The sequence below is a fragment of the Rhamphochromis sp. 'chilingali' genome (assembly GCF_963969265.1).
Source record: "Rhamphochromis sp. 'chilingali' genome assembly, chromosome: 18".
In the NCBI taxonomy this organism is placed as follows: Eukaryota; Metazoa; Chordata; class Actinopteri; order Cichliformes; family Cichlidae; genus Rhamphochromis; species Rhamphochromis sp. 'chilingali'.
In genome coordinates this window covers 13,087,470-13,159,558 of record NC_137945.1, presented here as the reverse complement: position 1 = coordinate 13,159,558, position 72,089 = coordinate 13,087,470, and the positions used below count along the sequence as shown (strand labels likewise).

The 72,089-nt window shown below is 41.8% G+C and overlaps 2 protein-coding genes and 1 long non-coding RNA gene across 5 annotated transcripts in view; 2 read left to right on the top strand and 1 right to left on the bottom strand.

Annotated features, from left to right (window-relative positions):
- The window catches only part of ankha (ANKH inorganic pyrophosphate transport regulator a), a 20,005-nt gene extending 6,410 nt beyond the window's left edge, over positions 1–13,595 (bottom strand). Inside the window, exons 1-8 of one of the 3 annotated variants that reach the window (XM_080864421.1) lie at positions 13,445–13,595; positions 5,149–5,365; positions 4,823–4,941; positions 4,592–4,675; positions 4,337–4,507; positions 4,119–4,253; positions 3,441–3,533; positions 3,261–3,353 (exon numbers count right to left, since the gene is read on the bottom strand). In XM_080864421.1, coding sequence (XP_080720547.1) covers positions 3,261–3,353; positions 3,441–3,533; positions 4,119–4,253; positions 4,337–4,507; positions 4,592–4,675; positions 4,823–4,941; positions 5,149–5,320 — 867 coding nt within the window. In that variant the 5' untranslated portion in view covers positions 5,321–5,365; positions 13,445–13,595. Of the gene's footprint in view, positions 1–3,260; positions 3,354–3,440; positions 3,534–4,118; positions 4,254–4,336; positions 4,676–4,822; positions 4,942–5,148; positions 5,366–6,387; positions 6,966–13,444 lie in introns of those variants that run through there. The other 2 variants (XM_080864420.1, XM_080864419.1) reach the window with 2 other exon arrangements.
- A 7,229-nt stretch (positions 13,596–20,824) lies between these two features.
- Positions 20,825–23,689, top strand: myca (MYC proto-oncogene, bHLH transcription factor a). The gene is made up of 3 exons (XM_080865570.1): positions 20,825–21,212; positions 21,568–22,292; positions 22,627–23,689. The coding sequence occupies exons 2-3, from the start codon at positions 21,602–21,604 to the stop codon at positions 23,253–23,255; spliced, it is 1,320 nt and encodes a 439-aa protein (XP_080721696.1). The 5' UTR covers positions 20,825–21,212; positions 21,568–21,601; the 3' UTR covers positions 23,256–23,689.
- Positions 23,690–24,434: 745 nt separating this feature from the next.
- LOC308386086 lies at positions 24,435–62,034 on the top strand. The gene is made up of 3 exons (XR_013969715.1): positions 24,435–24,554; positions 53,142–53,435; positions 60,103–62,034. It is a non-coding gene; the product is annotated as an uncharacterized lncRNA (long non-coding RNA).
- Positions 62,035–72,089: the final 10,055 nt, after the last annotated feature.

Below are 72,089 nucleotides of genomic sequence, written 5' to 3'. Positions count from 1 at the left end.
TAAAAAAAACAACAACACCTGATGTTCCAGCAGTTGTGATCGCTCAAACCTGCCACTAGCTCAGCACCCACCTACCCAGATTCTCCCACTCAGGTCTTTCTCATGCAGGCTAATCTGAAAATGAATGACGACTAATCCCACCATCACTGCAACCAGACCACTTTATTTAAATCACTGTTTATCTATGCATCACTTTAAGCCTGTGGCTCACCATCATGGTGCTTTTCTTTGATTAATGGTCGTTTGGGTTGGAGACATAGTAAGACACAATGCTCTGCAGTAGGGCTGCCACGATTAGTCGACTAGTCACGATTATGTCGACTATTAAAATCGTCGACGACTAATTTAATAGTCGACGCATCGTTTGAAGCTTTGTAAGATCACAAAGGACGCAGGAATGAGTAGTAGGATTTAAGAGTGTAATAACGGACTGAAACAGAAGATGGCAGCACTGCATGTCCAAGGATGCCAGCTGCCGTTAAACCCCGAAGAAGAAGAAGCTGTGTCCCAGAATTCATAGCGCAGCCCAGCGCAGTTGTCAACAATGGCGGCAGCTAGTTAGTTTTAACTTTACTCTTATTATTCTTTCTGGGTCACAAAATAAACGTTTAACATATTTTCAGGCGAGAATGTAGCCGTGTAAACCTCAAATATCTGCTCAGTTTATCAAGACACCACATATTTTCAAAAGCGCTCCGACGTTTTCGGAGACGTCTGTTACCCACTAGCTCGTTAGCTAGGCGGGGGCAAGGCTAACTAGAGCCGTGAGAACACCGGACTCCCGGCAAATCGTTTTCAAACCCACCACCGTCTTTCGCTAGTCAGGTTAAACATATATATAAGTCACTTAGACAACTTAAATGTTATTGTTTGGCTTTTTTCAGTATTTTATTTGTTCCTGAGTAAATCGGTTTGGCTGAGATTAAAGGTATAGTTTTTGCACAGCTAAAACTGTCAAGCAGACAGCTGATTATCAGAAGTGTGAGACGCTGGAGAATATACTCCGGTGTCCTGTTATATTTTAGAAAGCAAGGAGTTTATTAAACTTCACCGAAACAATCTGCAAATTTCATTAAAAATTAATAAACTACCATCTTGTCTTTATTTTTAGTTAGCACAAACACTTCAAGCTGTAAGCTAATGATAGTTATATAAGACCAGATGCTGCTGGTGCAATAAGCTGTATGTCCAATGGATGATGATCTGATTAGTCGACTAATCGCAAAAATAATCGGTGACTAGTCGACTATCAAAATAATCGTTTGTGGCAGCCCTACTCTGCAGTATTTTCAACATCGCAGGAAGTTTCAGATTTCTGATCCTCTGAACCAAAGTTTGGGTGAGGATTACTTCTTTTGATGATTTCACCTGGCGTCGCCTCACCAGTTATCATTACTTTAGCTAAAAAATTTTGAGGCGAGCAATTTATCTGGCCCGAGCGAAGCCGCCAATCTCCCCTGACTCAACCGTGGTTACTCTAAACAAGGTGAGACACCCCAGCAAGGTCTGTTTGCATAAGATTTAATTATCCGTTACGTAAGGTTAGTCACTCCCCTCCTCAGATACGCCTCGTCTACCTCCTCCAGTTGTTTTCACTCTGCTGCATTTCCTGCATGCGTAATTAATACAAGTCAGAGCATGACGGCTTGTTTTCGACACAGCACCTATCTGCCTGTGGTGCTTTGCCGAACACACACCCTCACATAGAGGTTTACAGCTCTGGGATTCCACATCTGGTGTGCCATTCTTCTCCTCCTCTTTCTCCTCCTTAAAAAAGACCCAACCTTTGCCACAAACTTCCTGTTTTTCTTATTCAAGCTGTTAGGACAGCTAACTGAAGAAAAAGCTCATTCTCACTCGTCGCATTAATACCAAACAGAAGGCGAATATGATCAGGAAGAGCGTTTTTGCCGATTTAAAGGCATAACTGTCCAAACATTTAGCAGAGAAACAAAAACAGTGCGCAGCAGCGTGCATAATGACGCAGGAGCACTCATTATTTAGCAGAAAAGCATACCTGCAAGGGGCTTTTGAAATGTGTTAAATGACATGTTTTATGTGAATGCCCATTTTGTGATGCTCTTAAAACTTGGGTGGGACTGGGACAAAAAAATAAATAAATATAGGCCCTTAGCCTGCTCACAAATTCCACCCTAATGTGTCTCCCTGCAACCTGAAACCAAGACGGCACAGCGAAGGAAGAGTACATATGAGTCATTAAAAAGTCGATCACTTAGAACCTTAGTACAGAGCAAACAGGGTTAGAGACATGCAAAAGCCATGTTGAACATGTTTGTGCAGAACACTGAACCAGTTTTGTTGGTCATGTTGGTCTGACTGACAGCATCTTTAACCTGTGATGAGGCAAGATTAAAAGTAGGCAAACAAGGCAGGCGGCTGCCAAAAAAACAAAAACGCAAAGGTTAGTGATGTTTGCACTCTCACATTCAAGATTAGTCTTTGAAAGACAAACATCAGGAAATGCTGCCAAACAGATTTGCATGTTTTCCATGTGTGAAACAGGAATACCTGGCTTGGGCTAGGAGCTTTTTTTGTCAGATGTCAGATCAGCAAACAGCACCTCACACACTGGAACTCAATACAAGCTATCAGTTAGAAATGTGAGGCAACACGTTTAAGTAATAGTGGGGCTAAATTACAGCAACCTGACACAAAAGTTGTGTCAGGTCTTTACTAGACTTTTTTCCCCACATTAGACGACACTTCCTTTGTCCTTCATGTGTCCAAGTTTCTCAAATTTTGGCACAACACACCAACACATGCAGAGCTTTCAGCTTATAGCTCTTTGTAAACCTTCCTGTTGGTGGAAAAAAAAAATTCTGTCTTACTGTGTCATCTTTGCCATTTTTCATATATTTAAGTTAAAGCACCGGAATAAATGATGTTTCGTGAAAAGCTGCTAGTAACAAAATCTAGCATTGGTTGTTTGCCAAGCGGTCTGTTATGTCTAGACACAACAAGTTTGTGGAGTTTGGTGCCTTTTCCTGCTTGACTGATTTATAGCTAAGTGTCAAGTGGCTTAACATTCCTGTGAAAATGGTCAGGTACAAGGACTGGACTGAAAATGATTTTTTTTTAAAAATAAAAAAAATTGCAGCCAATGTCCAAAAAAAAACAAACAAAAAACCTTCTGGCAAAATTACAAGTCTGGCTCCTTGGAAGCAAATTACGATGAAGTGAGGGGTGGCTCAAGACTCTGCACTGTGCCCCCCGCATAAAAAAAGAAAGAAAGATCTTACCGTGAGTGACAGCGCCAGACAGCAGAATGTAAACTTCTTAATATGCGACTTGGTGACAAGGCTGCCAGCGTTCAGCTTGTTGCTGGGATTATTCTACAAGTGAGAGAAGCTCATTAGTGTTCTAGACAAAAAGCAGACTTATTTCTACTGTAAACACTAGCAGGGACAGTCTGAGAATACCTTGTCAAAGGCTGGGTATACTGCTCTCAGTTCAGTCAGCCAACCGTAGGGCATGTGGCCTACCGGGTATGTGGCTGTGAGCACAGCAACGGCCTGGAATGACAAAGACACGACAGCTAGAAGTCATCAGCACATCGGCGCTAGTGCTGAAAATACCACCCGCGCCACACAAGCGGCTAAATTAATGATAGAGGTCTAACAATAGCCGACGCGAGAGGAGCACATGCGTCTCTCACTTTCCCAGCAGCGTTCGGGTTTTGAAAAAGTTTGCGACCGGCCTTGAGCTTGTTATTGTGTCCCGAACAACAATGGGCAGCGAACAGTACAGCCATGGAGGAATGTTTTCACTCAGTGTTATGAAGCCCTCAGTTTCACATGTACATGGTGAATCACCCAAACCACTGGCAGCCAGTGTTGTCAATGATTTCCAGTTCATTCTGGTAAACAGCTTTGTATTGTCTCTAGTAGTTGGGGATCTCTGTAAGCCAGAAAGCTCCAGAGGGAGTTTGTTAGCTTTACATCTGCAGTAACTTGAGGGGGGGGGGGGATTAGACTGCGAAAGTCTCTCTTTACGATCCTGTGAAAGCATCGCAACAATTAGCATAGAATAGCATATGAAGCAGTTTGCAGCAAGTTCGTAATTAAAAGAAATACAATAAACACGAGTGATACGCTCACCTCTGTGGCATCACTGGTGCCCTTGAGGTCACGAGACACAAAGAGGTTGACGATGGGTCGACTGATGCGCTGAGTGGCCAGGATGAGGGCGAGAGGCCACCAGAAACTCAGCATCTTTTTGATGGTGGCGTCGCCCTGCAGGGACAGAGAGAGGAGACGTGCTTGAGACTAGTTTTATTATTACGAAACGTGCAAAAAAAAAAAAAGTCAGCACATACCCCCACGTCAAGCCCGCTGGAGTCCGGGATGTTGTCGTGGATGTTGCAGTAGTAACCCAGCCCGACGATGCTGAAACGAACCAAAGCACCCATATACAGCGAAAGTATCGGGATGAGTAAGGGCTCCACACATTCCAGGTTACTGTGCAGGAGAATGGCCACGAAGACGATCTGCGGGAGAGGAGAGCGATCACGTAACACGCTCACGGGTGAATTAAAGTTTGATTGAAAGCGAACGCGGGTGTGTCTCGTCACCTGAGCCACCACGTCAGAGATGGATGCAGAGCCGACGATAACGCTGTACTTGTGCTTCAGAAGGATCCCTGCGTGAATCCATGCCTTCAAACAATAAAGAGAGGTCAGCTCGAGACGCAAAGCGGCATTTTGCCCATTTTTCTGATCGCAGCCGGGCCGTATATTGGTGTGTTGTAGAAAACAAAACAGAGTTGATTAAAACCCGCCTGGTACGTTTAAACCAATGCTTACCATTGCATCCAACAAAGGGAACGCAGCCAGGTACAAGAAGGCCTTCCTTGTCTTGTGCCCCACAGATTCATCCACATGGTGGAGCTTATTAATAATGTAGTATCCTAAATCTGTGTATGCTGCAGGAGAAAAGGGGAAGGGGGCCACAGGTGGGTGAGAAGAGGTTAATGAGAAGATTTCTTCCCACGCTCGATTGTTTTGTGAAAGCTGCAGTAATGAACTCTTTAGGTCTGGCGCGTACAGACACACAAACACCAAAACGTTGCATTTTTAGGATGCGGTTTAAACACTGTCATCAGGCGTTCACAAACAACCCTTAAACACACCTATCAAGATATGCAGGATGAATGCGATGGCCCCGGCCGCCACCATGCAGAACACAGCCTTCCTCCGGTCCCGCTTGCTGTTGACAAACACCAAGCCCACATTCTTAAAGTCGCTCATTGGGCCGGTGAAGAACTTCATCAGGGAGTAGGCCAGACCGTAGCTGGCCAGCATTTCCACTGCATCCTCTTTGACTGTGGCTATGCCCCTGTTGAGGGCCTGGAAAAGATATGGCATGGAGGGAGGGAGGGGAGAGGAGAGGAAGAGGTGAGACAGCACGTGAGGCATGACCAGCCCGCATGAGCGTGACTTGGTCTAACTTTATCTCTAGCCAGACAGCACCACAGCCCTTAACAGTCCTTCAATAAAAAAATTTTTTTTTTAAAAAGTAAAACACACAGAGGAATATGTGCCTGTCCTTTACAAGCGATCACACACAGTCACCCTGAGAAAACACAACTACAGCTGCTTTCTCTTTTTGCAGGACTCTGTGCTATTTACAGAGCCATTACATAAGCTTAATCCTGACATCTCCAAGCCTCTATGTGCGTGTGTGTGTGTGTGTTTTTAATTCTCACACTATCTGCACAGGCTCTCTGGGGTAAAAAGCAGCCATGAGATCACTCATTTGGCTAAGAAAGGACAGGAAATGTCCAGACAGGAAATATGACAATTAAAGGAAAATGTTGGGTGCGTTTTAATCCGTTCTCTATCATCTGCAAGTGGATCAGATTGACTGATAAATGACAGGAAAGAGGCGTGCTGTTAATAACACTGACAGCTCAGTGCGTTTCACGGCAGCAATGGCGACATTGTTTGTTTTTTTCCAGAATAAAAAAAGGAAGAAGAAAAAAAACATCAGGCCCTTCGTGTGGGTGAGAGATCCGCCTCTTTTGCTAAATAATGTACATAAACCTAATGGATGTCTCGACAGTCACATACACGACACCCCTCACGGCTAAGCTAGCCGCAGTTGAAGCCCCAAACCAGGGGGACTAAACGAGACTCGAAATGACTGGTGTCAGCTCGGGGAAGCGGTCGGTGTTTTCTGGGGCCATTTAAAAAAAACGCTAAATAAATAAAAGATGCTAGTTGACACACCGAAGCACTCTCCCCGTCACAGCGGCGGAGTAATAAAACGGCCGTTAGCCGCCGCTAGCGAAGCCAAAGCTGCGGTGCCGTGAGTCTTCCTACCCCCCTCCCCTCCCGTAACCTGAAAACAAGCCAGCCGGAGCCGTTACCTGTTCTCCGAGGTCGATGGCAACATTGGTGATAGCCAAAGGCACCAAAAAGCGGATGAGAGGCCAGTAAGGGCTGAGAGATGGAAACTCCACCATAGTACAAGCCGGGATGACAGAGCGAGGGGCATCTGCCTCGGTCTTGATTGATGAGGAGGAAAAAGCAGAAGATTAGCGGCGAGGAGAGGCAGTCGGAGCACCTGTGTTTCTGCCGTCGGAGGGGGGGTTAAGTGGGGCAGCGGCGGCGGGAGGAGCCGGGGCGCTCCGGTAGCGGCTGCGCTTCACGAGGTTGTGGTGCTGCTAAGAGGATCCGAAGGCCAATGGAAATCTCACACCGGCGCATCTTCCTTGCAAATCGTCATCATCAAGGGGGTGGAGAGGAGAGGGGAGACGCGAGGTGACATCAAACAAAAAAAGGAGGGGACTGGGACGAACCGAGGTGGAGATTCGGATTTTTTTTTTTTTTTTTTTTTTAAAGAAGGACACGCGATAATCCGGAGCAGCTCGGCTGGATTATCAATTTCCGACAGCGTCGTGTTTGATTTCACTGCGCCTGTGCTGGGGCAGTCCGGCTGCTTTTCGACCCTCCCAGAGGCTGGAACCCACTGCTGCCCGCACGTGGGCCTGGCATCCCGGCCGTGACGTCACCGCCAAGTATAAATCTGGCTTTTTATGACAGCGGAGCACGCGACACACAGGAGAGCTAGCAGCAGGGGGTGGTTCGGTAGAGATGAATAATCAGTTCACAACCGTAAAAGAAAGTAAATCTAACTGGACTCTGGAGGGCAATCACATAGTAAAGCAATCATATACACCTACGCATGTCAGGTGTATCTCCACGAGGAGAGTTTGGTCTCATAAATCCTTCTATGTTGCACATTAAACCTGCTTTGAAGACACTTAGGTTTACGCAGCATAAACGGGTAAACGTACAAAGACATACACTGCCACCTGCTGGACAAAGACATTTTAATGTGCAACTGGATGAACAGGGGTGTACCAACAGCATTCTCATGGGGTGCCACTGGCTCACTGTGTAATATATGGGATGATAATATTAATCGAATATGGTGTTTGCAAACGTAGTCAACATTTGATTCTATTTAATGCACTATCCAGTAGCTAATTAGCAATTTGTTAGTTGTATGATCTGTTGTAGTGTCTAAATATGATTCAAAACAAATAATCACATATAAATTCAATATAATACACTCACTTTCAGAGTGGACCCTTTAGTTACCAAACGTGAGTCCAAGCTTGATCATGTTCAGCAGAATTTTACAGACAAGTTAATGAGCAATTTGTGACAAAACTGATAAGAGGGGAAACATTCCTCTAAACCAGGGGTGTGAAACTTAAGGCTCAGGGACCAGAATAGACTCAGCTAATGGTCCAATCCAGCCCACTGGATCGCTCTGGAAAATGTGAAGAAGAACCCGTCTCGAATGCCAGTCGTACTATACCAAAGTCATTAACTGATTATTTCTTTATAACAACAAAAACTATATATATTCTCTGCTCAGTCTGAACAATGAACTTTCATGAATTTTATCTGTAGTTTTAAATAAAAAATAATCTCTCACTGCAGGATTAAAGCAATAAAAATATGAATGAATCAATATTTGTTATCCAGTAAAATACTGCATATGGTTCTGTGTAAGGAATACCTTTACACACACTCTCTCTCTCTCTCTCTCTCTCTCTCTCTCTCTCTCTCTCAGATAAAACTGAGGTTATTGTATTCGGCCCTGAAAATCTTAGAAATATGGTATCTAAGCAGATTCTTACTCTGGGTGGCATTACCTTGGCCTCCAGTAACACTGTGAGGAACCTTGGAGTCATTTTTGACCAGCATATGTCCTTCAATGCAGCTATTAAAGAAATGTGTAGGACTGCTTTCTTCCATTTGCGCAACATCTCTAAAATTAGAAAAATCCTGTCTCAGAGTGATGCTGAAAAACTAGTTCATGCATTTATTACTTCAAGGCTGGATTATTGCAATTCATTATTATCAGGATGTCCTAAAAACTCCCTGAAAAGTCTTCAGTTAATCCAAAATGCTGCAGCAAGAGTGCTGACAAGGACTAGAAAGAGAGAGCAGATTTCTCCTGTTTTGGCTTCCCTTCATTGGCTTCCTGTTAAATCCAGAATTGAATTCAAAATCCTGCTCCTCACATACAAGGTCTTAAATAATCAGGCCCCATCTTATCATAATGACCTTGTAGTACCATATCACCCTATTAGAGCACCTTGCTCTCACACTGCAAGCCTACTTGTTGTTCCTAGAGTATTTAAAAGTAGAATGGGAGGGAGAGCCTTCAGTTTTCAGTGGAACCATCTTCCAGTTTGGATTTGGGAGACAGACACTATCTGTACTTTTAAGATTAGGCTTAAAAAATTCCTTTTTGCTAAAGCATATAGTTAGGGCTGGATCAGGTGACCCTGAATCCTCCCTTAGTTATGCTGCAATAGATGTAGGCTGCCGGGGGATTCCCATGATGCATTGAGTTTTTCCTTTCCAGTCACCTTTCTCACTCACTATGTGTTAATAGACCTCTCTGCATTGAATCATATCTGTTATTAACCTCTGTCTCTCTTCCACAGCATGTCTTTATCCTGTCTTCCCAAGCGGTCGCAGCAACCGGTCGCAGCAGATGGCCCCGCCCCTCCCTGAGCCTGGTTCTGCCGGAGGTTTCTTCCTGTTAAAAGGGAGTTTTTCCTTCCCACTGTCGCCAAAGTACTTGCTCATGGGGTGTCATATGATTGTTGGGTTTTTCTCTGTGTGTATTATTGTAGGGTGCACCTTACAATATAAAGCGCCTTGAGGCGACTGTTGTTGTGATTTGGCGCCATATAAATAAAATTGAATTGAATTGTGTGATAGGCCTCAGCCTCTATTGATCTTGTGCTCGGGGCATGTTCCTGTGCTGCCATGATTAGTACCTCTGAGCTGTCTTTTTTCAGTCCAGCTTTGTCCAGCCACTGGTTGGATTTCTGGATGCCAGCCACTTACTCTATCTACCAGTGGTACATACCGTGCAGGGGCCTGTCCTTCCATCATGGTTCTTCTCATTGTTCCTCTTCTTTCTCAGGTTTCTGCTCCCTGAAGTATTCTCTAAGCAGGCGGTCTGTTGTGGCCATCTTCGTGATGTACTCAAGTATGTTCGGGTGTTCGTCTCATCCTGGACGGTCGTTTCGACACTGACTAATCCTTGGCCACCTTACTTCCGCTAAGTTTACAGTCTCAGGGAGGTGGACTTGGGCTGAAACCCTCCATGCATGGTCAGGAGCTTCCTTGTCTTAATGTCAGCGGCTTCTATCTCCTCGTTTGGTCAGGTTATTATCCCAGCAGGGCATCTAATCACCGACAGGGCTTGGTCTTCCCATTCAGCTGACTCTTCAGGAGGCTTTGGTGGTTCACACACATGTGATCTTTCTTTTTAAACCTAATCCAATAGTGAGAGGTGCTATGATGTACGGATTGATGACAGTGACAAAAACACAGGGCAGACAGTCTCTGCAATCCCTTTAAAACTAAAGGCTCCTGATAAGGGGGAAACATTTCATTTTATCATATTAATATATTACTCCATATTAAGCTGTCAAATTTGGTTACTTTTTATTTAAACACAGTGTCTTAGTATTTATATTAACAGACTCAGCTTCACTATAATCAGTCCTTTAATTAACTGTGAAAACCTGTAACACAAAGAAAAAAAAATCTATTTTTGCCACTTTAGTCCAGGACATATGCAGTTAAAAGGAACAGGGCTGTGCGATGTGATGCTTTTTTTTCCGCATGGAAACAGAACCAAACCTTGAGGTCACTTTACTGGCTTTGGTTTAAGGTTTTCAATCATAGTTAATTAGACTTGCTCTCATTGTCTTTTTAAATTCCTCAGTTTTCTTGCTTACTTTGTTTAACCTGTAATGTCAAGACTCGTGACTGCAGCCCTGCCTGAGTAATCCTCAGTCAAAGAACACAAAAGTTGTTTGTGCCTTTGATTGGTGCCTGAGGGAGGCTCTGCGGTGGTTCTAAGAGTTGACACAGCCATTTACAAGCAGACATGCCATTCCCATGCAGCTGTAACTAGAGTCAGATGTTTGCTCATATCTGCAAGTGCACTTTGTATTTGGATTGTCATTACGTCCAGTTGTGTCCACGTGATTCTTCGTGATGATAAAACAACTCTGTGGGTTTTTATTTGATAAAACAGTAAAGAAATGTATTCCCAACTTTGTACTCTGACTCATTAAGTGGGTGGGGTAACAAAGGACAGAGTGGTCACCAGGTAAGTCTGAGAATGTGTTTGAGTGTTACTTTGTGAATGCTGCAACCAGGCCTGTTTGCCAGATGGTTTTGCATGGTGGCTCAAAATCTGATGGTACTTTCTTGCTTTCATAATTCTTGGTGTTGGATCAGATCTCCAAACCATGACAGAGCCTCCACTGTGTTTTACAGATGGCCGTAGACACTCACCATTTGACCTCTTTTACTTTATCTGAGTCATTGCTCTTCCATTGAGATCATTTGTGATGAGGCTTTGTTGAACAGTAGAATAATCAAATAAAGGGCCAGATAACAATTTCTAAAAGACATACCTTTCATATACTGACTTTCATTAGGCCTGCCACCTTTTCACTTGTCCTCCATTTGTTTAGTTTCCTCAAACCTTTTAAGGACTTACTGCACTACATGCTGATATATGCTAAGTTTTTACTTATACTGTATCTTTTTGGGAATCACCATGTTGGTGCAGAACATGTCAAACTGTGTTTTCTTTTTCATTTTTCCATATATTCAACTAAAGAAAATGGAAGAAACTGTGTGTTTCGTGACAGGCTGTTAGTAACAAAGTGCCTAAAGAGACAATGCATACATACACAATAAATAGGTTCTTTCCTAAGTTGCCTGTTATGTGTTGACACAATACTGGTTCATCTCTTGAGTTAGGTGGTTCTTTTTATGCTTGAATGATTCAGAGGTCTGTGTGCAGTGGTTTTACAAACAAGAAAAACACTCCTGTGAAACTGGCCGAGTACAAGGGCTGAAAATGAGTGAAAAAGCAACCATTGTCCAAAGAAAACCTTTGAAGGATCTTCAGAAAGCTGGAGAACTAAAAGTCTGGCTCACTGAAAAATGAACTATAAATAAATAATGGGTGACTCGAGACTTTTGCACATTACTGTGTATGAAAATACTGGACCTGGTTTCATTTAGTTCAGGCTGTGGTTTGTTGCTGAACAATTTGGTGACTTTTGATGTGATCTCTGATATAGACATGAAGACAGTCCTTTGACATTTATGTACCTCCTGCGACATTAATTCTGTTACTTGGTAGCTCCTGGGTACATATAAGGGTGATAAAATGTATTTATATAGCACTTTTCAAAACAAACATTATAAAAAAGCTTTACACCCACACACAGTGCAACAAAGTACATAGTCATGTTTAAAAAAGGCAGGCATGGGAAGTGCAAAGGAAAATAAATAAATGTAAAATTATGGGTGCACTGTAAACATAATAGAACTATGCAAGAATTAAAAGAAATGCATTTTCCATACTTAACACTCATTGGTTTTTGAGATTTTGTGCAGTACAATGCTGCAGTTTAGAGACGCTCAAAGCACAAGTGACTAATACACTTTTATGGGCTCTTTTCACACATAAACCTTATATTTCTTTGCTATCAAACCAAATCAAAGTCACCTAAGATGAATTTTAATGTATATTTACAGGAACGAATTTAGTTGTGGTGCATTGAATCGATGTGTCTGGGTTTTAACCTCCCAATGAGCTTAGATCAGTTAGGAAGAGGAGTAAATGAATGGACGGATGGATGGTAAAGTTAAAGTTCGCCCTCTAGTGGCCACATTTGGAGCAGACGAACAGTTCTGAACACTGACCTGACTGAAATGGTTTAAGTCTTGGTCCCAAACTCAACTTATTTTATTGTTTTGCATATATTAGTTTAATAACTTTTATTATTTATTATTATTATCTTTTATTTTAGTCTTTATAACTTATTTTGAATTCGCTAAACTCTCTGTAATTGGGTTTAAACTACCTTACTGTACCTTGGTATTTGCTAGGAAAATATGAAATGGGTGCAGCAATTCGCTATGGCCACCTATATTATTCAACACAGCTTGAACTCGCTTAGATAAGCTTTCTTGTCTTGATTATACTTTTCTGCTTTCATATTTCCATCAATTTTGACAAATTTTTCATGTAAAATTGTCCCTTTGTCTGTGTTAATGCTGACCTGGCTGAATGGAAAGATCCATAGTATCGTATTTTGTCTCCATATAATCTTTTAATACAAGATATCCTTAACTACATGAGCTATCTTGTGCATGTGATGTTCTGATTGTGATTCTGTAACTGTGGCAGGTCTCTGTAAATGACTCTGTGCTTGTTACTCTTTATTAAAAGTTACACAGACTGGTGTTGCTCTCTTTTGTTAAAACTTAAAGACACATGAGCACAAGCTGTTGTTGTTGTTTTTTTAAAATAGTTTTTCAGCTAATAGCTTTTTGGGAACCACCTTGCTGGTGAAGAAATTCTTTTAGTGCCTAAAGATTCAGTTTGAAACTTTGAAACAAGAAAAACATTCCTCAGAAAATGTCCGGTACAAGGACTGGACTGAAAATGAGTGAAAAAGAAGCCAATGTCCAAAGAAAAAGAAGGCCCAGAGAACTATTTCTCACAACAACCTTTAAAAAACAAACAAGAAAGTCCAGCTTCACAGCAGCAAAATATAAATGAGGTTTAGAGGGGTGGCTCAAGACTTTTACACAGTACTGTATACAGCATGAAAAATGTAGCTTCAAATCTACGATAAAGTCTAAGCGAGGCAATGGAAACCTGAGCTTCATCCAACTTCACCAAAATATCTAAATTTAGTATGGAAAAAAATCAGCTGCTGTTGAATGTACAGCGGTCATTAACGTCACTGCATGTTAGTCATGTACTGAAATACACAGAGGGGAACTACATGTTTGACAAAGATAACTGAGAAATGGCTAAACAGTGTCAAATAAAGGTTCATCACTCACCTCTCTCTTCCTCCTCCCCTGTGTTTACATGCCTTTAATCTTTCTTGCAATTCATCACATTCTGACTTTTGTGTGTGTGTGAAAACTAAACCGAACAAGCAAAATGTGATAGCTGGGATCTTTATCACACCTTTATTCACCAGCCACATGAACAACAACTTCACCTCCTTCCAGAGAAGAATTTAAAGCTCCATATGAGGAATTTTGTCAAGCTAGCAGACCCAGTTGTCACTAAAGGTTGCGCACTCACTGAAATGCAGAAATGACCCATTGTCATGTATGCTGCATCCACCTTGCCTAGAGGTAAAAAAAAAAAAAGCCATAAAGTGCAAAGAGCAGGGAAGCTTGCATTATTCAGACCTTTATAGCTGTAGAAAATGTCATGCTTTTATAAAACCTATCACACAAGAAAGCTAAAGCTGCTGCAATGATTTGCAAGAATGTTACTGAGGTGCAACTTGCACAATCCGGTTTCGGGCGCCATCTGATTGCGCCAGTCTTGTTCGTCAGACAAGAGAGTGAGCGGTCATGAATGCTCACTAGTGTTTCACTCACTATAATTAAAGAACGCTGGCATCAGTTTTGATTTTAGATCATTTAGCAGGAGTCTAAGGAGCTTGGAAAGAAAGCAACTGGACTTCTTTAAGTTTCGTGAAGTTGCCTCACCCCAAGAGGCTTCCTCAGTTCTAAAACCAAAAGGTTGAGAGTCGCAGATATTTAAACTCTGGTGGGAGCCAATAAGTTTCTAGTGAAACCACTGCGATGCCTCCATTAGCATCAACGCTAATGGAGATTTGCCGCGTTAATGCGGTTATGGCGTTAACGTCATTTTAATCGAGATTAATGCTGACAGCACTATTTTAATTAGATAACACCAAATCCCAACAACAGTCACCTCAAGGTGCTTTATTGTAAGGTAAAGGCTGTACAATAACACAGAGAAAACCCCAGCATTCACATGTCCCCCTACGAACAAGCACTTTGGCGACAGTGGGAAGGAAAAACTCCCTTTTAACAGGAAGAAACCTTCAGCAGAACCAGGATGTATAAAAATCCCTCAGATAAACACACTGCCATCCTACATGGTGGTATGATTTATCTATTATTTATTTGCTTCTCGATTACTTTGTATTCATCTGTTGTCTGGGTTTGTTTGAAAATGTCCATGTGAGGAAGGATGGCTCACCTACCTGCACAGCAAATCCACCTTCAGGTTACAAATAAAGTAACCTGAACCTGCACAGGAGTTTGGGTCGTCATTTTTTCCAGTGCAAAAGAAAGAAACAACGACTAAGCCACAAAAACACTGTGGTTTAGCTCTCGCAAGCTACGTCAATAACCATCCGCTGTCACTGTTAATAATTGATGACACAATTAGCTCTCTAGCTGTCTGACACATCTGCTGTCAACTCATTGTTGACTGCTTGGCTGGCAACCTGCTCTCGCCAGCTAAGCTGCACGGATATCGATTTCCCGCCTCGTTCCGAATCATCCTGCTGAATGGCATCCCGGCTGCACGAGAAGAGAAACACATGCTGGATTTATCAGCGCGTCTGCTGTTGGGTTTCTCCAGTTATTTGTGTCAGCCCGTCTCTTTTTAAATCTCTTAGTGCAGTTTTATGCGTCGCGCCGATCAGACTCCATCGGTGTTTCACATCTGTGGATTTTCCTTAGTGTAGAATACAGGATTTTTGGTTTCCTGCAAAGTGACGATGACTTTTCTGTATTATACTACGTCACACAACCCCAAGATCCGATATAAAAGAGAGAACAGAACTGCTGTTAGATCCACATTGTGGACATTTTAGACTATGTCTTCACAGCCAATGTTAAACACACCAAGTGACCTTAAATTGTACGATGGTGTGAGTAGCTTTCTGTGTTAGCTCTGCAGTAGACTGATGACCTGCCCGGAATAGGCTCCGGTCTGTGTGATCCCAAACTGGATAAATGGAAGAAGATGGATGGATGGATAATGAACAAATTGCATTCATTAACTTTACAACCATTTACTGTGCCAGCGTTTTGAACTGAGCTAGCTGTATTAAATTTTTTTATTGATTTTCAGCATGAATCATGTAACCAAAACTGTAAAATGTAGGTAAGTGAAGTGAAGTCCAGGTAAAGGTTTATACTAAAGGAAATGCTCCAAGTTTCCATCAAAGCTTAAACTCCACACAGATGTCAACATCCCCGCCTCTGCTGAACGCGCTGCACGTGAGAGTGAGCAGATCAGAAATGAGGTAAGCCCAGAAGAGCAGGATGTGGGTCACAAGAAGGAGACCAGTTCTCACGATTAATTCAACAGTTAGAGTAAATGAGGCGTCTGTGGCTAGCACCTGAGCCGCAGACACCTCCACTTATACTAGACTGTATATCTAATAGACCCAGGGCTCCCCAGCTTTAAAAACAGACTGAAATATTTGCTCAAAGACTCACAGACTCGTAAACATCGATGGCTGTTTTTTGTTGTTCGAGGCTTATGGCCGTGCAGTTGTTCTATCATTGACTTTCCGTGCGTTATTTTTGTGATCTTTTGCATGTAACCTCCCAAGGGACTGTAGGTGCAAATTAGCTTTATGCTAACTCTGATACAATAGATCAAATATAACCAGATAGATGAATAAATAAATAACCTGGCCACTGGAAGAATTGAAGAAGCATATTTTTTTTCACTCTGAGTACATAAAAGAGAAATCATATGAAAATATGAGAAATTTCTGGGAGGGCAGCATTGGACTGAATAAATTCATCAGGGAGGCTGGCTCTGTGACTGGCTGCACAACGGGCACTTTTGGAGATGAGGTTACTGAACAAACTGTCATCCATCATGGATAATCCTGACCACCCACTGTCCCACTTACTGGACAGGTCACCAGAAAGCACCTTGGCTAACAGATACGAGGACAGATAGAGGAAAGCTTTCATACCTCATGCAGTAACTCTATAATGCGACACAGAGTCATCTTGTATGTCAGCCCTGCACTCTCACAACATGTGAACACACATTATGATTCCTTACTGCACTGTCCACTACGCTTCACACTGTTTTATAGAGAGCCACTTAATGCCATCTAATGTTTGCTATTCTATTTTTTTTTTTTTGTTGCTATATTTATTAAGCTATTAAGATTTTTAAGATCAGGTAACACCGTCTAAGGTCGTACCTTTAAAACGCGTGGGGATTGGGCTTGTGGACATCTCTTCCACGGTCTCCACACTGTAAAGACACCAGTGACTCTTGTAAAAAGAAGCTGAAGACATTTTTTATAGACAAGCGTTTAATTAAATTGTTGTTTAAGTAGCATTTTGCTTTACACTGTTGTGATATCTTTTATTTGTTGTTTTATTGGGGAGAACTTTGTGATTTTTTTCTAAAGGAGTACAACTTCTGTGCTGTTGCAGTGTATTTCCTGGCTTAAGGTGACCTCTATAAATTCTGCTTGATGTTTGCTCACAGATAATAGATACTAGTAAACACAATTCAGGATCTAAAGGCAGTGATTCCCCAGATATTAGCCATTATATTGCAGAGATGATACCCCAAGAAACCAACATTTATACAAAGACAGATGCACAAAAGAACCCATATTTATACCACATCTAAAGTGCTTACCTGAGAATTTAGGTTTGGATTTATGTAATATCTGTGAAGTGAGGTGACAAACTATTACAGCATAAATCATGCAAGCATTCAGGCCCACATCCACACCTATGGCCAGTCACCATAATGTGCATGTGTTTGGTCTGTGTGAGCAAGCTGGAGACAAACGGTGCAGGCACAGGGATGATGATGAGCTGTTAGCACTTCATCTGCAGTGTTATGGCTCCATTTCCTTAAGTTTAGTTTCTTTGTAACGTAGAAAAACTGAGATGCATTATTGTCCTTAAGCCACTTAAGGTTATAGTCACCAGTTTGACCAGTTTAGTCCACTTAAGCTCAAAATGGGCTGATGTTGTTTACATTACATCTATTTTGTTTTATGGTGACATTACAATAACTTATTAGTTTTTTATACTAAAAATAGGCAGATTTCTTAGTATTAAAGTAATAGTATGAGATGTTAAGGCTAAAAAATACTCCAGATTCAGATTAACATAACCACCTCACTTTCAGAAAACTAGGCCTGGACCTGGCAGACCTGCCATCCTCAAATTCAGACTCTTTTTGGGGAAAAGCGATTTTTTTATATCAACCTTTTGCAGCTGGAGATGATGAAGAAGTAGTTTATTAGTTTTTATGTGTTTCTTTGTATACTTTGATTGAGTTTAAAAATGAGTTACTGCTAGCTTAATTCACATGGTGTCAATAAAAGCCCCTGGTCATGTTACTGTTGGTAGGATTTTGATGCGATATCAATGAGAAAGCATTAAGCGGCATTGCTGTAAGCGTAGTATTTATTGGTATAATAAACAAGAACCGTCAGGCATTGTTTTTGTATTTAAGGTAGCAGAGTGGTAGTACGACCGTAAATGACTTGAAGTGTTGGAGTAAGCTATAGCTAAGAGCCTCACTGTAATTTCCCCTAGGCAGACAACCTTTTCGGTTATTTGAAACACGTAACGCTTGTGTTGCAGGTTCTTGCCAGTTGTGCTAGTTTGAAGGGATTCAGGTGTAGCTCAGAAGGTAGAGCAGGTCATCTACTAATGGGAAGGATAGTGGTTGGTGGTTTTGTGTGAATGTTAGATATGCAGTAGTTAGGCATAGAAAAAAGTTGCATAGATGGAATTAAGGTAGAGCAGAAAAACGCTATTTAAGAATCGGTCTATTTACCATTTTAGTTATGTGTCTGATTTAAGCGTTTAATATTTAAACCTGATATTCAGGTTTAGAAAAGGATATTTAAAAAAGAATGACATAAGGTGAATTTAAACATTTTCAATTGAACATGACCTTCTGCATAATCTTCGTTTGTGTTTAAGCTGAACTTAATCATGTCCTCTTAAAGCAATGGGACTACCTGCGTTGGCTTTTTTTTTTTTTAAACATATAATTATAATTAATTGTATTTTACTTTTAAGATTTAAACAGCTGAGTTTGTGAGTTGCCATTTCATTTTTTAGAGTAGACAATGAAAAATTGTGCATATCTCTAAAAACTCATGTCAGATGTTTGAGTCTGTTTATCAGTTTACCAAAGCCAAACTAGATTGGATTCTCTGCCCTCGATCCTCTGCAGGTTATTCCATGTCAGTCAGAGTCCATGGAGGAAGTTTAACCAGAAAGAAAACACACACACGCACACACACACAATCAAAACCTCTCCTGAGCTTTCACTTATCACAGGAAACCATTCCAGCCGCTCTCAAAGCTTCCCTCTGTGTCTCCATGCAGGCGCTCTCAAACACGGTAACACAAGAAACATCCGGAGCCGATAAACGCCACGACCATAACGCCTGAACCTGGTGGTTATGATCGCTATCCTCCACAAGCATCCCACAGCGGGGAAAGGAGAGGCGTGAGAGAACGGATGAAGGAATGAGTATGAAGGGAAGGACGGAGGGTGTAGTTTCAACTTGGGGATTTTCTTTGCTTTCCCCCTCCTCTTGTCTCCTTTGTCTTTGCTTATGTGGTTTCTTATACATTATTTAATGAAAAAGGAAAAAGTATACTCGTGTAAGTGATGCTGCGGGGTTATCTATTCATTTAAATGTAAGGCCTCACAGTGACACAGCGTCCATGGCGAAGTGTTTAATTAGTTAAGTGTAACTTAGATCAAAACGAAACGCTCAGAATTCAGTCCAGACGTTTCAGCTCCACGGCCCCGACTGATTTCAAACAAACTGAAAATAATTTGTTATGAAGGGGAAAAAGCTGCAGTGATGATGTCACTAAACACATAATCACAGATCGTTTTCATTAAAGAGGTCTTTTATGTTATAACCAACAGGACTCTGTTATATAAGAAGTGTTTAAAAAAGAGTAAAAGGGCCGTTTGCAGCAGTAACACACTCAGAGCTGCTGTCCTGGATTGATAAAAGTGTGTTTTTAAAAAGTGCAAATTGCACCATGTAATTCAATTTAAATGATTGAATTTTCAAGCACAAAACTCCTTCACCGTTTATGCTTTTGTCGTTTCCTATAATTGCTGCTTGTGTCCACAGCCTCGTGTTTTACAATGCTTCTTAATGTCTGTCATGTCATGCGTAATGAAATACACACTCTGCTTGAGTCCAACTCATTGCTTTAGCAATTTGTTTAGCAGGATGTCTGACAACAGTAAGAGAGAAAGAGGGTGGAAAAGCCTACTGAGCATTTTTAACCAATTAACTTTGTCAGAATGGCAGGAGCTGGTTAAATTAAATATCAAATTGCAACCGACTTCGTCAAACACAGTGCATTGCTAATTAAATGTGCCATTTACTGCTTCTCCACGACTCTATTTTTCAATGAAGTGACCCACTAACCCCAATAAAGATCTGCACCAACCCACTGAATTGGGCTATTTTGTCCCTGACCCTTTTATAGTTTAACTCACTCGACCCTGTTTTTTTCCCTTTCAATTCATAAAAAAAAAATCTTTGTTCACGCATGATTGCAGGATTTGTGAGGTTTGTGGTCACCTGTCTCAATCTGTAACCTTCCACCCACCTAGCTGCTGTCTGCTCCTGCAACGCTTCAAACAGCAGAGGGCGCTCTAAGCCCGTTAATCTCCATCGACAGCTCCTGTTACAACGGGATAGATCCATCCATCTGATTCCTTTAATTGCTTCCTTCCTGTTGTTAATTGGTGCCAATCTGTCCAAACTCAGCGCTGCATTACGCAGTCTGCAGGATTTGTATTGGACATTTTCTCTGTGAGTCTGTGTGTATTAACTCGAACTCCAAGATTTTAATTCTTCACCGAGTCCATGTTGTAATCAGCTGTTTGAACCGGTTCAGAGCTGTCAGTGTCTGCAGCTCCTGCTGCACCTGTGAGCTTTTATTGCGAAATCAAAAGGCACAAACTGCGCAAAAGTACGCGGCACTTGCCTCATTTTTACACATTATTGCACATTTACAGTTTAAAAAAGGATTCCTGCTGTTATGTATTGTTTTGTTTTTTAAACAATATAATATAGTGTAAGGCCGTAATCCGGATCTGTGGAGTGATTATTTAGGGATTGCCGTGTGTGCGCTATGACGCTCAGTGTTTGCGTATATTTCTGGCGCAGTAGTAGTAAAATAACTCAGCCCAATTATCTGCCACTACTACATGCATTAGTATTTTCTCTATGCAGTCAATGAAAGCACTACTCTACTCCACTCTGACCCCTCCCACTTGCAAAAAAAAAAATAGACCCATCTCAGAGAAAGAGGGCAGAAAATATGCAAAGATGCATCCACGGCGTACTTTGGACGCACGCGATTTTTACTTGACGCAAACGGCTGAATAATTGCGCTGATGGGCAGAGGCTGATATCGGGGGTGCTGTGTGTTGTGTTGTAGTAGGAACGCTCTCGCGGATGGATACAGACAGAGAGAGTGCGAGATGCGGTTTACTTTATCGCGCGGTGCTCAACTCTCAGCTGCGATTCTGACTGTGCTGATGACAGAGTGCGCGTCGCTCTTGCCGGCTCGCATCTGCAGCCTTTTAACTTCACATGCATGCTTCACCCGCAGGCTGACAGACAGCCGCCGTACCGCCTCTGTGGAAGGATTTACTGTCACTGCCGCACTGGAATAACTTTGCTGCTCCCTCGTTTTTTTACATTTTCCTCCTCTTTTTGCGCCACTCGGCTCGCTTTTTTTTGCTCCCGTCTTTCGCCTACAGTTGAAAATCTGAAAGGTAAGGGTGGGGAGTGGGTTTGTGGAGCTTCGGTATGAGTATGATGACTGGAACAGTTCAGTGAAAGTGTGATTTATTAATTTTTTTCCTCACTCCGTCTCTTGCATTATTTAAATTACAATCCCGGTTAAGCACCTGCAGCAGTGGTGCATGCATGCATGCAAGGCGTGCACAGAGAGAGAGAGAGAGAGGGGGGGGGGGAGGTGTCGATGTTGTCTTTTTTTTTTTTTTTTTTTTTTTTTTTTTTGGAGGGAGTTGACCATGAAGCGGTTGCTTACACTCGGTGTTGCGGGCAGGGTCACGCTGTCTGCTCTCTGCTGTGAATCGACTAATCGCTCCGTTCTGTTTTCGCCAGCCTCGCCGTGAGGAGAGACGAAACCAAACGCACCATGCCGCGGAATCCAAGTTTGGCGAGTAAGAACTACGACTACGACTACCTGCAGCCCTATTTCTACTACGACGACGAGGAGGAGGATTTCTACCCTCAGCAGTTTCAGCCTCCGGCACCCAGCGAAGACATCTGGAAGAAATTTGAACTGCTGCCGACCCCTCCCCTCTCCCCGAGCCGCCGGCCGTCCCTGTCCAGCCTCGACCTTTCCATCGCGGATCAGCTGGAGATGGTGACAGAGTTCCTCGGGGATGACGTGGTCAACCAGAGCATCATCTGCGACTCCGACTACTCCCAGACCTTCCTCAAGTCCATCATCATCCAGGACTGCATGTGGAGCGGCTTTTCCGCCGCCGCCAAGCTGAAGAAGGTGGTGTCCGAGCGGCTCGCCTCCCTGCACGCCGCCCGGAAGGAGTCTGCGGCCGGTGACGGCGCAGAGCTCGCCGGCCCCGCGGCTGCTGCCGCCGCGGCTGCCGCCGCCGCTACTGCGGCTCTTCCTGCGTGGAAGCTGAACAGCAGCTACCTGCAAGACCTGAACACGTCTGCGTCGGAGTGCATCGACCCCTCGGTGGTTTTCCCGTATCCCGTAGCCGAGACGCCCAAGCAGAGCGCAGGGACCCCGCCTAGCAAGGATTTGGGACTAGACACGCCGCCTAACAGCAGCGGGAGCAGCAGCAGTTGTAGCGATTCAGGTGAGCTCTTATATATATATATGCCTGGGGAGGCACACCCCTCAGTGCAATTAGGGATTTTCTTTCTGTTGGCGGGGACATGCATGACATGACTGAAATGAGGCACATTCTTGCTTTTCATTCACACGAATTGCAGGCAGGAAGGTGGATCCTGCTGCCACTTCCACCCCATGTCATGCAGTAGACTGCTGTGAGATTAGCTGGAGGGAATGGCTGCATGTTAAGCAATCAACTGATGTGGCAGAGAGGGAAAGCCTGAACGGACTGCAGAGATGCTTTTAGAGGAGGATGTGGCAGCAGAGTGTGTGACTATGTTGTTTTTGCTCTTTTGCAGAGGAAGAGGATGAAGGTGGTGATGAGGAGGAGGAGGAGGAGGAGGAGGAAGAAGAAGAAGAGGACGAACAGGAGGAAGAGGAGGAAATCGACGTGGTCACTGTGGAAAAGAGGCAGGTGGTGAAACGGTGCGACTCCAGCCCGCTGGAGACCAGGCACCCCAGCCCACTCGTGCTGAAGAGGTGCCACGTCTCCACCCACCAGCATAATTACGCCGCCCATCCATCCATGAGGCACGAGCAGCCGGCTGTCAAGAGGCTGAAGCTGGAGAGCAGCGGTGGAGGTGCCAGCAGCCACAGCAGGGTCCTCAAACAGATCAGCAGCAACCGCAAGTGTTCCAGCCCGCGAACGTCGGACACGGAGGACTACGACAAGAGAAGGACTCATAACGTGCTGGAGCGCCAAAGGAGGAACGAGCTGAAGCTGAGCTTCTTCGCTCTGCGGGACGAGATCCCCGAGGTGGCCAACAACGAGAAGGCGGCCAAGGTGGTCATCCTGAAGAAGGCCACGGAGTGCATCTACAGCATGCAGTCGGACGAACAGAGACTCCTCTCTCTGAAAGAGCAGCTGAGGAGGAGAAGCGAACAGTTAAAGCAGAGACTCGCACACCTGCAGGGTTGCCGTGCTTAAACTTTGAATCATAAACTTTTTTTTTATTTTTTTCTCAAAATAAAAGTTCATTACTTGGGGGTTGGGGGGGGGGTTGGGTGTGTACAGTTGTTGCTGCATGCAGATGCAAAATGGATTAAGTTGTTTTGGAATCTGGTTTGATTACAATGTAAGAAGAAAAAAACTGCCTCATCTGATGAAGATATTTAAAAGTTTTATTTTATTAATAAAATGTTTAAAAATGTGGCTCACACTGTTGAAAGCCTGAACTTAAAATATGGATTTTTATGTTGTTGTTTTTTTTCTTGTTTTTTTTTTTTTGTACATAATTAATATTTCCTAAGAAAATGTATTTTTGGATTGCGATTGTCTGGATGTTCAGACCCACTGTTTTTGTTTTTTTCATTATGTTCATAGATTCTTTTTCAAATATAAAACAAAAACCTGTTTCTTGAGCTTGTCTCTCATTCTTCACCACCATGACTAGCCACTCAGCCACACCTGAGTAGGGGGCGTCCACATGAATACATTAGAAAGTGAGTGGTTGGGTAGAAAACTTATCTGAGCTTATAAAACTTTGAGTCACTCCTCTTCCTCTGACTGATGGAAGGTAAGGGTCAAAACCTAAATAAGAGTACACGCTGTGTAAAAGTCCTGCTGCAGTGAATTTTAAGTGAAATCTGCATAAATGGTTTTTAAAAAAAAAACAACGTTGATCACGTGTTTTGTGCAGAAAAGAGGGAATTCCTCTTCATACTTAGAAGAAGCCACCTCAGCTCCTTAATACGAGTCCTGGATGCTTGTGGAAGTGCACAGAAAGGTGGGAAGCTGCATGTCATGTTTAAACGCAGGTATAGTGAAGCTGTCTTTTAGATGAGGGCTGGTGCATTAAACAGCGCATCTGCGATCACATTTCTTAAAGTAGCACACTAATAAAAGTGTAGCACGGGAACTCGAAAGCTCGTTTATAATCTAAAACCACAGATAATTAATATATAGATATAAATATACGTTATATCTTTATATTTAAATGTAATATGAACTGTCTACGTTGGAATAAATGAATAACGAGGTGAAATTTATCTAGTTAGACCGTGGTAAAACCCCACCTGTTCCACTGTTGTCTCGAGCGGCTTTCCAGACTCGACGTGACGTCACACACGCCGTATCCCGAGCGCTCCCCCCCCTCCACCTCTGAGCGCGTGGTCCTGGTCGCGAGCACATGGAAGTGAGGTTTGAGATTTGTATCTGAGAGACGCGCGAGCGACTGTCGGGAAAACGGAATATAAAGTGAATTAAAGAAGCAGCCCGAGCAGCCCGGTAAGAGCTCCCCGCGCCCTGCGTCCATCTCTGCTTTTATATATTAAATGCTTATTGTTATTTTTTGAATTTAGGTGTGATAATAGAAGAAAGTAAATGTCATTCATGGTTCAGCCTGTCTTGTGAAAACTTAATTTAAAGGCGAACGGGATTTCTGGAGGTTTTAATTTGCTATTAATGGGACAAAAACAAAAACTATTGTTCTCTGCACAAGTGTTATTTTCGTCTGGTTTTTCTATTATCTGTCCAACTCCTGCAGTTTTGGGGCTGTGGGATGTTTGAAGCACGTGTTCTGTGAGTCTATTGTTGTTTCAGGTGACCACACTGATCACATGCTTTGTTTACCTTGTTTGCTTCAGCTCAGGTTTTGTACTTGTGAGCCTTTATTCTCCATGGAGTGCTTGCTTCCTGCGTGGCTTTATGTTTGCTGTCAGTTTGATGGTACAGTTGTTATGAAGGACAACAAAAGGCGTCTGTGATTGCTTCATGTATATAGGCGTGGGGGGTCCTGGATTTAGGGGCTGTTTTGTGCATCAAGTGGAGAAGTTTCTGAGCCGTATTGTTTATGTTCCTGTTTGTGACTGCACATAAAGGCAGTTTTAGGCTGTGATGGTGGAGCAGCATGTCTGAGGCATGAGGTGCAGCCACGCTGAGACATAGGGAGGACCACAAAAGATGGGATTAGTGTGGATTCATTGTGTGGGCTTTCCTGAGTGGGCAGGGCTGTGTGTTGGGGTGTTGAAGATCTCATGCACTCACCCTGCTGCTGTCCAGAAAAACACCACATCCCTGTTAGAATAAAGGTCCTCGTATAATTTCTGTGTGTTATGCTTTGGGAATCGGCGCCCATGGCATGGTTTTGGTGTGAAACGGGGTAAAAGTAGGCTAGATTTCATGAGTATTTGTCCTGCCTTGGTTAAAAATAACGGCCATTTTAAGCCACGTTCCTGTGGCTGTATTTCAGCGTGCAGTTCGAATCTGCCACACGCACAGACGTTGAGGTTTAGCCCAGTTTTATTAAAACCCTGATGCCTTTTCACCTGCGTATCACAAAAATGATGCCTAGTGGGTGTGTGAGGATTCAAATGGCTCACAGTGTTTAAACTGGATCACACAGATGTGGTGTTTCAGAAATTTCACAACACTGCTGGCTTAACTCTGCAACAGTCTATCCTTGAGTTAAAGAATATGACTCTTAAACGTTTGTAATAAGGCTACACTTGTCTTAAAGGACACCTGTTGCACTCATTTTCATTCTTTGGAGTCACAAAGAGTCACTTTTTATTTTCAGTTCAGAAAAACCCTTGTCTATCTCCTATTAGCCCTTTACAAGCTCATCACTGAACGCTCCATCTGAAACAAACTCCTTAAAATCCAACAGTTTTCTGATTGGCCAACTTAGGGGCTGCCTACCGAGGGCTGCTGCCTGAACTTTCTGACTGTCCTCTATCTGTAGAAATCCATTATTTAAAGCACTACTGAGATTTTATTTTCCTTTAAAATACAACACAGTAGGTTTAACAGGAAAAAAAGGCCTTCCTTAACTCAGTTTCATCACAAAGTCTTGTATTCTCTAACCTGCCTAATAATGATAAAGATTGTGAAGTTATAGTGTAATAAAGCTCAGAGAGTACTAATGTTTAAGAATAGATAGTAATAAAGTAGTGGGAGTAAAAAAAACCCAAACATTAGCATTTATGTTTCGAATAGTCAACCAATCATTCATACCTGGGTGGGAGTGGGCTGTATATAATAAGCCACACCGGTTCAGCTGCTTGTGTCTGTCTGGGTTCTCAGCCATCCAAGTCATGGTAATCCAAGCAACATGGAAAGAAAAGTGGTGGGACTTGTTTAAAGCCCCTTTTCTATTAGAACCTACTCAGATTGACTTGCTACAGTGTCAATGGAAAATTGTACTTAGTAGTCAGTATAATCTTTTAATGATATAAGTTTGCATATGGTAGAATACTGCATGTAATCACTTGTGTTTAGAAGTATATAGTTGGTGGCATATTGAAAGAATGTCTCATCCTAGGAGGTCTGTAACATTCCAGGGTGTTCTGGCATTCACCCCCACATCCTAGGAGCATGGAAAAGGTCGTACCTTGTCTTATTGTTTTACGGTAGGATTAACGTAGCTATGTCAGTTTTAGTCTAAGTGCTTTTTTACATATAGATGAACTGTTGGATTTTCCAGACCAGCAGGTTAAGGGAAGTCGTTTATGGGGTCACACTCTGACACACACACACACACACACACACACACACACACACACACACACACACACACACACACACACATACACACACACACACACACACACACACACACACACACACACATTCCAATGTAAGGAACAAGCACCCACTGAGGTATAAATAAAGACCGGGGCAGTCTCTCATTTGGTTAGTCTCTGAACCTCACTTTTGGTGTGTGAGTCCTGGTGACTGCCCTTGCTAGCAAGAAAATCTGTGTGTTTCTCCTCTCTGATTCTCTGCTGAAGAAGTGTTTTAGAATATATCTCTTAACACACAGTTTTTAGGGTTTTTCCATTAGGTCATATTACTGGGTACCAGGTACTAAATTAATACCTGCACAGCCGGGTTCCAAAGCGTTGTGAGCAGGTACTAAAATATGACGTCATCAGACTACCACCAATGCCAATTGCAAGCCACAGATTGGCTGGTCAGTAGCAGCCCTCAATGAGTTCACAAAAATAAAAACTGCCATTTTTTAAACCGGGCAGCGAGGAAATGTCTACAAAAAACAGCAGCGAGGTTTGACGAAATGCCGCAGACTGAACAGCAGGTATATCGTCCCCTCGATGTCCACCTTTGTTCTAGCATTCATGTTGCATACTAATTAAGTCACGGGACGCTCGGCCGCGTTGCCGACCACGCACATTAGGTGGTACTAGATTGTAATGGAAAACGAGTCGATCTGAGTAGGTACTAATGGAAAAGGGGCTTAAGTTTCCTGAAGAAGTTTGACCTCTCATCTGAGAAACCTCTTTAGTTATAAGACCAAGAGAAGTAAGATGGCCTAAAAGAAGGTTGAAAGAAGTCATCTATGTCCACTGTGAACAATCAGCCTTGAACAGGTTGCTTATGACACCAGCTGTCTGCCATCTACAGCCCAGTTTTTAGATCCACTCACATCTTGCATCAGCATGATCAGTCATATGATGGGGTCTCACACTGGTTTCACCCAAAACTCATGCGATGAGGCACATGATTAATAATGAGCCAAAGACCCTCTTAAGGGGCAACTCCCACTATTGCTCAAATATCTGGAACTCTCCACCATTTGATCTTAGAACTGAAGAAGCTTCTCAGATGAGCGGTGAAACATCTTCAGGAAACTTAAAAAAGTCCAGCCGCTTTTCTTTCCAAGCTCCTTGTTAAGACAAACATCTAAAGAGACAATCTCCATGAGGAGAATGGGCAGACTGATTGGAGCTGCAGAAGAGCATCTCTGAATGCAGAAAATGTCGATCATTGAAGCAGATGGGCTACAGCAGCAGAAGACCACAATAGATGCCACTGTCAGCTAAGAGTTTAGATTTAACAAGGGCTCAAAATGGGACAATAAAAGACTGGAAAAATGATGCTGCAGTGTTAGGATGGGAGGGTCAGAATTTAATGTAAATCACATAAAATCATGGATCTACCCTGACTTGTATCAACAGTTCACGTTGCTGCTGCTGGTGTAATGGTGTGGGAGATATTTTCTTGACACACTGAGTAAAGTTGCTTTCTTGAACATTACAGTGAGTTCACTGTCCTCAAATAACCTCCATAGTCACCAGATCTCAATCCATTACACCACCTTTGGTATGTGGTGCAGCAGGAGATTTGCATCATGAATGTGCAGCCGACAAATCTGTTGCAACTTTGCGATGCCATCATGTCAACATGGACCAGAATCTGACGAAGCTTTTTGGATGAAGAAGGCAGTTCTGACAGCAAAAGTGGGTCCAACCTGCTACTAGCAAGTCGTACCTAATGAACTGTCTAGGAAATGTATCTGCTGTAATATATATATATAAAGATCCAGCCTCAGAAACATGAAACGTAGCTGCTGACATTTGTTTTAAAAGATGTGATTTCTGTCGAATATGAGTATCACCCTGAGGAAGTCAGATTCAAAAATATTTCCTATTCCTCGAGTAAGGAATGGAATTTCATTTGCATTGCTATAATTACATCAGCTCTTGGCTTGTCTGACACACTGAGACCTTGTACCTCTCACTGGAGCTGTTTTGCAGTAAACGGTGTGTGTGTTGGACTGTAACTTGGAGACCTGTGTGATTTCCAGCCAAATTCAAAGTGAGCCAAACTCCACTGCAGCAACTGCACACATACTTAGAGGCCCAGGGATGCACAGAGGTCTGCTGTTATGTAATCTGTGTTTTTCAGTCTTGGAAACTGGAACAGATTAAAGTAAAGCAGCTGATTCTCCTGAAAACTTTACTTTGCTGCCAGATTCGGCTTTTCTCTCACTTAACGGCATGGTTATTATCAGATGACATCACCTTCCTCTTTGGGAGTGTGCAGCCCTGTTTGCATTTTCTCTTTCTGTGTTGTCAGTGTGTTTTGATAGGAACCGAGACTGTTTAGAAATATGTTGATGAGAAATATGAGTCAGGCACTAGATGCAGCATCCATCTAACTGTAAAATAGTAAGCAATTTAGCCATCTTACTGACGTTATCAGTGGTGCCAAGAACAGTGTTTTCAGACCACATTTTTTCAGTAATGTGGAGCCATTACTCATCCAAATGTAATGAGATAGCATGAGTTTCCTTCCATTAGTTGTTAGTTATTGCTTGGTGATATTAATTGTGTGTTCACATGGACTTCTCAATGAACAATGATGCCTCATTGGTATTTGTTGCACCTATTTTTAATATTTGTCAGCATAGTTGAGGTGGCTAAGCTATCATTATAATATCATTTCATTTCTGTGTTTTTTACTGCGTTGCAGCTTATCCTTAAATGGCAAATGGCCTGCATTTGTATAGCGCTTTTCTAGTCCATAGGACCCCAAAGCGCTTTACACTACATTCAGTCATTCACCTATTCACACACTGGCAATAGCAAGCTACATTGTAGCCACAGCTGCCCTGGGGCGCACTGACACATTGACACACTATCCTTCTCTGTATATAAAAGATGGAAGTGGCATCCGGGGAAAATGAAGCCAACATAGAAGTTCTTTAAACCGAGTTATTTTAATGTCAAACAGAAGGGCCACTCCTCAGATTGCAAGAAGGAGAGTTGCTCTTGTATAGACGTTTATGGGAAATGGCCATTGTGGCTCCCTTTCTCTGTGACCTCAGTGAATACTTTCATGATTACTTTATGGATTCAGTTACTAGTTTTAGGTCTTTCTAAATAAACATAAAGTCCATTTTGTAAATTATCAAATTAAAGACAGCTGGATTCTTCAGAGTATGGTCATTAGCTCACTGAATTAAAAGTACAGTGTTGCAGTGGTAAATGGAGTCTTCTTCACACACTAAGGTTAATTATGGAGTTCCACAGGGTTCCATGCTAGGACCTTTTCTGTTTATATTATAGATGTTTCCCTTAGGCAGTAATCATTCGAAGTTATAGCATACATTTTCATTACTATGCAGATTATACCCAGTTATCTGTCCATGAAGTCAGATAACACACACCAATTAGTTAAGCTGCAGAAATGTCTTAAAGATATAAAGGTTCATGGGAAGTCCCTCAGGAGCCTAAATCTATTGCAGCATAACTCCGGAAGGATTGAGGGTCACCTGATCCAGCCCTAACTATAAGCCTTCTCAAAAAGGAAAGTTTTAAGCCTAATTTTAAAAGCAGAGAGTGTCTGTGTCTGAAATCCAAACCGGGAGCTGGTTTCAACAATTACACCGTTAATTCTTGCAAATGACAAGGACACAGCTTTCCTGTCTTTACGCTGACACATACTCTGTGACTGAGACGTTATAGTAAAAAGGAGGTCCGGTTTTAGTCATGCTGAACTGACCAGACTGAAAACTTATAGCAAACATACAGAAAACGTACTCTTACGTCCGTGCTCTGCACATTCTTCTGTGATTTGAGCCATGACACAACATAATATATACAAAACATAGATCCACCAGGGTCACTACAGTTTTATCCAGATAAGTACAAAGTTTTACCACATCGATAGTAGTTTATTGGTCATCTTCTTAATAATTTTACTGTTGCTGGCAGATTTGAGGTCAGTGTCCTTAGAAAGGAGTGTTGTGGGGTGCTTTCTGCTGTGTCTGGCTGTTATGTAACAGTATTGGTCACTCTAGGAAGTGATGTCATCGACTATGCTTGTAAAATATACATTTCTAAAATGAAAAGTTTTAGAACGCAACATGATCCAAGTCAAACAGATTCCAGCCTCCTCTCAGTTCACCAAAAGTGTCTTCCTTTGTCACAGTGTAGCTTTTCGAGCTGCTCTTCAACCCACATTCAGATGGAAAACAAGCTGCTGAATACCGTAGCCGGTCAGCCTTTGTATTTCTACACGCAGAGGACATGAATGCATGCTGTAGCAGAGTGCGGCGAGTATTGTCATGCGCTGCTTTGTTTACAGCAGTCCTCATCAAAGCAGGACGGACCGGCTGGATTAGAGCTCGTTCTCCCACAAGAGTTCGATGTTCCACACAGGGGGCCAAGAAGAGGGCAGGATTTAAAGTTAAGTCTACTGGCTTTATAGACACAGAACATACAACTATATACTTTACTTGCTGATCTTATTATCTCTGGTTGTTAGCTGTGCTCCCATTTCTAACATGTCACACCATAGATCTGATAGCTCTGTGTGGACTAGTAGGTAGTTGGGATGGACTGCAGCCCTCCTGTGACCTGGATGGATGATTACATGAGATCTGAATATAATATTAAGCATGGAAGCTTATGGATGTTCCTTATGAGGATATTTTAATAAACCAAGCAAATATTCAGTGATTTCAGCTAGTCTGATTTAAAAATGTTGCATATGTGCTGTTTTATTTTGTCTTTAACGTTAAATCTGTGGGGGGTTTGGCTTTTGGAATACCAAAATAAGCAATTTGAAGATGCCATCTTGTGCTCCTGAATACTGGTGTTGATAATCTTTTGTTAACGGGGGCATCAACCTGGATTTCTTGGTGCCGGAGTTTTGATTAATGACCCTGGCTGCAGAGTTGTAACCTAGATACCAAAAATACCAGTGACATGACAGAGGAGACGCTTACTTATGTAGGACTGATTTAAAGTTGTATCTGTGTTTCTTATGTTTAAGAGGAATTATCCTCAATGGAAAGTCCAAGGACTCACCAATCAGTGTTCAGATGCGTTAAAATCTCCCTGCATTCAGACCCTGTGTTGCAATCAGTCACACTGATGAGCCGTTTCATCCACAGTTAAAGAAACTCACATCTGACCTCTGGTTTTAAAACTGTCCCATACACTTTTTTACTTTTTAAATAATTGGCTGCAAAAGTAGAAATTTATTCCATTTTGGGCAAGAAAAAGGTTTAAGGCTGGTTCTAAAACTGAGTCAGTCCTCTACGGTTGCAACGATTCACCGAATAACTCAATTACACAAAATCCTCGATGCAAATTCTTTGCTTTGACGCTGCGTTTAATCCACGACTCTGTAGCATTCAGTTGTCACCATGTAAACATGACCGCTTCACCCAAATTTTTTGACTAAAAAACAGACCTGCAATAAGCGTATTTAGGAGCCACCACATGTCTCCACAAAAAGACTGATAACAGAAGAGCAACAGTGGCGTCTGCACATATGTAGTAAAGAGCTAAAAGGTGGAGCTGTTACTGGGAAGGTGAGCTCAGGTGGAGTAAAAGAAAATGTTTTTTCTAGCATCCAGGGATGCGTTCGTTACTGTAATTGCCATCAAAACTTGCATTGGGAAAAGGCTGACAGCAGGCCTTCAACAATCCACCACCTGTACAACGAGCTCCAACGTGAAGGAAAAATTACTTTTCACGTGCTCCCATCCACCACCGTTTGTTTTACACTTTCAGTAAAGCTATAGAAGTTAAAATAAAGATGTATATATGCAGAACTGTCAATGTAGTTTGGCAGTTTTCTGAAAGCCGTCACACTTTTTCTACTGCAGTGATACCTGCAAAAAGCAGAGCCGAGTCTAAAGGGGGGGCATGGGGTGCACCACACCATATTTATTTAAAGGCTTTAGTAGTCTTATTTAGATTAATATAAATATAAATACATTATTTAAATTGTAGTAATATTTAAAAAAAATATGGGAGTTTTAGTCTGGACACTGAATTATTATTAATTATTAAGATCTCCACCATCAGAACGTCTGTTTTCTGCAGCACTGAGCCACTGGTACTTATATGGAGCTTTTCTACTCCAACTAAACAGTCAAAGCATTGTTTTTACTACACGCCTCATTATCCATACACATAAATACATGCTTTCTAATGATAGCACACACACTGTTAAACTCTGATGGATTGCACGAGGTTCAGATGCTTCCAAAAGCACTCTGATGTGCAGATTGAGTGAGGTGCGGATGGAACCACCTACCTTCCTGCTCTGCTCCTGAACTAATACAGCTTTTGGTGCCTTCTGCCTTTTTTGACTGCTAACAGTTAGTTATGCTAAATGTTTATTCATATAGTGTGTGGTCCAGTTTCGGTGAGTGAAAGTGTTTGTTTGTTTGTTTGTTTGTTTTTTACATTTATTTGTGTATTTCTTTTATTTATATGTGTGTCTGTGCATGCCCTCATAAAGTCTATGCACGTAGCTTGTTAACTAAGTTCTCACACTAGTGGCTACGCCTGTTTTTTTATACTTTAATCTAGGCTTTATTCTTTGTGTCAACTCTGTTTACAGTATTCACTTATGTACACATATGTATCTTTTATTATCAACATTTCTTCCCACCAGAACAATACTTATTCCTCAGCATAATTAGTCCATGTCATGTGAAAATATTTGAGAAAACTGCTTAACGCTCTTGCCTCCGGAAACACTTCTTACTTTAAAGCAATTGCTTTCAGCTTCTGCCCACTCATATTTAAATGTTTAAATAAAAGGCTTCAAATTTTTTAAATACTTTCTAGTATTAAAGCAGCATATCCAGTTAGGACCTACTTCATCTTTCAACTCTTGAACTCCACCATGAATTCCAGGAGTTTATTTAAAAAGTCCCTTAAAAGACTGAAAAGTTTTTTTGTTTTCTACACATTTCAGAGTTTCATTGAAGCTTTGGCACAGACGCCAGACTCTTGCAGCTGCAGCTTTTATATCAAACAGAAAACTCAACTTACTGCTTTTTTTTAATGTGTGTGAGTCACTGAATGTTTTTTTCCCCCCATGACACACCTCTCTTTCTGATTTCTCCTCTCAACGCTAGCACCCGACATCGTTTATGCCCCTAAATGATACACGGATGTAAACACACCCAGGAGGTCCTGGGAACCTTGGCTGCTGTCAGTCACATCGACAGGTAGACGTTCAGCAACTGTAGTGCGGGGAGCAACTTCAGGGAGCAGGAGGTGAACCTTGTTCCACTTTCCCAGGTTCTCCTGGAGAGATGAGTCACACTCGGCAAACAATGTGTTTGGTTTTGCTGTCAGCTTACCTCAGGCGTGGAGGGAGAGAACAGACGCAAACTGTTTGACTGACCTACATTCTGTGTTTATGTGTCCTGCCACTGTGCTGTGGAAGGTCTTGCGTTTGAAAGGAAACATGCCTACACATTTAATGAGCCGCTTTCAGAATTCCTTTGTTGAGCTGACAGAGGCGAGGTGGAGCGGGAGACGAATAGACACCTTTTGTTTGCTTGTAGTATTTAAAGCTGAAGTCCACATGCGTTCTGGTGACGCTCGTGTCAAATAAAATGAGTAATCGGGCATGTCTTAGCAGTATTGTCATAAGCACAAGGAGCCGCTGTTGGTGGCCTTAACCCAAGTTCTTAAAAGCTTCAGTCCCAGATTATTTAAAGCTTATTTATTTTGTTGTAAAGTATTTTATCACTTCAGAAAAGAAACAAGCTGAGCCACTCAGCACAGTACCTGAACACCTCGGCTTCCGGGTTGCTTTTAAGTAAAACGGTTTTATTGTCTCTCAAATGTGTCTGTTCACATACACAATTATGGTTGGACAGAAACGCTCCAGTGCAGTCGTACAAAATCCTGACTGTGTTTTGCTAGAAGCAGATTACGTGAGCGTTTGGAGGGTGGTTGGCAAGTGGGCCGGAACAGATCAAAAATAAAGCATGAAAAGCACTCGGGGACTCCAGTGCTCACTTTTCATTGTTTTTAGCATTTGGTTTCACCTCAGCTCTTTGTATGGTGTAACTTTGCATTCAGGCCAACAAAAGCACTGAGACCCAAAGAGTGGCCCACAGACCCACCGTACTACATACTTTGTAGACCCCCTCCATCTGGCACCAGAGCTCACTGCAGGCAAACGGGCCATCCAGCAGTAGTTTCTGGGGGATCCAGTAATATTTACATATCAAATGGTTCCATTAAGATGTAGGCAAAGACAAAATTACCATGTCGCATGTTTCTCATGCAAATTCCTTGGTTCACCTTGAAGGTTTGTAAGAGTGCCCTAAACAACAATAAAAGGCACAAAACCATTTTACTTTAACAATTTTGCTGCTATTGTGTAGTAAGACTAACACATTTGTTTAAAATCATATTCACTTTTTTTTACAGTGCAGAAGATAGGTCTTTCTTTGAGTCTGTGTGGAAGGAGAGGGGGTAGTTATCACTGACTCCAGCCCACACAGAGACCTGTGATAAAGAAGCCTTTCACAGGACTCCCTGTGAAAAACTAAGTACACCTCCGTTTTCAGTAACTTGTTAGGAGCACATTTAGCAGCAGTGAGTTGAAGTAATGGCTTTCTATATGACTTCATGACTTTCTCACATCACTTTGGGGGAATTTTGGCCCACTTCTTCACAGCGTTGCTTCAGTTCATTGAGGTTTGCAGGCATTCATTTATGGACAGCTCTTTTAACATGGACGTCCGTCAGGTTGCGGTCTGCCCATTGCAGTGCCTTGAGTCGTTTCTTTTTCAGCAATTATGTTGGAGATTTTTCACTGTGCTTTGGATCTGTTACTGCTAAGCTTCAGCTGTCAGACGGGTGGCTTCAGATATGACTCTAAAATACTTTGGGATACAGAGGAGTTCATGTTCAACTCAATGACTGCAAGGTGTCCTGTGGCTATAAAACAAGCCAAAATTATCACCCCTCCACCACCGTGCCTGACAGTTGGTATGAGGTGTTTGTGCCAATATAGTGGTGCAAGCCATTATGACCAAACACTGTCTTTAACTGCGTGCTCATAGTGAAAGTGCCAAAGAGAACTAAACATCAAGCACCGCTTGAGCCATTGTTAACAGTCTTTTTATTTTTGGCAAATACCTGCAGATGAATTGGCTTTCTCAATTACTTTAGTGGGTTTGCAATTGAAGACATGAAGAACATTAAAGTAAATATAAATTTATGACAGAAATTTAAACACACTTATGGAGACAGGAATGGTATGTGTCCAGTGTCTGAAATGAGCTTAAAATAATACACTTCAAGGGATCACAAGCAGAAGCAGATGGTGTTAAAAGGTAACAAGTGCAAAAATACCACAATATAGAAAGCCACAAATGTGCAGTTGCATATTATCACATAATATGACAGCATTGCAGCTGAACAATGGTGTGTTGTCTCTCAGGTTGGAATAGTCAGGGACTTATAACCTTATTTTTCAGTAAAATGACTGCCTGTAGCCTCATTATTGACCATCATAAAGCTCACTGATGGTTGCACTGTACATCTCAACAGCATTATCATTTACTCACATTATTGTAAACTTGTTAATAGCAGCCCACACATTCAATTTTCTTTCTTTCATCTTTGATATTAAAGTAGGTGGCTTTGGTGCTCACTGTCAGAGCAGATCTTCCTGAGACATTTCCATGAGATGGCCAGAATGCATGGCTTTGCTTTGCAGGTGTTATAAGCCTTAGAGGAACAGCAGCTTATAACGTCTGGCACACGGAAAAACATTAAATGCACCTAGGCTGGGTAATGATTGCGGTCAATATACATTTGCATGTGGAAAGAACTCAGACCAGATGAATGACTGTAGAGTTTTTTTCCTGCAAATTAACATAAAAGAACGTAATAGCTACGCTCGTTGTGGTTTCAGCTTATTTATTCTATATGAAGTATTTTCTGGATAATCATGTGGTAAGCAGTTGGTGTAAAACATCACTGTGCTCTATTTCTCTCTGTTGTCTTACTGAAAGGCGAAAAAATACCAAAATGCAGTTTTATATGCTGATCCATGCCCTTTGCAACTTAAACATCCTCATGCTGTACAGATGTTTTATTTCCCACAGCAATGAAAAGCCAATCAGATTACAGCATCCAGCTTTGACATCCATTTATGACACAGAGGAGCGGGCGGTGTAACACGTGTTGAGTTCACGGTGCAGTTTAATGATCATTAAAGCACTGCTAATGAAATATTTATGGTGTCTTGCCAGTGCCAACTCTCTCCATCACTTGCTCATCAGGGGTTGGAGGTCAGCTGCTGTCTGCCTGGCAACACTCATTAGACTGACTAAAAGTCCTCGCAGAAGGTTAATGTAGTTTCACTCCCGCAGTGTCGCTAGCCTGCGTACTGTCAACGTGTGCTTCGCCAAATGAAAAGTTGTTTTAGTAAAGAGGTGAGAGGAGCGGCAGGCTTTTTAGCTTTACGTGGAAACACCTTTCTCACACGCTGGTGTTTTTTTAAAGCCAGGGTGAAAGCTGCCAGTCTCCAGTAACAAGCACAAGCACGTCTGGGGCTCGCACACTGCACTTAGGTGTGACAGGACTCTGACACCTCGTCTTCACTACCTTTCGAGACAGGTTGTCGCTCAGGATCTCCAGCTGTCAGTCTGGACGATCACTCGGAGTTGGTGAAGGCTTGAGGCAAGGTAGTAGCTAACTTCCGTCGAAGTTAGTGTTTTCCGTGACATTTAAAGGTTTTATCAATAAGCATGGCCTTTAAATGAAACCTGTAGACTGAATTTTGTGGTATTTTCAAGCACATTCACCTTATTTCCCACTCAGGTCTGATGGGGAGCCTCAGGCACTGTGATCCGGCTCCCTTTTGATGTGCTGACTGTCCGTCCCTGGGGTGGTTTTGATTGCCTCTTTACTCCCCTCCTATGTAAGTCAATAGGAGCCAGCCTGCCATCTGTGGGAATTGATACCTCTGCTGAATCATACTATTAAAGTGCACCTCCATCTTTCCACTATCTCCGCCTGCACCCTCTCACCCCTCTCTTCCCCTCCCCCTCTCCCTACTGAAGCTGTGTTGAGGGGACACGTCTTATCTTACTTCTAGAGATGCAGGAGACGTGTTTGCCAACTGGGGCCAAGGCCGTGTTCAAGCTGGAAATAGCACAGCGTTACAGAAGTCTGAGCGTTAGTGGTGGCGGTGAGAAGATGAAATACTAACGAGTCAGATTTGAATAATCATTTAAAGGCCTCTCGGATGCCAGAATGCTGCACAGCATTCCCTAATGTGACAGGATTGAAGCGGAGACGGGGAAATCCTTGCTGTCTTGGCTTTAATGACTGCAAAGCCAGGAAAAAAAAGAAATGCTTGTAACACATTCTTATGAATTTGATTGGTGTATTTCCAAACTACCTTTTAGTGGTCTCACTGAAAATAACCTGACATGGTGCCTGGATAGATTTGAAAACGGCGTTTTCGTCTGAAAACGCTCCGCATCCACACTAGCGTTTTCAGTCGTTTTCACAGAGTTGTGCGTCCACATTGAAACGGCCCAAAACGCTTACGTTCCAGTCCTGTGCATGCGCAAAAGCGAGTGAGAATTAAAGAATTTGAAGAAAAGCTATCTGGAGCATGTACAAACTGATATTAATCATTTTTAGGGCTGTCAAAATTGAGAGCAAACAAACAACTGCTGTATAATGCCCTCCGCTATCTTTGTTTAATTGGTCACATGACTGCATCAAATGTGTCATCGTTTTAGAAAGTCTGCATTTTGAGCACCCACACTGCGACGGGACAGAAATGTATTCGTTTTCAAGAGTGTTTCCAAAACGCAGCTTTTTTCCTTGAGGAAAACGCCGTCTCAGTGTAGACGGGAGGCCAAAACGAAGAGAAAACGATGCGCATTAGTGTGGACGTAGCCACAGACAGACAACCATTCACACTCACTCCCGCATTCACACCTATGGGCAATTTAGATTAACCAATTAACCTATCCCCACAAAGTTGATTGTGAAATTTCTTTCCTTGTAGATATTCCACAAACTAGCTTGTTGCAATGTTTTCATGTTATTACGGTGAACTAAAAATGCCAAATTCTGCCACATCTCAGTATCATTTGCTTCTGTTTCTAGTCACATGTTTATTATAGTTGGGGTTTGGACTGTTGACCATTGGTTCTCCATTTAAATCGAGGCTGTAAGTATCTGAGAAACAATAGTTTGACATTTCTCACAATAATATGAAATCTCATAGGAAAAATGAGTAATTGTTACTAGCAGGCCTAAAGTGCATCTGCATGACTCGTAGAAACTAGCTGAACCAACACTCATCTTGCTCCAGTAATTAATAGAAAAACTAATAGAAAAATTTCTGGACATCACACTACAGTCAATTGATTTCTTGTGTATGCATACTTGTTACTGTAGCACTGTCAAACCTTATATAAATGTGGGGTTTGCAGTCATTTGTTTGGCTGGATTGGAAGAAGCTCCTTAAACAAATGTTTATTTTTAGTTGGGATTAATGACAGCCTGTAAATTGTTACGCTCCTCATGGTTAGCTTTTTTTTCTGTTATTCTTGGAGGACAGTTGTGAAAACACTGATAGTGACTACAGAGGAACAGGAGTGGCAGCCAGCTGACACCTCCCGTCTCTAATGGAGATACAGCGAGAGGAGCAGGAGGGGATTTTGTGCTGCTGCTGACTTGTCACTGGAGCTCACAGCAGGCTCATCCTGCTCCTGATTAATGGAGCTGTCTGCTGAGCCTCGAAGGGGGGAAGAACAGCGCTGTTTTCCCATTCCCTGTTTATTTGCCCACAACAGATGGGCCCCCCAGGGCCCCTGGCTCGTTTACACCTCTCCTGTATTATGTCCTCAGCATCCTTCATCTTAATCAGTGAACAGGTTCCTGCGCAGAGCCACCTAACCTACAGGTGACCTCTGTAACCTGTCCACCTTCACGAAGATACTAGATACTCTTAAAAACAACGGCTCATTAGTCCGATATCCTCGGGTCTGACTGCAGCAGGTTTTCCTCTTTCCCTTTTCAGCCTTCACTCTGCTGGAGCATGACGCACAGACAGAATGACATATCTGCTGGTGTGTTGTTGTTAAACAGACCCTCGAATGCAGGGTTTTTTTATGCCAAGGTTAGACTTCGGGTGCAGCACTCATTTATAATGAGTAACATAGAGGGAATATATAAGTCCATATGCTTTTAGTTCTTATAATACAGTGTTATGTACAGCTGCCTGTCTGAATGAATGGGAAGAGAGTCAAATCTGCAGTTTTAAAGGTCACCGAAATGTAAAAACTGCATTTGTTGAATTAATAGTGAAACAAAACCAAAAGAAAATTTTTAAGCTTTTTGACTTTGTCCTCAGCATAAGGTTTGGAAAGCTTATCTTCCCCCACAGGTTACACCTCTACTCTGAAAAACATGAGAGGAAACTTTTATAAAGGCAGTTTTGTTACTGGAGATGGATGCAGGAAATATGTCATGTACCTGCCACATTTGATGTTAAAGTATTTTCCCATATCACATTTATTTATAATGGAGTTCTTCAAGTGACCGTCTCTTCCCGCAAGTAGTGTCATTTGACCAATGTGTTCATGTCCTTTGTTGCTTGCTGCTGTTTCTGGAGGTTGTGCAAATCTCATTTTTTGTAAAATGGCATGTTTTGCTGTTGGTGCTGCAGCTGTGACGAAGACACGAGTGTTCGATTGTGTCTGTTTTTACCACTTTTCTATAACTGAAGAAGCTCAGAAGTTCCAGTAGTTTGAAAAGATGATAGTTTGCTATTGTCCTGCTGGAGGTTTCTTCCTGTTAAAGTGGAGTTTTTCCTTCCCACTGTCACCAAGTTTTTCCTTAACCTCCTAGGACCTGCCGTCCACATATGTGGACATCACATTTTGGGTTATTTAGACCAAAATACTCAATGTTGCTCTACAACGGCCTGATATTCACTTACGAGGACATTACACTGCTACTGTTCTATCAAAATTTTAAACGAATATCCTCATATGTGGCTCTCATTTTTCTTAAAAACAAAAATAAGGTAAAAAAAAATCAATCTTGTAATTCTTTGTTTTTACATTCATCGGGCCCCAATATGGCCAAATATCAAAGAGAAATTAAAATGCCGTGGAAGAGTTTGGGTCTTAGGAGGTTAAATGTGGTTAAATGTGGTTGTCTGATTGTCTGGGTTTCTTTACCTTACAATATAAAGCACCTTCGGTTGTGATTTGGCGCTACGTAAATAAAAATGAATTGAACTGCCAGCTGCTAATACTGGCTTGACTGATTGTCGGGGTGCACTGATCTGAAATGCCATTCAGTTACCACTGATGCCTTTTAGTTACTGGAAGTGATCGATGAATGTCATATTAACATTCAGAGGTTCAGTGATGATCTGCCAGCTCTGCTTATAACCACCATCATCATGACTGCCTTATCATGTTCTACATGAAATGATAAACAATAAGATATTTAAAGTATCAGTAAAGTATTTATCTTATTTAAAGTATCAGTTAACACTGAAATAGCAGGCACTGCATATCTTACACTTGTAGAGCACAAAATAGACAAACAATAAAATCCCTCATAATGGGGAACACTTTAACACATTAATTAAGACATATTAAATCCTAGTGTAGTGCTGCGATTGGCTGGCAGCATGTCCAGTGTGTACTCTGCTCTCACCCTATGACAGCTGAGACAGGCTTCAACCCCCCTGCGACCCTGAATTGGGTAAGTGGGGGAAAAAAAATGGATAAATCCTAGTTGTGCCTTGGGCACAGAATAGTCAAGCGCTCACCCTGAATATGAATATAAAAATCATTGACTCCTGCTCATTAAAAAGAAGGATTTACTGCCGCTTCCATCACATATGCTGGTAAACTGATTATGTTTGGATCACAATAAGCTATCTAATGATATCACATAGCCTGAGTGGGGTTAATAATGGGTTATGAAAATGAAGGCCACAAATTACACATTTTTTAATATTTGCTTTCAGGTAATAAATAAAATATTTAAAATGAGACTCAAAGCTCAAAGGAAGAGCAAATATTCACATGTGGGAATCTGAAACAAACAGTTTTTGTTTGTTCTCAAATTACTGATTGAAACTTAGAAGGGGTTCGTTTAATTCAGGGAAGCCGTCCCCTCGTCTGCTCATGGACCGTTTTGAGGATTTTCTCATGCAAGCATCAAATATCCACGATTTCTGTGTGTTTTCTTTGATCATCACTTGTAAATTCAGCAAGAAGAAAAGTCCTGATTTGAAAATTAAATTACGATGGCACCGTAGCCTGCCACACTCCATAGTTACCATTTTGCTGCATTCAACCAAGCCCTGATTAGCACCATTCGCAAAATGAACTGAGACTTCAAACAGAAACCAGAAAATTTCTGTTACCAAATTTTTTTTCTGGTGCAGTTTCTACATAGTCATATGCAAATGCAGCTGTTTAGACGTTTATACACTCATCGTGTGGTAAACTGGGGCTTTTTGTGATTTCTTTGAACTGCTTTTCCAGGGTAGAGTCATTGTTTAAAAAACAACAGGGTGCATGTTTGAATTTATTAATTTATTAAATATTTTCTCTAATCCACACAGTGTCAAAAGTATAGATGTATACAAGCATTCCCATAAATGTTTCATTCAACGTCCCTTAGCAAGTTACACCTCAGCCAGACCCTTTTGGTAGCCACCAACAAGCTTCCAGCCTAATTCTGGCTGGATTTTTGACCACTCTTCATGACAGAATTGGTAGAGTTCATTTAGATGTGTTGATTTCCTGGGACCGACACAGCTTTGAAACACAGTCCACACCAGCATCACTGTCCACACAGTGAAGCCAGGAGCCGACCAAGAACCAAGAAAGACGCCCCTGCTCCAAAGTCGACACCCTCGTGGTTGACTGAAACTGCTCACACCGACAAGCCAAATGCTTTCTGGAGAAGTGTTTTATAGCACAAGATGAAAATGGAGGTAATTGGCCACAATGAGGCATATGTGGAGAAATAATGTTGAAGCTTTCAAACCGTAGAGCACTGTACCAGCTTCAGGCATGGTGGTGGTAGCATGATGCTCTTGGGCTGCTTTGCTGCCAGTGGTACTGATAAATTTCACAAAGTGGATGGAATAACGAAGGGCAAATTTGGTGAAACCACCTCCAAATTCTTCATCACCTCAAATCAACAGCTAGATCGTTAACACTTGGACACAGCTGGATGTTCCCAAACATATATCAGAACAGGTTTAGGAATGAATAAAGCAAGCTAAGACTACTCTTAAATGCCGAGTCTGTGCCAGGAAACTAAACCAGTTAAAAGGAACTTTTCCAATTCTGCCAAGAAGAGTGGTCAAATATCCAGCCAGCATTATAGTAGACTGTCAAAGCGTCTGGTTGAGGATCAACTTGCTAAGGGACAGTATTAGTCAGGGTGTTTTTATGTATTGGAGCCTGCATGCATACTTTTGTCCATGTGTGGATAACAGAAAACACAAAATAAATTCAAACAATCACATTCATGACCATGATGGAGTGTACTAAACTCACAACTGTGTGTTTACAGACACCATATAAAGACATACATTAATTTCCTACATGGTGACAAGTAAACAGCTTTTAATGTATGTAATCCAAACATGCTTGCAGTTTTCTTTGTAAAGACTGACACTTTCTGTCCCCGAGGATTAATTAATGAATAGAATTTGGCTGTGTTGCAGGTGCACTGAAAGTAGTAAGTTGCTCCATCAGCCATCCAACTCTCACAGTTTTCAATGCATTTAGTATTTTTAATGTGTGCCAGATTTTTTTTTTGTCTGATTACATTTATGGACTTGTGAATCTAATCATCAGGTTCTGCCAAATGAGACAAATTCAGCACCAGGCTGGAAAAATGCCTCGTCTGTGCTCTGCCACGTCTCGTGAGCCTTTCATTCACACAGCAGATTGTCCGCGCTTGTCTAAGATTCACGAGAAATTGTGCACATCTCGGATCAAGGCGACGGTTTAAAACTCCCCATTAATTGTTGTAAACGCACAAATGGAATCTTTTGTTTCACACTCGGATTTGGAGAATTGAGCGGGCCTCATCCTCCCGTGGTGACATTGGACATTGTTTCCTCTTCCTGCTGATGGCTGTTGTTCTTTTCACTATCGTAGAGAAGCAGGCTGGGACTTTTTTCAGTTGCTGCTGATTCACCACAGATTAGATTGCTGTTCTTATGTGTGAGATTGCTCAGTTGCACTGTAACATTACACGAAGCCCCGAGGTGTAAAGGAAGTTCTCTTTTTTTATAGCTGTTTTAACAGCAGCACATAAAGAAAAAGACTCTTTGATGTGTTGGTTTACTTTGATAAGCCGTGTCCAAAGCATTCGTGACAGATTTGGTGAAACCCCAACAGCTGATGTTTAGTAGCTTACTTCCATCGATCATTTACCCCCGAGGTTAAACTCTTGCTACTCTCTGACTGATCTTGGCACTTTTTCGACTTACTGGCAAGAGAAACAGATGCTTCATTTATGGAGAATTAGCAGCATCTCCAAATGTTAACTGATAAAGGATTAAAAAACAAGCGAGTAGAGTCCCTTCACTGCTCAGATGCTTTTGTCCTCTCAGTCTTACCCCCCTCCCCCGTTTTTCTTTCCTGCAGCATGCATTCTAAATATCACCAAAACTCTCAAATTCTCACCCATTTTAGCAACTATTTAAGCTGCCAAATGATTGAGATAAAAAAAACTGTCACGGAGGCAGTTTTGTTGCTTTATTGCAGAAGGAAGCAGCTTAAACGCTTCAAATGCAGTCAGATTTTCACAGAAGTGCTATTTAGCTGTGTTGCTTTTCAGTTGTTATTTCAGTTGCAAGAACACCAAAGTCTTCATATTTATATAAAAAAAAACTGTGAGTCAAAGATAGACAAAAAACATCCAGGGAAATCCCTCTCCCTGCTTTTATTTCTTATATTATGTTGAAAACAAACACTACTTTTCTTCTTCCACACTCATGAAATGTGGAATTTTTATGTTTTTAAACATATTTTAACAAAAATACCTTTTTGTTTAAAAATTCTCTTTAAAAAGACCTTTTGCTAATAATTTCTTCATCTTGTCCTCAGATGTTGGTATCAGTCGATTTTGTAACATTAAAGTTTCACACATTAGCCAAAAAACAAAACAAAACAATGTCCAAGCTTGTCATATTCAGCTTGATTCAGTTTTATTTGTTTATTGCCAAACCACAGCAGCCTCAGGGCACTTTATATTAGAAGATAAAGACTCTGTAGCAATATACAATCCACTGATCAGGAATTTAGTGAAGGTGGGAAGGAAGAATTCCCTTTTAACAGGAAGAAACTTTACCAGGCTCTAGAGATGAGGGGGGAAAAGGACAGCAAGACATACACGCTACAGGAATGAGTATAAAAAAAAGTTAACGACGAGCAGTACAGGGTGAGAAGAGATGCATGGAAATGAAGTGCTCAGTGCATCATGGGAAGTCCCCCCAGGAACCTGAGACGCAGCATAACTGAGGGATTGTTCAGGGTCACCTGATCCAGCCCTAGCTATGAGTTTTATAGAGCCTGCATTCTCATTTGGGGACATTATATTTGGGCTTTTCCGTACCTCAAACTTCATTGTGTTCTTTTAGCCTTTGTGCCCATATTAAATATATTAAAAACAACAACAACAACTTTTTATTCAAACATGATGTTTATTTTTTAAACTTATCAAGTCCAACTAATCAAAAACCCAAACAAGAGCTCGGGTCTCAGGAGGATATCTAAAAGGATCCTAAGAGTAGAGAGGGCGCCTGATCTCCTGCAGCTTAACATATTCACCATTCTTTTGTTTTTTAAGAGGTGGAACTTGTATTACATACATAAATGCATGCACAGGTATCAGATTAGTGGTAGAGACATATGCCTGCTGTAAACTACACCTGTGGTTATAAAAACTTTAATTATTTGGTGTTAAAGGAACTTAAAGTTGAATACAATTAAACAAAATTCAAGGCACTTGCTTAAACTCCAGGACCATCTTTTACTCTCTTGCTGTTGCAGAATGAAATGTGAACAACATTGAACGAAAGCTGGATTTACTGACTTAAAGCTGGTTTATACTTCCTTCCTGATTCATTTGAATAAAATTTTATGATGGCCAGGAAACAAAACCCACCCTGGAGTACCCGCATGCTTCACGTTTCTCTGCACTTTGGTTACGTAGAGCACGTTCAGTATCGTTTCTGTTGGGTTCTGACCAACATGATTGTGGTGCTTCTCACTTTACCTGGATGGGCTTCCCAGGTATATTCTTGCATCATGTTTCACTACTATTCAGCTGACCTGGTGACTGTTACGGTTGTCCTGTATGTCACTGCAGAGAGTCTCTCCCCTCTTATCTACAGAAGTCCTTGTTCTGCTTTGGAAATCTCTAACCAGAACCTGCAGGAGGTGAGAAGTGGTTCACTTGCTGCTGTGCCGAGCTCTCTGAGGCTGCATAGCAGAACAAGGACTGCTGTCATTTCCTGCTGTTCAGCTCAGTGGAGTTCAGGGGAAATAGCTTTTTTAGTTTATTGCTGTGCTGCTACTGCCACAAACTCAAATAAGGACAAATAATATGAATCATCTAGACTTTCCAAATTTTAGAACCAAATGGAGCAACTTCTGATCAGCAAAGGACTCACTGGATGGAGTTAGCAACCCTCAAAAAGATTTCACAGTTTTTCAGCCTTTTTTAAATGAGGGGGTTCAGTTTGCATCGCCACTTTTTTAGCCACTTTTCCAAACTCAGCGTATACCAGCTCTGTTCCTGAGGACTTAAAAGTGTGTGCTTTGTGGACAGTAAGCTACTTAGCTGAGCAGATTATGGTAACAGAGCAGAGAAAAAAAGTTTTAATCACTTTCTTACACTTTTTCTTTTGAGTTTTCAAAAATGTAGAAATAGACGACGTCCTTGAACCTCTAAATGTTGAGTGTGAGTCTGCTAATAAAATGCTTGGCAGAGTTGCTGTGTCCACTTACTGTATATATTGCGAAAATCTATGATTGGATAGTTTGGGGGAGGGGTTTAGGAAAGAGCCAATTAAGAAAGAAAATCCAGAAACCTCAATGCTGCGTGCCTTCATTCTTGCGTCCTGACGAACGCCATGCTCGCAGCTCATCATATAGCTCGTCGTCTTTGTGTGTAATGCCCTCGGATGGCAGTCTAGCCCACCTCGGTTTAATCCCTTTGGCCCTGACCCAACTCTAAATGCACAGATTGCCTCCTTTCACAGAGACAGCAGCGTCAGCAGGGCCCCGCCTCTCCGCTGAGCCCCCCCAACCGAGCAAACTCCCCCTCCCCGGGGGTCGCCGTCTCTCATGTCCTGAAAAGGAGGTTGAACCTGTGGGGAGCCTGTGGGTAACTGTAAAGTGGCCTGGTACTCATCAGCTGCTGGAGGTGTTTTGTCTACAGCTTTTTCATTCATTTACTCTGCAGTGTGAGTGTGCCTTTAACATTAAACAAGCAAAGGCCGACTTGTAAATATTTAGCCTTGCATGTTCGAGAGAGTTCAAAAGAGGCCGAAGAAGTGAATGAGAGGACACGCTCCTACTTCTGCAAGTCGGATAAAAGAAGCTGAAGTAACGTGTCCGTTAAACCTGCAGCGCGGTGGTCAAGAGGCAGCAATTAATCACAGCTCTGTGTCCTTATTGTTGAACAGAGGACACAGAGCTTCCTGTTTCACATGTCTCTTGAGTTGTTGATTAATGCAGTGCCTCCAGCATCATGTGAAGCCAGGTTAGTTATTGGTTGTTGCTTAAAGCAGCAGGCTTGCAGCAGAATGAGGGTCTTTGAGTGACCGCCAGCGGATGCTTGCTATAACTGCTTTAATGTTTGGATCAGTTTGTTGGTGACAGTGAGATGATTTGAATAAATTATGATTTTTTTTTTTTTTGGTGCCAGTTTAGCTAACTGGTCGAGCAGGGTGACATTCGCCCCATGGCTTAAATGCAGAGGCCCGAGTTCGAGTCCAACCTGTGGCCCTTTGCTGCGTATCCTCCCCTCGTTTCCTGTCTTGTTTTTACTTCAAATCTGTCAACAAAGACAAAACCCATCTAAATTTTAAAAAAAAATCTATATAAAATTGAGCAAATTTCAGTTAAAAGTTAACATTTTATCTCCATATCGTGAACATTTTTCCAGTTGCATCAAAGTGTGCATTTGCCACAATTTTCCACAATCTAACAAATTTTTTTTGACCAACTTTGAGCATTAATATCGTAATAAATCATGGTTTTAATAGCAAAATGTCACCAATTTAACAGTTTAAAGACCGAGTCATGAATTCTTTTGTGTCTATTGAACCTAACAAATTTAAAAAAAGAAATAAAATATTAATTTGCCTGAGTTTTAATTTGGGATATTTTCTTCATCCAGCTGTTGTTTTTGTTATTCATTGCTTAAAATCTATATAATTTTTTAGGTTATTTGCGATTTTTCAGGTGACAAAATAGGAAAAATTAATGATGTAGAAGTATCAAATGGGATACATTTAGCATCAATCCGCCTCATCTGTTGTTTTTGACTCTTAAGGAGTTTTGAAGACTGGACGTTTTGCAGTGTGATCATTAAAAAAATGTTTTAGTGAAAGTTCGACATAGATTTCTGAGTTTATGAGGTGAACCTGAATACATTTTCTGTTTTTCACAATCAACCAAAGGTCGGCATTTCAAAAGTGACGTAGAAGCATTTTTAGGTGGAGATAACATGACCACACCTTTCAAGTATAGAGGGTGTGACGTAACTGAAAGATAAAAGACAGCTGGGGTAGTTATCTATGCATTTGTGACGCATCACTGCAAACGTAAGACAAACATGCATTCGTATATTAATGAGAAAAGTAATCTGCATGTGGTCACGCCTCCAATGAACCCGAAAGAAAAAATCATGCCTGAAATTTCACATTATTTTCAGAGCACGTCAAGCAGCATCTTAAAATGAACAAGAATTTAAAAAAGCAGAAGCATGGTTTGAGTAGATTTCTCTCCAACACCACCACTGTTACATCCTACAGCAAACAGGAGAACTAAAGGCCAATAAATGATGCTCGAAACAGGAATAAACCAGAAATAGCTATAATCTCAGCCATTTTCTTTAACTGCTGTAACGGTCTTCAACTCACCTGCCTTACCTAACCAAAAACATTTGTGAGTGGAGATTATGAAGTCATTTCAAATAAAACCCATGTTTTATTTGAGCTATCCACATTATGTTGGGTCTTTTGAGCCAGGTGGTAACACAAACGGTGGGAAAATATATCCCTGGCCCCAGTCTCCTGAAACTAGTAGACAAATTAGTAAATCGATTGCCTCAAGACCAATTAGATGTGTGCACGGTTAACTGCACACAGTCAAAGTAGCATCACAAGACACACAAGGTACAGTGAAACTAGTGAACGCACAGCACCAAAAGTGATGGCAGCAGGCTGCTCACACTGAATCAGATTCACTCTGACTGCCGAGCTGCTTCTTTTCATTTGGCAGAAACGGCAGTGAGGAGGAGACGTCAGGAGGGGCAAACAGAGGCTCCAATCCTGGGTGGAGGTTTGAACCTACTGGTTAACACAATGAAACCAAGAAAAGGTGAATTTCTCCCAATAGATGCAAACTCTATTATTCGCACTCTGGGGAAATTCACATGTACAAATGTTTTGAAAATTATTCGATCGTTTACACACTTAGAGAAAAAACGAAACTGTCTTCTTTTAAAAAACGCTTTTTCATTCATTTCATTAGAAGATGGGTGGTTTGATACCGTTGCCATCGGGAAATTTTTAATTGTAAATCTGTATGCAGACATACGTTGCACATATGTGTGGCCGATAAAATCAATGAATGAATAATCATTTGTTTGCTTGTGTGCTTTTGGTTTGCATGTTCCACATTTTATCTAAAGTCTGTCACGCAGTCCACTGATTGACTTATCGGACGGTGCGGTCAGAAGGTCATGACCCTTAAAAAACACTGGAACTACATTAGAGGAAGTTGTGCAGCTAAACTTAACATTTTTACTGCTTTATCAATTCATAAATTTCACATCAGGACACATGTGGCTTCTTTAGATGCTTTTTTTTCTCCCCTTTGGCTACCGCAGCGATCCTTCGTTATTAAAATCTGAGTAATCAGATCTTTCATCTCTTGTGAAGTTCATTTGTCATGTGTCACATTGGTATGAAATTCATGCCTTGACTGCTTCCGCTTTATTCCCGTGTCTTCCTGAAGCTGCTGCTGCTGCTTTTGCCCTCTGGGCACAAAAATACATGAAATTCCTCGTGACGTTGGGAAAAATCAGACACGGTGCAGCTTCATTATCTACAGCATCACATGGTTCACGGTTGGGTCAATCAGAAGAACTGACATCATGGAAAATGTCAGAGCTGACGGTGAGAAGGAGAGTTTTCATGAAAACGTTTTCTAAAGTTTGAACTCTTTAAGCATGTTTCTCTTACGTTAGGACATTAGGGGAAATTAGGGGCCTAAAAGCAGTGGAAAGACCCAAACTTAATTTTATTGCTGGTTATCTGAGGATGATAATGGTGTCATTCTTAAGGCAGGAAATAAGCACTGTTGCATCAGCATGCTAATGTGAGGGCTGGTTGTTCCTTTATTGGATTTGTGTAGGATGTTTCTTAATGACTGGATGTGGAGATGAAAGGAGAATAAACAGGAAGAAATTCCACGAATGTCACCGGGAACAGTATCAGCGTGACCATATGAATTATATCCCTCTTACAACTATTTCTACTGTGTCATAGAACAATTTCACGCAAATGTACTCATTAGCAGAGGAAGTCAGTAAAACAAAGCACAATGTGGACAAAGCCAGTGGTTTGTCAAGTTAGATTATGACCTGGCGTCCTCTAGGTGACCCCAAATTGGTAGTTTGGCTTTAAAGATTCTCGGATGTTTGCTGCATTATCCGCGTATGTTCAGTTAACCTTCACAATAAAAATAGGTTAATAAAACATTTCCTGAAGCATAAAAGGGTCCTCATTTGATCCCAGCATCATGTGAAGCACTCACCGGAAGTAATAGATTTGATTTTTAGTTTGCTGCTATCTCAGTTTATGCATGTTAAAGCAGCTTTTGCAGGTATTCTGCTGGTCTGGAGAAGGGGCACCTTGACTCGAGCATTAATCCTTTCAAAAGAAATGCAGACTTAAAGTAATTTTGGCAATTAGAGAAGAGATGGAGACCCGAATCAGGTGATAAAGAATAAACCTTCTGTTTATGAGTTCTAGTCCTGAACTTTTAAAGGAAAATTCAGACGCCTGAATTTGTATGGAGTGCGCACGGCTTATTAACCCCTACGCCAGTGTGTTGTGGGCTTTGTGACAACATACATTATTACTGAAAGATGGCAAGAGTTTTAGAAAATAGTCACATGAAGGAACAGATGGGCATGTGGATAAAAGGAGAAGTGAAACGTCTCCTGGCTTCTCCACCCACCTCACAAACTCTGCCATTCTCTAAAAAACAGTAGTTCTGTCTCAGCTGTCAACACTGCCATTAGACGGCTTTTTCGTAACGATGAGACACGTCACATCGGCACTGTGTGACACTCCTGGATGAGAATGCATTTTTTTTTCTGTATTCGCAGTTGCAGCTTGGCACATGAATGATGGCCCATCACCTAAAGAAAAGCGGAAAATAGTGAGTAGAGATTATTGTGCAAGCAACCTCAACCGGACTGTGTCATCTGTGGGGAGAAGCTGGGCAGCAGCTAGTTTTCGCGCCAACGGTGACGTCACAACCGCAGTTGCACGCCATGTTTTAGTGTTGCTTCAGCTAATACTCCACCTGAACGCAACCTGGTAATCAGTCAAGGGAGGAGATGGAAGGCAGTTAAGGTAGAGGTGTTACGACAGATCTGTTGGTGGGCATCGCAGTAAACACACGCTGTAAACTTGTGATCGTACATGAGACACAAACGTCTAATTGGGGGCTTTTGAATAACGTATGAACTGCAAAAGAAGAAAAAATTAACTTTAATCAAAGTGAATCCAGGCTGATCGCAGCAGACCCTTGTGCTTAATATTCACACAAGATAGATGTGGTTTGAGATGTCACCTTAAGGAGAGACGCTACAGTTTATCCACACAAATCTCTATCAGTGCAAAGTTATTTTCAAAGGACAGCTCAAACTAATATCTCAGACTGCGCCGGCCGACTTTGAGTAACGACGCTGAGCTGTCGAGTAACGTGGAAATAAATGTGGATCAGCAGGCAGATTAATGATAGAAAATCCCACCCGACAACAAAATACGCATTCATGCATTATTCATGTGCTCCAGTCCACACTGGAATATACAACCGCGATCACTACCATATACACTAGTGATCACTTTCATTAGATGTAGCTCTGGTGTCATATCTCACCACGGTTTTTCCTTTTGGTTTAAATCACTCAGCTAAGGTTTCACCGAACACCTCATGTTTCCTGTATGTGCCAGATAGGGATGTTTGGTTTTGTTTTATTATGATGATTTTTTTTTTCTTTTTTAAAGTACTGCTCCAAAATGAGACAATCCAAGGTTTCATGAAGGACTATCGCTGCTTGAGTCTGAACACGCCCGCTTCACCCCCTCTTTGTCCTTGCTCGTTCTGAGATTGGGGGGGGGGGGAAAAAACCCGGGTGACCATTCATTCTGCTCCTGCACCTGTTTAGTGGCGCGTCTTTCCCGTTTTACGTCTTGAATTTACAACCTTCAGCTGGAGGGACGACCTTTCACTCGGCCTCTGTGGCAGAGAGGCAGCAGCTGTGGTGACTTCACTGGCTCCTCGTGTAAAGAAAAAAAGATGCTGAAGGCGGGTGTTGGGGGTTCTCTTCTTACACCTTGAACTTCATAGCAGCTCGATATGACACACACTGCCTCCATCAGCTGTTAGTATCTATCTGATTGAGCTGATTTCAAAGATATGAAAAAGGCGCATTCATTCCTCCCTGTGGTCTCATTTGTACCCATTCATAAGAGTCAAAGAGAGGCAGGAAGAGCTAAGTGAAATGCCCACAGTTTTTCATATGTGTGGTCCCCCTTTTCTTTTCTTTTTTTCTGTGAGAAGGGAAACATTAGCAACGCTGACTCATTACAAAGAGCAGCTGAAAAGTCTGAGCCAATTTATTTCTGGTTTGGCAGAGAAAGGATAGTGTAGCACACTTCCACTGAAATTAGAGCGTCACAGTGTGAGATGAAGCCTCTGCTTTGTGAAAGGGTGATTTTTTTTTTCTTTTTTCTTTTTAGGAAGCGCTCTCTCAGCCCGCTGGCTTTCCTCTGGAGCAGCTGTCGGTCAGCGTCAGTTGGTGAATCTCGGAAACACAGATCGCTAATGAGGCTGGAGCTCTCGAGGACTGCCTGGCCCTGAACTCAGCATCACACGGTGCTAAGTGACGAGGATCCCCTGCTGCACCCGGGGAGGCTTATGCATCTGAAACGTAAATATTATATACGTCACGTCGAATCAGGAGACGGGTGCTCTCGTCTGGCTTTGAGATCTCGCTGTGCTCGGGGTGGTCCTGCAAACCCAGGAAAGTCCAGGTCAGACCTTTCACCTCCCCCGGTGCCCTCCTGTTTCGCAGCTCCGCTCAAGAGGTTTTTGGGTAATGAGCTTGTTGTCGGTGATGGATAGGTCGCAGATCGCGCTGGCATCGGCACTCTTTTACATTCCTGTCGGTTCAAGTTACAACAGAGACATTAAGCAGCTGGAGTGGGATGAGTTTTAAGGGGCAGACGTTTCGTTCGGGTAGTGTGAAGCAGATGAACTTAGGTGAATGCGAGGGAAGAAAATTCAGTTGCCTTCGATTTGTCTGTGATTTTTCGTTTTAATTATCTGTGTAGCCAAGTATGTACGCAACATAAGAAAATCAACATAAATCAACATAAATCCAAATTACTGACAACCAATTTGTGAAGTGTGTTAGAATCTGAATATCCTCCAGTGAGATGGGCGAGATCCAAGCAGCTGTGTAGGTGGATAAACATGAGTAGCTGTTCCTATTGAGACAACTGAAGACATGAGTCAAAACAGAGGCAAATTCATAATCCGTAATTATGGAAAGATTAGGGATTAAAACACAACTTCAGACTCTGACTGGACCAGAATCACCTCAGAATTAAAGCTGTTTGTCACCAGATGTTGGCTGTGATACAGTTTTGTTGTTTACTATCTTTAAAGGTAGCAAAGAAGAAGCAATTTACATGATTTTTTTTATGTATTTTGTTTTATGTAGGTATGCAGTACTGTGCAAATGTTTTGAGACACCTCTTATTTCTTGATATGTTGTTTGGAAAATGGGAAATTGGAGCCGCAATTTATTGAAGCATCTGCAAATACAGGATATCAGGCAGAGTTTGTACAGTTCTGATGAACTCAAAAGTCGATATTTTGTAAGACCACCTTTGTTCTCTTAGGAGAACTTTCTTGTAACTTCTTTAAATAGTGTTTAGAAATATTTCTCCCGGCTTCTTGAAGGACATTCAAAGCTCTTTTTGCTCTGTTCTCTGTCACGGTGATCCCACAGTGCTCCAACACACTTCTTCTACCCATGTATGCTTTTACCGAATTGGCACTGTGTTTGTGATCAGTGTTGTTGCATGGGATCTCAAAATGTGATGGTAGTTTTCTCTAATTCCACTAATTCTGACAAGTTCTCCGACACCACTGCCTTAAATGCAGCTCCAAACCATGCATACAGATAGCTGTAGACACTCACTGTCGTACCTCTCATGACCTCCAACCATACTGGCGACAATTTCAATTTTTCAAAGTTGGATTCATCAGTCCATAAGACCTGTTGCCACTGATTTTGAGCTCCCTGTTCTTAAGAATAGGTTCTTGACAGCCACCCTTCCACTAAGACCGTTTCTGATAATGTTTTGATGGTTAGGGTGGATGAAACCGTGGCTCAGGGGGTTGGGAAGCGTATCTGTAACCGGAAGGTCGCCGGTTTGACCCCGGGCTCTCTGTCCTGGTCGTTGTGTCCTTGGGCAAGACACTTTACCCTACCGCCTACTGGTGTTGGCCAGAGGGGCCGATGGCGCGATATGGCAGCCTCGCTTCTGTCAGTCTGCCCCAGGGCAGCTGTGGCTACAACCGTAGCTGCCTCCACTAGTGTGTGAATGCGAGAGTGAACGAATAGTGGCATTGTAAGGTGCCTTGAAAAGTGCTATATAAATCCAAACCATTATTAAAACAGTCCTTAACAGAAAACTATGGGAGAGTTGCATAATGTCTCTTTGAGGTGTCCTCGCCCAAAAGAGACAATCAGCAGAGGAACATATAATGTTGCTGCGCTGACAGATGTCTGCTGAGTGACAAGACTCTGCACGCAATGATTCTTAATTATTAGACTGAGATCTATTCTAGCTTTTGTAAATCCTTTAAAAGCAGAGTCACAAGGTAAAGAAATTATCTCTGACATGGCGACAAAGAAATCAATTGTAGCGAGTCCTAATCTCACATTTTTGAAAATGCGAGGGTCTGAAGAGTAAGTTATCTAGCTTATGGCATCACGCAACCAAACGTAAGCCTCCTTAATGGCTTAAAATTTGATTATAGAGAATTAATCTGTCTTCTAAACGACCTTCATTTATACATGAAAGATGAAAATAACACATACAAGTAAAACCTTCTAATAACTTTCTGCTAATTAGTTTATTTATTTAAGGTAGAGAAGCAGTGCGCATATTGGAAGAACATATTGGAATTCCATTGCACGGTGAGGCTGGAAGCTTGTGAATGAATGAATGTTTTTAAAAGATCGGTTAGATTTGACAGCTAATGTGCAGCTTGTAGCGCTGACTAGTCCATCCATCCATCGGGCTAACACAGAGAGACAGACAACACAATTTAGAATTGCAAATTGTACGGCACTTTCATTTATGCTCTTAGACAATTTATACTTTATAAGCAGCAAACTAACCCCACGTATAAGACTGAGGTAAATGTCTTTGTACTGTAGGAGGAAGCTGGAGTTCCCGGAGGGAACCCACATAAACACAGGGAGAACATGCAAACTCCACACATATGGTGGAGTCAAACTCAGGACCTTGTTGCTGTGAGGCAGCAGTGATAACCACTGCGCCACCGTGCTGCCCCTGCTGAGAATTCATAGCGCAGAATTTGACTTTTGGTGGACCTCAGCCAACTAGTTCTCTCTGTGACCTATTGTAGACGTGACTCCCTTCCAGCGCCACTGTTATCAAATGACTGACCTGGTTTATTCAACATCAGATGAATGGGATTTCCCGCAGTGCAACAAAGTCACTGTGGGAAATGTCATTCGGGCTGCATGCCTCAGTGTTATACCTGCGGTTAGTTCGCTGCTTATAAAGTATAAATAGCGTCAGAGCATAAATGAAAGTGCCGTACACCATCAGAGCCAGATATGAGCACGCAGCGCCAGCCTCTCCATAACGCTTACTATAAAGGTACATATGACACTCTGCTGGTGGGATCACTCAGCTGCACTCAGATACCAAACTGCAAATAGGGGTGAGATCACGTGAATAGGCAGTGGGGCACGGTGCCAGCCGGGTCGTGTTGGTTACAACCTCGCCCACATTCCTTTTAACACTCAGTCACCCGCTGGAAATACATTTTCACAGACACGTGGCTTTCCTGCTTTAGCAACCGCTCAGCTGCCTGGGGAGCCAACCACTGTGTGAACCGTGTAACGCTTCTATAACAGGGCAATGATGGAAGCACCAAATATGTCAGAGTGACAAGATCCTCTGTTATTTAAGTGCTTTTAAGGCATAGCTATAAGTTTAATCTGATGTCACCACACATTCACTCACTTATCATTTCAGATAAAACTAAAAAGATAAGGGGAAAATGCAACCTAGAGTTTGGTTGCATCTTTTTTGATTTCCTTTCTGCTTATTAAAAAAAAACTAATTTGGCAGGTGTCTGTGGGCTGTAGTGATGAAAGTGGTTAGGCAGGTTAGAGCCAGACCTTTGATGATTACACCAGTGTTGTGCCGCGTTGACGTCTAACACCAACCAATCATGTGGTGGTGTCGGTTTTATTATTTTAAGGTTTTCTGATGTGTGAGACATATTTACACCAGTTGTTTTCATGAAACACCCTCTATGGACAAGCAAAACCGTTTATTGTTAGTTTTTCCATTCGAAAGAAAAAAGGTGATGTCCCAGACTGTTGTTGTTGGAGGTTTGTTTTTCTTTTAAGCAACCTACTCAAGCTTAAGGTGACTCAACGCCTTCATCATGTGATTGGCAGATTTAGATTCCTGAGTAAATGCCCCATCAGGGGCAGTGACAGGAAGTGGAGGAAGACTGTGGCAGTCCCAGCAACACTGTGCTGCTTCTTTTATAATGTTGCCTTCAGCTTTATACCTAGAAGCTACACTAAACTGCCTGCCTGAGTGCTTGTTCGCCAAATTCATTAGTTTATTTAGTTACAGCTGGAGAAACTTTATTAGAAGCTTTGTCCAAACACAAAGAGCTTCGGTTTCACTTGATCCTTGAACTCGTAAAAGTCGCAAACGTGTTTTGAACTTTAAAGAAATGCATTTAAAATGATGCAAATGCCATTTAAACTATCACATTTGATTAAATCGTGCATTAAATGATCTTATAATGACAAAATCTTGAAAGCAGATGTTTTTTTTAGGGACCTAATGTAATTTTGTCTAGTAATACCAAAGATGAAAGCCTCCAAAGGAGTGCACAGTCTAATCAATAAACCTTTGTCTACAGGTGTTTTTTTTTAAGCAGGGATTTTACACTTTCATGATAAGAAAAAAAAAATGGGCGGATTGATCCAAATATTTATAAGATCGATACCAGCGCTGGTAAAGGTACTGGATCAATACTATCACAATACTTTGTTTCTATCCTCTAGAGACGATTTCCATTAGCATCTACTCCTACTTGGATCGACTCGCCACGGCTGGTTTTCCGTTATAATCTAGTACTACCTCATGTGTGTGGATGTCATCATGGCAATCCTGCTGAGCGTCCCGTGATGTATGCAACACAAACGCTACAACAAAGTTGGACGTAGAGATATACCTGCTGCTCGGTCTGTGGCTTTTCGTCAGACTCGGAGGACCACAGTTTTTATTTTCATGAACGAGACGCTCTCATGACTCATCAAGTGACGTCATTGACCGAATCTCACATTTTAGTACCTGCTTGAATCGCTTGGAACCCCAGATTGTGAAGGTACTAAAAAGTACCTGATACCAGGTACTGTGACCTAACGGAAAATCCTTAAAACCGTGGTGAACCGTGCAGAGTCGATCCGAGTAGGTACTAATAGAAAAGGGGCTTAAGTTCTGTAGGTAGCCAGATGAACTGTAATAAATTAATAATTTGGGGGAGGAATTAAAACTATACCTCAAACATGCACTGATGTATTTACTGATGATCAAATATTAATATTAATGTAAACACAGCAAAATAGAAATAAAATGTATTTTATTTTTCTTTAAAACCTTCGCCAATTTGCAAATTCCAAACACAGAGCTCCCAGGAAAATTTAATTAGTTCTATGGTAAATGGTCTGTATTTGTATAGCATTTTACTTGGTCCTAAGGACCCCAAAGCGCTTTACACTATACACAATCATCCACCCATTCACACACACATTCACACACTGGTGATGGCAAGGTACATTGTAGCCACAGCCGCCCTGGGGCGCACTGACAGAGGCGAGGCTGCTGGACACTGGCGCCACTGGGTTCTACGCGTTTTTAGAGAGGATGTCAAGTATTCACGAGTGGTTGTGGTCCATAACCGCCGTTGACTGTACTGTACTAATGTATCTGATGCCAAAGCAACCTTAACCATTTTAAGACGCTGGCCAATCAGAAGAAATCAAACAATAACACAGAGGACAGTCTGACGTCAAAAAGGCGATAAAGTAGTGTACCGTTGACATTGCAAGACCCACTGTGAATGCAGGAATTTTTTAAAAAGCTCCATTTTCCATGCCCTTACATGTGAAGTAAAGGCCAAAACGTATAGAAAATGCTGTGTTTAGGGGCTTGAAATTGTTTAGACTGGATTAGTTTGAGCTTGATGTTCATAATAACCGGCCAATAAAAAGCAGATCTCAGTGTATTGGTTAAATTATGATTCAAGAGCATTATACAATCATTTCAACACAGTCTCAAGGTAGTTTGTGAAGTAGTCACAGCCTCTGATCTACTGATTTGAGTGTCAAGACGTGAATTTCCCACCCTATTTGCATGTCCTTGAACACAAATTAGTTTTTATCTCTCGTCTGTACTGATTCATATCCACGGTGGTGTAGCAGGTCACGCTAGAGACCCAAGTCCTGCATGTCATAGATCTATATTACTTTTAACTTGTTTTTAATTTTAAAGGGCCTAGATTTAACAACAACTGATTACATTCAGCCACTGAAACTTCCTTATGTCTGGGATTGAAGCTAAACTCAAGTTTGGCGCTGTTTAATTGATGTCAGCTGACATAATTGAGTCATTTGATTGGCCGATTATCTCTGCTTACTTGCTTCTATGCATTTTTATTGCAGGTACGATTTGATTAATGTGGGTTTTGGCTCGTCTGGACAGAAACATCAGCAATCTGTCAGCACACTGCAATCCTGTATGTAATGCATTACAGTGTAATGAGCTAGATCCAGGCTTTGGAGGGTCAAACTCATGAGGGGGCACTGTGGACATAAAATGTAAGATGTGGCGGTGCGACAGGTTAATTGCAGGAAGCATATCAGGGTGATTTGGGTTCACCAGAAGTCAGAACTGATGTATTTTTAACCTGTGTGAAGAACCCGCTCAAAACAAAGAGGTGACACCTGCAAAAGGAGGCTATTTATTTTCAAATTCTGGCAGTTTTGTGACTCCACCTTTGAGCTCAATGCAGCTTTAATAGTTCCCAAAAAGAAGAGTAGAGCTTAACTTTATTTAGATCATTTACTTGTGCTAACTGGAAACCTTAAAGCTTCGATCTTAATCTTGTGTACTGTTTGATAGATAAACTGAGCTTTGGGTAAATGTGTGAGTGTTAAACTTTCCCCGCTCTCATCTGAATTTCACAGCAAATTTAGCACTGACTCCCGAGTCATAATGAAAGGACAGCTCATTTACAGAGTTGAAAGTTTTTTTTTGATAACTTGCATTATGAAACTAAGGTTTGTCCACAAACAGTCACATCGGGACTCTGACTCGCTCCTGTCTGCCCTGTGTTTTGCAGGCTTCTGCTGCTGCTGTGATGGTGGTGTTGCAGACCCCCCATGCCGGCCAGATCTTTCTGCAGCTTCTGCACCGACACATGATCTGACTAGGAAGGATGCAAAGGTGGAAGCAGACCGTGCTGGATTCAGTTTCACAGCATCTTACTGGAGCAAACACACACAACATACTGCAAGGTTTTCAGTAGTATCTACTTCCCCCTTTTTTTTTTCTTTTTTTTTGTTTGAGAGGACACGGATACACCCTGACTGGGCCCCTGTAGTGCTCTACATTGTGGCTGGGAAGTACCTAGTTTTACAACTGTCATGCTGGCCTGCTTAAAGGGACAGTGCTGATCAATTCGAAGCACATATTGAGGGGTCTTTTAGTCACCCTAACAAGGGGGTCACATGGATGTTTGAGTCGTCACCTGATGTGTGAGGAATGTGCAGTCAGAAGAGCCGTTTTCTGCATCAAGCACTGCATAAAAATACTGATTGATATTTGTTAAAAGAATGTCTTTAATAAAAAGTTGAATTGAATGGGGTGTGAGAGTTTCCTGCTTTTGAAAAACGAAAGAGAGAAGACTCACAGCTCTACAGGTTCTTTTTAGTCTTAATGCAAAGTGGATTTGTTTTGAACTCTTAATGAAATCCAACCATTCTGAGGTGAAAAGGAATCTACCATGCAATCATTTCTAAAATCACAAATGTGTGTTTTCCAAGTGTTTTCTGGCACTTCACACTGTTGAATGGTAGGAAAAAGCTGCACACTTTGTCTGAATACATTTCTCAGCGTTTATGAAGGCAGAGTCCATAAAAGCGAGTTGAGTGCGCTCATTACATTGATGCCCGTCCTGGGTGTTCTGCATCACTGCCCTCTGTTTACAGCTGCAGAGAGTGAAAGTACTTAATCTGTACATGAACTCTCTGAACTTCACCATGAGGGTCATTTACACACAATGGACACCGGGCACTGTGACAGCACTTACTACAAAATCCTAAACGATACACACGGACCTGGCCAGAAACAGTTCCTGTGTTAAAGACTTGGCACCTAATAGATAACACATCTCCTGATAGTAGTATAGTATAAAAAGAGCAAATGCTCATCATCTCTGATGGAGTAAACCCCAAAAATGACACCAAATGGTGCTGCTTCTCCTCTATGGCTGCTTTTAAGTCGGGGGTGGTCATTCCTATTAAAAGTACGAAGCATGAACGGTGCTTCAGGAAAACGCGATAAATGTTGCAGATTGTTGCCACTGTACCATACAAATGCCTATTTCTTTTCCTTTTTAAAAAAATATTTTGCAAGCTACATGCTTGGTCTGTGCTTACAGAGTAGCAGCAAAGAATGTGTCTGACTCGGTACACCACAGATGATCCATGATAGCTTTGCCTCTTGAATCCACACGACACCACATTTATGAAATTCTGAAGGTTTCTTTTAAACCAGTTTGATAGCGATGGTAAAACTGTGACTCAAAGTCTATTTGAACATTTTTTTCCAGTTTAAAGAACATAGAGTTTACCGAGCACCAATTGTCGAAGCCATGTTTAGATTTCATGCTGCAAGTGATTATTAAACATTACAACCACTCTCACTTTCAGTTTCAGCCTCTTAAGTGGAGCGATAATTATCTGGCTAAATGTGTTTTCAGTCTGTGTGATTGTCTTACGCTACAAGACAATCATTTTGAACGCTACAAAAAAAAAAACAAGAGAAAATTACTGTCATCAATAACATGCTTAAGAGAAGTAGGACAGACTTTAAACATCTGAATGGGAAGCACCTAGACGTTGGTAAGAAAAGAGTCCTGTACTGTGCAAAAGTCTCGAGATACCTCAATCTTTAAAATATGCTACTAGGAAAATGACAAATTGGTACAGCAGCTTATTGAAACGTGCAAACATGCACATTGTTTTTTCACCTTTATTCTTCAGCACAGCCTGTTCTCATTCTTGAAGGACATTCAAAGCTCTTCTTTGGATTTTTCTGCCTTTTGTTCTCAAGTCGATCCCACATTGCTTCAGTAATGTTGAGGTCTGGGATCTGGGGAGGCCCAGATGATTGATAGAGCTCCTGTGTGTGTTTTATGCTTGTAACTGCCAGTGTGTTTGGGATCACTATCATGCTGAACAGTGAAACCACTGCCAACTGGTGGTGGATGGTGAAATGGTGGATCAAAATCTGATGATATGCTTCTGTGTTCATAAGCCAATCGATTACAAGATCTCCAACACCACAGCCCCAAACCATGACTTCCCCTCCACCATGCTTTACAGATGGTTATAGATACATTTTCAGATTGGAGTTAGTTACTCAGTAAGACCTGTTAGAATTTGGCATACCTCAGTCTTCTCCCACATTTCTTACCCTTAGGAATGGCATCCTGACAGCCACCCTACCACTGAGACCATTTATGATGAGTTTTTAGCAAACAGTAGATGGATCAGTACAGTGGCATGGTGGTTAGCCTCACAGCAAGAAGGTCCTGAGTTCAATCCCACCATCAGGTGGGGATCTTTCTGTGCAGAGTTTGCATGTTCTCCCCGTGATGGATCAAATGAAGGGCCAGATGCATCTCTCAGGTTTTTGCTGGATTTTTTTCTGTTTCTTAAGGATAAGACTTTCACATGCTGTTAATCTGCTGTAGATATGTTTTTTAGTTGTGCTACCTATTCCTTTGTTCTCCACTTGTCTAGTTTCCTCAACTTTAAGGACAGACTAAGCAACATGGCCCATTTTCTGCTATCTCTTTAGGAATTACCGTGTTTGTCAAAAATACTATTTTATGTTTGTCAAACTGCTATTTGTTTGGTATTAGATTCAAGTAAAGAAGCAGTGTGTTTTCTGACAGGCGGCTAGTAACAAAGTTCCTAAAGATAGGGGGAAAAAAACTGTCTCTTTGCTAAGTTATGCACAGAAAGAACAATGATTCATTACTTGAGTTTTATGGCTTTTTAATGCTTCAATGAGTCATAGGTAGGGTTGCCAACTCCCTGAAAAATAAATAAGGGACACCTCGTGGCCAGGGCCGGGCAACCCAGTTGTCTTCACCCTTCCCAGTGTGGTAGCTCTTTTTTTGTGTGTGAAATTATTTTTTAACCATTTGACTTGAACTTGATTTAAGCAGATGCATATTCTTTGTGATATGACCATATGGGAAACAAATGATCATTTAGCCATTTATTTTTAGCTCACAATGACAACATTAACACAGTAAAACAGGTCTCTTTCTTAAACAGAAGCCTGTCATGCTTAACTTTTGAGAATATAAGTAAATCTTTCTTTAAAAGAACTCTGTCCTACTTAACTTAAAATTATATAAATTAATAGAAAGCAATAGAACGAAAAATATTCTTGTAACAGTGCACATTTAGTGCATTTAGTACAGTTGGCTTCAGTTGAGGTATTATTTCAGCTTTTCTAAAGCTAATCAGCTGCTCCTGTTTGTAAACCCACTTGTTCCCATGATTACGCATCTTAACTCATCATCATTATTCATCTATGTATTACTTTTATGTATTAGTGATCTATTTGTTGTAATCATCTATCCTTGCAGTTGTTTATTACACAAAATAAATTATATTATTACACTTCTGGCCACATAGCCCTGATATTCACTGCACATGCCCATATTAACCTTAACCAGAGGGTTTTAAAAAAACAAACCAGTGTTTACATACCATATCTGCTTCTGCCATGGCCTGGCGGACAAAAAATTGGTAAAGGGTTCCCCGAGCTTTCACGCCCCTCATGTTCTTCATGTGCCCACCAATAGAAGCATGCCTATGGAAAAAGTGCGCCAGCACACAGTGCAGTGCGCTTTATAGTGCACTTTTCCAGCCAGGTGTTTTCCTTTTCCCAGTCCTCCCTGTACTTTTGCAGCCTTTTTTTTTCTTTCTCTGAGGGGAACAAACATTGCTGCTCTAATGCTGGGCTTACACTGTGCGATTTTTGGCCCATTTTGAGCCGATCTTTGAGTCGTGCGACCGATTTGGTGATCAGCCCGATTTTGGCCTTCATCGTGCGTCGTGTAGTATACGTGGGGTAACGAGAAGCGATTAACACCTCACGACCAGCTCCCGATCATCAATCGCTCGTGAGGGTGTCACCACAGCTGCTCACGCGCAAACACGTAAACGTCGGTGAAAAAGACGTTGCAGCACAGCTGTGCAGCGTGTGATCTGGACACAAGCGATGGAGGCACAACTTGTAGAACTTTGGAAAGCTCATCCGAGCCTTTTCCATGTGGCATCACAAAATTATCACGACCACAACAACCGTGAAAATAGTTGGATTTACATTGCTGCTCAATCACAGCTGCCTGATCATGTTTTTCATTAGCAATTTAGCAAAGTTGATGGTGGTGGTGTGTCTGTGTGAGTGAAAGACAGAGAGAGCGAGCGACAGATTTTCTGTTATAACCTTCATTTTATGGACGCACAGTGTGCCGTCCGAGACTTGCACCGCAGTGTCGGCGTTTGTTCCCCTGTTGGCCATGCTTGTTGTTGTGGTCATCGGTTGTCTTCCGGTATTTTCTCCGTAAGCGACCTTTCCTCAACCAATGAGATGAGCGGTAATCTGACTTGTCATACTCGAATTGTCATAAGTGTGCTGTCAGCTCATTGGTCACAAAGCAGGAGAGGGGCTGGGAATTATGTTTTCAAACAAAGTGTTAATTCCATTAAAAGTTATAGACTACTTTTGATTCTCACTGTATTACGGGACAAAGTGCGTCCCTTATTAGCTCAATACGGGACGTGTACTTTTGTTTCTAAATACGGGACGATTCCGTTTTTTAAGGGACGGTTGGCAACCCTAGTCATAGGTCAGATATAAGTGGCTTCACAACAACAACAAAAAGCATTCCTCTGAAAATGGTCAGGTACAAGGACTGGACTGAAAATGGGTGAAAAGGCAGCAAATGTTAAAAAAAACAACAAAAAAAACCCTTTAAAAGACCTTAAGAAAGAGTACTTTTTTGTAATTTAAATCCTTGGAGTAAAAATATTTTACAAAATAAAGGATTCAGACTGTTGCACAGTTTTATATTTATTGCCCAAAATTAGCACATTACAATGTCTGTAGTATATTAACTCACTTGAATAAAGGAACTTCCTCCCCAAAAAACAAAAAGAAATCTTTTAGTAGGATTAAAATGGGAAAAACCGAGGGGGAATTCCCCTTTTAGTAGTTCATAACAAACTGAACAACTGAAGCTTAACATAAAATTAATCACCATGTGTTATGTTTATTTAAACCTTTCATTTTGAAAAGGAAATGATTACCACTACTTTCCTTTTGCTTTTGTTCTTAACGCTAAGCTAAGCTAACAGTTTAATGGCTGTCGCGTCACAATTACTGTACAGACTTGAGCGCTGGCTTTGATCTCCTCATTTTACCGTCAGAATCAAAGCACACACTGGCTTTTATTTCCGGTATGTGTTGAGCTATTCCTTTAAACCGCACAGCTGGAGGTGAAGTGCCACGTTCGTTTGAATGGCCAGCACTTCCAGTTCCTTCTCCAGGTTTGACTGGAGAGCAGGTACGTCAGGCTCAGATCATCTTAGCAAAACATCCTTTTCTCTTCTCTCTGCCCTTCAGAAATCTTTGGATGTGGTCAGCTAAGTAATGAGTAATGAGTCATGCTCAGTAGACTGTATATCCTTCTGTCACCATCACTTTTTACTTTTATCTTGTAACCGAACCCCTGTTTTGCATGAAGACCTCCCTACTTCAGCTTTCACTTGAACCGCTCCGAAGCAGCTTTGGTCGTTCTAAGTCGACTGTTATGCGCGATTGCCGCCATAAACTGTGCTGGGTCAAGTTGTCTGATTTTTCTTTTTCTTCTTGTCAAGGTGTTGGATCTAGAAGAAAAGCGAGGAGGTTAAACAAACTCAAAGTTCATTGAAATAAACCTCTGTCAACTCCCACTCCGTTTCTGAGTATAGGAATGCGCTGTTGTTGCGCTTCACATCCCACGCAGAATTGCTGCAGGCCTTCAGGTAATGAATGAACAGGGGATGCCCACCCAGCAACCACCAAACAAAGAAAAGTGGGCACACTCACTCCCAGACTGGTAAAGGATGACTGAGTTTCCCATCACCGTGTAACCTCACCGTGTCATTTGTCAGCATGTTTACTGCCCGTTATTCATCTTCAGTGTGGAGATCTATACTGATTGATTTAATCATTAAATAGTGAAATTTATCCCTTAAATTTTAAAATAAACATTTTTTCTAACTGAAAAAGTATCTAAAATAAATTTGTGAGTACAGGTTGTCTAATAATGATTGCTTAAAAATGGTTATGGTGTGATGTGAAGTATTCGGGATCATTTAATATGAAATCTAAATGATGGGTAGTAGCTGCAGTGGCATTTTATGCACTTGTTTTACAGTCCACTAAACTTTAATGGAAACCTGCTTAACATGTGATTATTATTTTTTAACTAGGTCGCAATAAGGGAGCAAGGTGAAGTAAAGGACAGAACGACGGTCTCATAGAAATGTGAATAGTTGGACATAATGCGACAGCCCTACCGTTCCCTCTAAAAGCTCATCTACATGTTTTAACGTGTCTCTTTAAAACCAAAAGTCCTTCTTGGAGAAAGTCTTGCCACCCGGCAGCCAGTAGGAACAGACACCCTGTAGAGACGGGTGGCAAAATGAGAGAAAAGTCAACATCACACGCCTGAACTGAATGATTTATTCAACATGAGTATATATTGAGACGGGTGGAGCAAAGCTGTTTCTTGGAAACACGTTTCTGTGTAAGTATATATGTGAGGCGTGTGTTTGAACACTAAAGGTCAGCAACATGTGTAATCATCTCAGATTTGTTATAAGTAACCTACGAGTAGCTCATCAGACTTATTACAGTTCTTGAGGTAATGATGAAGGTACAGAAAACAAATCCTGTGTGCCCACTTTTCTCAACTCCCACAGCGATCCCAGCATCCTGTGTAAAAACTCCTTTGTACACTTGCTGGACACTTTATTTGGGATGAACTCTCTCCTGTTCCACCACATCTCAACGGTGCTCTATTGGACTGAGATCTGGTGACTGTGGAGGTCATTTGAGTAAAGCAAACCTCACTGTCATGCTCAGGCATCCATTTTTAGATTATTTGAGTTTTGTCACATAGTGCGTTATCCTCCTTTTGTCATAGAGTGATGCACACTAATATCCCCTACAGCATTAAACCAGCAGCCAGACAGAAATCAAGAGTCATCAAACCAGACAACGTTTATCAGTCTTCTGTTGTCCAGTTTCGGTGAGCTTGTTTTAAGTGTTGCCTCAGTATCTTGTTCATAGCTGACAGGAGGTGTTGTCTCCTACTGTTGTAGCTCGTCTGCATGTGGTTTTTTGAATTAATCTAGAGATGGTTGTATGGGAAAATCCCAGCAGATCAGCAGTTTCTGAAATACTCAGACCAGCACGTCTGTCACGAACAACCATGTTGCGATCAAAGTTGGTAAAATCAATTCTCTTCTCCACTCTGATGCTCAGTTTGAACTTCAGCAGGCTGTCTTGAACATGTCCACACGCCTAAATGCACTGAGTTGGTGCAGTGTGATTGGTTGATTATATATTCGTCTTAACAAGCGGTTGAACAGGTTTGCCTAAGAAATCAGCTGGTGTGCACCATTATCTTTGATCTTTGCTATTTACCGTATTTCCCGGACTACAAAGCGCACCTGAATATTAGCCGCACAAGCTAAAATCAGGGGAAAATCCTGTTTTGTACATACATACTAAAAGCCGCAGGTGTTTCAATGTTGACTTATCATATGTAAGAGAATATGCACAAAGGGAATTGTCAGGAAAGAGATGGCTGTTTGGAGACATCACTTTTATTAATATTTTGAAAAACAAGTTATGGGTACATATTTGCACATGTAGTACATAACAGTAACCTACAGCACACCAGAAAAATAGATTCGGCCTACCTTTTAGGCTCAGGTGCAGTGACACGGCTTTAACAAGAAGAAAAGTCAGTCATTCACCACCATCTTTCTCTTCTTCCTGCGCACTAAAACCACCAAAGTCCTCTCCTCCAGTGTCGGATACAAACAGGCTCAGGATGGCTTCGTCATCCACTCTCCGCTTCTCTCCTTCGTTGTCACTTTCAAAACCAAAGAAATCCTCGTTGTCAGTGTCAGAGTCGAACACCCTCTGAAGGGCCGTGGCGGTGTCCTCCTCTCCATCATGCAGCAGTCCAGCCCTTCAAAATCCGTTGGTGATCGTGGATGCTTTCACACTTTTCCACGCTGTCAGATTCCACCGGTGGAGTTGGGCATAACTTGCTTTTCGCAAGTTTATCGCCGCTCATCATCCACGCCTCCCGCTGAACGCGTACCGCTACTTTGAAGTTTGTTTTTCGCGCTACTTCGGTACGGCACTACGTTGCCTGGCGGACGGACATGTGACTAACATACCACTCTTGAACCCCGATCCTTCCGCCAGGCAACGTAGTGCCGTACAACAGCGGAACACACAAAACAAATCGTCTTACGATATCACAAAAATCATGGAAAATCCATAGAAAATCCGCACCTGACTAAAAGCCGCAGGGTTCAAAGCTTGTGCAAAAAGTAGCGGCTTATAGCCCGACAATTACGGTAAGTATTTTTCATCCTGTCCCGAAGAAACCCCACCCTGCTTCTCTCAATGACTATCGCCCTGTAGCCCTCACCTCAGTAGTGATGAAGTGCTTTGAACGCCTGGTCAGAGACTTCATCATTTCTTCACTACCAGACACACTGGACCCACTACAGTTCGCTTACCGTCCAAATCGTTCCACAGACGATGCCATCTCTCATCTCCTCCACACATCACTCACTCACTTGGACACTAGAAGGGGGAATTATGTTAAAATGCTCTTCATAGACTACAGCTCTGCATTTAACACCATAATTCCCTCCACACTCACCACCAAGCTGGAGCATCTGGGACTCAGCTCATCTATGTGTCAGTGGATCTTCAACTTCCTAACTGGCAGACCACAGGCAGTAAGGATGGGCGGACATGTCTCAGCCTCCACCACTCTCAGCACTGGAGCCCCCCAGGGGTGTGTTCTGAGCCCCCTGCTGTACTCTTTGTACACATATGACTGTGTGGCCACTACCAGCTCCACCACCATCATCAAGTTTGCTGACGACACCGTCGTGGTGGGCCTGATCTCTGATAACAACGAGACGGCCTACCTGAAGGAGATTAGGAATCTGGAGAACTGGTGCCAGAGGAACAACCTCCTTCTAAACGTCAGTAAGACAAAGGAGCTGATAGTGGACTTCAGCACTAAGCAGGAGAGGAACTACCAGACCCCCGTCATCAACGAGTGCCCAGTGGAGAGAGTGGACAGCTTCAAATACCTCGGAGTTCACATCACGCAGGACCTGTCATGGTCCTGTCACATCAACACCGTGGTGAAAAAGGCCCGACAGCGTCTCTACCACCTCAGACGCTTGAGAGACTTCCAACTGCCCTCCAAGGTGCTCAGGAACTTTTACTCGTGCACCATAGAGAGCATCCTGGCGGGAAACATCTTAACCTGGTTCGGGAACAGCACCATGCAGGACAGACGAGCTCTACAGAGGGTTGTGCGGTCAGCTGAACGCACCATCTGCTCCGAGCTCCCTGACCTGCACTCAATCTACAGCAGGCGGTGCTGGACCAAGGCCAGGAAGATCGTGAAGGACCTCAGCCATCCCAACAACAGACTGTTCTCTCTGTTGAGGTCAGGAAAGCGATTCCGCTCCCTGAAGACCAACACAGAGAGACTGAGGAGGAGCTTCTTCCCGCAGGCGATACGGTCTCTCAATCACACCACCACACAGTACTGACCCACACATATGGTTCTTACACACACACTGGACTTTCTGGACTTTGTTTTTGCACAACACTGGTCACTATATTCTTCATTTCCGGTTAATACTTGTACAGCTGCTGTTATTGTGTATATATTTATTTATATTTAGATTTCTTCATACATTCTTATATAGTTCTATATTGTGTATTTTGTTGTACAGTTATTTTATTTTCAACTTTAATTTATATATTTATCTTTATCTTATTCTTCCCAGTTAAATTTACCCTTCATTCTAATTTGTGTTGCACAGTTATTTCATTTTTAACCTTAATTTATATTTTATTCCTTCCTAGTTAAATTTACCCTTTTTAATTTTTCATATTTATTTCCTATCTTATTCATAGCCTTTTCCTTTTTTGTTCTCTTTAGGTCACGAGCAGTTGTCCAAGCATTTCACTACATATCGTACTGTGTATGACTGTGTACGTGACAAATAAAATTTGAATTTGAATTTGAATTTGAGTATGTGTCACGTGATAGAGCGGCTGTGGCGTGAGAGACCTGTCAGTGGTCTGGTTGAGCATTTGTAGCCTCGCTACCAACCCCGCATTTCATCTCCGACAAAGTTATCCCGAGAGAAGTAAAGCACGTGTGTAAGTCCATCTCTGAATGTTTGTAAAGCATTCCCGCGTTAAGCTTAACAACCGATATATGGAGCGACTGCCTCTTCTCTCCCCCTCCCTCTCCTGCTGCTACTTCAATCATGAAACTGATCAATGATCAGCTGATCGGCTTTTCTGTCGCGAGTCCGTCTCTCTTGTTTGTTTATCTCCCACTTTGCACCAGAAAGAGGAAACCAGCGGCTGAATAACAGCAGCACGTTTAAGCTTGAAAATCTGTTGTTAGAATTTATTTAATATTACTTTCTACACCAGGATCTTTTTCTACGTAGCTGACGGCTGGTAACTGTGCAGGGGCGGATCTAGCAAAGTTTAGCCAGGGGGGCCGATAGGGCATGAACAGGGAAAAGGGGGCACAAAGACATACTTTTCTTTCTTATTCTCATTTAAAATGTCTAGCTTTTATTAAATAAGTATCTGAATCTTACACCCAAAGTTTTAATCTGATGTAAAATGAATAGAAGTCAATTACTGTATATAGTAACTATTAAGTCTAATATATACCCTAGTAAGCTATAGTACTTTTGAAGAAAGATGCTGAATCTATTTAATTATTCTTGAAAAATAAATGAGTTCTGTGCATTTTTCCCCACACTGCATCAAATTAAAGTTGATTATGTCGATTAAGCATCATGAGGTGGGGGGTGGTTCCCTATTATTATTATTATTTTTGCTGGGAGTTTTAGAGCCCTATTAGTTAGGTTGCTTACCCTTTAAAATACCAGAATAGGGAGGATGGAGTAGGTTTAAGTTCATTAGATTGATCAGTGTTGCTGAACTATGAAATATTTTGGGTGCAGTATATTTTTTGCATACAGGTATAACAGAATAGCTTTAGTGTTTGGGGTTTTTTTGTAACTTGAGCATGAAATTATACAAAAAGCAGCAAGATATGTAAAAAAAGATTTTTATTGATTAAAAAACACACTATATCGGATTCATATCGGTATCGGACATAAAAAAAAGTGGTATCGTGCCATCTCTACTTCATACAACACAAAATCTTTGTAAATCCATGATTTTTCTTCCCTAAAACCTTCCCAAGGCATGACTTAAATCATACAGAAAAGAGACGTACATAGTTAAATCAATGACTTCTTGCTTTCTATACCTTCAACAAAAGCATGCATTCTTTCCATTTTTCAAGGGCTCTAAAGATAGTGCTTGTGGCTCTTGGCTAAAGGACGAATATGTCTACAAAAACGTTTTCCTTCTTTGAACTGAACATTTTTGAGAGTCTTGAGGAAATTACATTTATTTAAAATTGATTATAAAATAGAGTGAATTCCCAAGTATTCCCAGTTAACATCTTGCAGCCACTCACTTTCATGCTGTAACCCAGGGGTGCCCAATCCCGGTCCTCGAGAGCTACCATCCTGCAGCTTTTAGATGCATCCTTGTTCCCACACACCCGAATCAAATGAATGGCTTGTTATCAGGCCTTTGCCAAACATGATGGCATGCTGAAGAGGTAATCAAACCATTTGATTCAGCTGTGTTGGAGTA

Bases quoted from the DNA above. Each gene is read 5' to 3' on its own strand.
- myca (XM_080865570.1), top strand. From the start codon at position 21,602: ATGCCGCGGAATCCAAGTTTGGCGAGTAAGAACTACGACTACGACTAC. The intron at 22,293-22,626 runs GTGAGCTCTTAT...GCTCTTTTGCAG, and splicing joins CAGCAGTTGTAGCGATTCAG to AGGAAGAGGATGAAGGTGGT.